Below are 60948 nucleotides of genomic sequence, written 5' to 3' on the forward strand. Positions count from 1 at the left end.
TGGGGAAGGAGGCAGGAGGGGAGAACCAGCATATTATTACAGTCAGCCCACCTTATAAATAAATAAATAAATAAATAAATAACTTTATTTATATACCGCCCTTCGAAACATCAGGGCGGTTAACAGCAATATTCAATACAATTTATAAAAACAATACCATTAAAACAGTAATAAAAAAACTTGTGCCAGATCACAAACAACTGACAGAGGGGGGAAGAGGACTCTCAGGGCAAAGAATCAGGGGTAAGCCTGCTTGAAAAAGAATGTTTTTAGCCCCTTCTTAAATTGTGCCAGGGAGGTTGCTGAACGGAGCTCGATGGGCAGCAAGTTCCAGAGGGTGGGGGCCGAGATGGAAAAGGCCCTTCTAGTGGTGTTAACCAATCTAGCCTCCGGAACTCTTAACAAATGCTGCCCGGTGGATCTGAGTGTGCGGGGCGGATTGTACGGAGAGAGGCGGTCCTTTAAGTACCCTGGGCCCAAGCCATTTAGGGCTTTATAGGTTATAACCAACACCTTGTATTGCGCCCGGAAGCGAATAGGCAGCCAATGTAGGTCTTTTAAGACCGGTGTTATATGACTGGTCCTAGATGTATTAGTGACCAATCTTGCTGCCATATTCTGCACTAATTGCAGCTTCCGGGTATGGTACAAGGGTTGCCCCATGTAGAGCGCATTGCAGAAATCCAACCGAGAGGTTACCAGAGCGTGTACCACTGTTTCTAGGTCCCCCTGGCTCAGGTAGGGACGCAGCTGGCGTATCCGCCGAAGCTGATAACAGGTGCTCCTGACCGTCGCGTCCACCTGAGATGTAAGGTGGAGTGACGAGTCGAGGAGCACCCCCAGACTGCGTACAGAGTCCCTCACGGGAAGCGTGATCCGATTCAGGACAGGTGGAACCACCGCCATCCCTGGGCCAGGAGAACCTATCACAAGTACTTCCGTTTTCTCTGGATTCAAGCTGAGTCTGTTTTCCCTCATCCAGCCCATTACCGACTCCAGACAGGCCACGAGAGGAGAGATGCCATCCCCGGTCACTGCATCAGTCGGAGACATAGAGAAAATTATTTGAGTGTCATCAGCGTACTGATAACCCCGCGCCCCATGTCTCTGGATGATCTCTCCCAGCGGTTTCATGTAAATGTTGAAAAGCATGGGAGACAGAATGGCTCCTTGAGGGACCCCAGATGTTAGGGGTCTCTTGTTGGAGCACACATCTCCCAGCTGCACCATCTGGAACCTCCCAGAGAGGTAGGACCGGAACCACTGGAGCGCAGTGCCCCCGACTCCCACCTCTACCAGGCACTCCAGAAGGATACCATGGTCTATGGTATGGAAAGCCGCTGAGATGTCCAAGAGCACCAACAGGGACACGCTTCCCCTGTCAATGCCCAGACGGAGGTCATCGACCAAGGCAACCATGGCAGTCTCAACCCCATAACCCACCCGGAAGCCAGTTTGAAATGGGTCTAGATAATCTGTTTCATCCAGGATCGATTGGAGCTGGATCGCAACCGCCCTCTCGATCACCTTACCCAAAAATGGCAACAGCGATACAGGCCGATAATTATTATGCATCAGGGGGTCAAGGGAGGGCTTTTTTAATAAAGGTCTTACAGTGGCCAATTTTAAATTCGAAGGAAATTGCCCTTCCCTGAAAGATGTATTAATAATCTGGTGTAACATTGAAGTTACCACCGGTCCCCCCTGAACCGCCAGCCATGAGGGACAGGGATCGAGAGAGCAGGTTGTCTTCCTAACACTCCTAAGGATCCTGTCCACATCCTCGGTACTTACAGACTCAAAGTGATCCAGTTTAACCAAGTCCACGGAAGCTCTGGACGCCTCTACTCTGGTTTCTGCTCTAATACTGGTTTTTTTTATCCATGGATTCAAGCATCCACAGTTTGAAAATATTTTAGAAATATAGGAGGAGAAACCTCCAGGGAATCAGGCTGCTTGGGACGAGTGAGGATGAGGAGGAGCATGGGGAAGGGAGGAGACACTATGTGACTGCCAATTGTGCAATTGCCCCACAGCAAAGTTGCACACTTGGGTTCTTAGAAAACTGCAAGCTCCCCCCCCCCCCCCCCCCCAGATTCACAAAGTCACTGGATTCTTCTGAAAAATGGATATATATCACCCTGTCATTTCATATCCTCACCGTCAGACCAAAATAAAACCTGCTTTATTTTCCTGGTGTAATTGCAGGTTAAAAGCTGCACATTGTAATCTAGTCCTAGTAGCAATTGTGTCCCAGAGTGGACTCACCGCTCCCACTGCCATGGAAGGCCACCAGCCTTTACTGCAGGACTGGCAGTGGGAAAGCAGATGAACTCAGTGGTGCTTACCCAGCCAGCTGCTTGCAGAAGCACATCAGGAAGACTTTGGGCTGCCCATCGATCCTACAACTGGAGAGAAGCAACCAAGTGAATAGCTTCTAACATTGCAGCCATCCCGTCAGTACCATCTCACCCCTTCTCCCTCTGTTCCCAAGGCCCAAAGGATTCGCAGTGGACCAAGGGCAGTAGCTTAAGTGGTGCAGTTGCTCAAGAGCCCGCACTGAGCCAACAGTTAAGGAAAAAGGTGTATTTTCCTTCCTCTCCTTCCTCAGCCACATTCTGCATCTGTGGTCATCAGCATTTTGACTGCCCATCATGTAATGCCTCTGAGGTCACCTCCTCTTGCTTCTGCTGAGCAGTTTGGGACCTCCAGAGAGCATCTACCCTTCTGCCACCAGCAATGGATTCGAATTCTCCCCTTGTAGCAATGCAATGGGATGTTGCTAGGATCTATTGGCATTTCCCATGTCTGATGCTACAAATGCTCCTTCCCCTCCCCTAGCTCTGGTGAGAGCATGAGAGATAGAGTACTTTTAAAGGAAAATTTGAAACCTTATCTGTTGCAAAAAGATATCTCTTTCCATGAAGGGCCATCTTTTCCTCCAAGCACAATTAAGAGTTACAGTTACTGACAGATCAGATCACTTCATCTTCTGCCCAACTATCCGTTCCGTTGGCAAATGCTTTCTCATCACCTCTGTGGTGCTGAGCCCCAATAAAATGTCCCTTGCCCTCCTCACATCATTTAAGCCTTTGCTACCTGGGAAGAAGCTTCTCTGCTGCTCAGATAATGGGATAAAGCCCATTATCACTATCTCCCAGAGCTTCTATTTGCTACTTGAATCCCATTTGGGAGAAAAGCGGGATATACATCCCATGGGTGAATAAACATAAATAATAAATGTTTCCATCAGCATTTTGACTGGCATCCTAATAGGGACATGCAGACATGTAAGTCTGACTGAGTTATACTTGCAAATGGTGGGATTTGGCATTCTCTTCCTCCTTCCAAAATGACCAAAGCTGCCTGGAGGAGAGCAAGCATTAGGGTTTATGCTGCAGGTGAGGAAATGGGACTTACAGTTCAGAAGCCACTCGAGAAAAACTCCGGGAAAAGGTTTGTCCTAAAGGAGGAGGAGAAGAAGAAGAAGAAGAAGGAGAGCCAGAGATCGTATAACACCATGATAAGGCCAAAAATGTTTCCATGCAATTCTGTTTCCACAATGCACTCCCCGCTCCCCCAGATTCACAAAGTCACTGGATTCTTCTGAAAAATGGATATATATCACCCTGTCATTTCATATCCTCACCGTCAGACCAAAATGTTCTTTTTATATGTTCAAGCTAAGAAAAGAAAAAAAAAAAAAGGGGGGGGGGAAGGACACTAGAAGCCCCCTACATCAGATTCCTAAAGCCCTGTTTTAGTTCCCCAACATTTAGCAAAAGGTGATTGTTTGATTTTTAATTTATTTTATTATTAAAACATAGTTTATAGTTATAAAGATTTATCATGACAGCTTTACATTTTTCACATCATATTCATTCCATTACACATCTCTGAAACATTACTGTGTGTGAAAAAAAGAAACCTCCAACTTAACTACTTCTAGGTTTCTACTACTATGTCTGGTTTCACAGAACATTTGTTTTAGCTCAATCTATACAACTTCCGATTCCCTGTCTGAAATCTATTAAGGATACACCTCTTTTTAGTAATTCTTCCTTTGTATACTTATTTATCTAAACTTCTCATTTCTTCTCATGTAGGTTTTACAATAGGTTTCCATGCTCTTTCAACAATATTCAAATCTTTATTATTTAATCTGGCTGTTAATTTATCCGTCTCACACATTTCAGCTAATTTCATTAACCATTCGTCTATCAGTGGTATTTTTTCAGATTTCCAATACTTTGCCCATAGTATCTTAGCCAAGGTTATCATATATAATGCTACTTTCCAATGTTTTTTCTCAGTCTTTTCTGGCAAATTATGTGTCATATTTAACAAGTACAGTTTGGTGCAAACTAGCGCAAGAGGTTTAGCCCATTTTTACTTGCTGAATTGCCTGAAAAGAAGATTTCTGGAGATACAATGAGCACAGTAAAGTTTTTTCCCCCTCCCTTGGAAACCTAAAAACATATCCGGGGGTAGCCATGTTGCAAAGAAGAATAACACCCCAAAACCACAAAACAGTGATACCTTCATTGGTCAGTCCAAATGCACAAAACACATATTGCAAGCTTTCAACACTCCACTGGCTTCTTCATTGGGCAAAGGTGCTAAAAATCAAGTATGAAAAGTATAAAAATCAAGTAAAACCGTACTTGATTTTTAACACCTTTGCCCGACGAAGAAGCCAGTGGAGCTTTGAAAGCTTGCAACGTGTATTTTGCGCATTTGGGTTGGCCAATAATGGTATCACTGTTTTGTGGCCTCAAGCTAAGTTTTAATGGGGTTATCTACTTGTATTTACATATATGGCCCAAAATAACTCTCTTTGGGGAAGGGAAAACACATGGGCCCATGCCCAAAAGAAGAGGTTATGCCCAGGAGAGACCCAAGTGGAGGGAGATGTTGACGCACCTTCAAGTCTAGCTCCGAAAACTGTCCCGTGGAAAGAGGAACGCTGGAGAGAACCGTGTGGATTTTCGCTAGGAGCCCAAAGAAGACATAATCTGAACACAGAGTGAAAGATGCATGAGAGGAGGCCATGCAAAGTATTCCATTAGATGTTCCAGTATTCCATTAGATGCCACAAAGGGAACTGACAGTGATGCCATCTACCCAGAACCCTCTACTTAACCCAACAACGGCCTGCTGTGACGCTTTCAACAACTACTTTGCAGACAAAATCTCTCAGATAAGAGCCCATTTGGATGCCAATGTTGAAGCAAAACCGGCTACTGAGGTGTCCAGTAAACCCATTTATGAGATTAAACTGGATCAGTTTGAGCTTGTGAGTACTGATGACGTGGACAAGATCCTTGGAAAGGTAAAAAAGACAACATGCCCTCTTGATCCCTGCCCATCATGGCTGGCCGTCCAGGGGGGTGAGGCATTGATGGCACTTCTAAGATGTATCATCAATGCTTCCCTTGGGTAGGGCCATATACCATCCTCTTTGAAAGCGATAGTTAGACCGCTCTTGAAAAAACCCTCCCTGGACCCCCTGGACATGAAAAATTATAGGCCTGTTTCCCATCTGCCATTTTTGAGCAAGGTGATCGAGAGGGCAGTTGCTCTTCAGCTCCAAGTGGTCTTGGATGAAGCTGATTTTCTTGATCTATTTCAAATGGGCTTCAGGACCGGGTATGGGGTGGAGACTGCCATGGTCGCTTTAATTGATGACCTTCGTCTAGCCATCGACAAAAGGAACGTGACCCTGTTGGTGTTGCTAGACCTCTCAGCGGCATTCGATACAGTAGACCATGACATCCTCCTGGAATGCCTGAGAGAGTTAGGAATTGGAGGCACTGTGTTGCAGTGGTTCCGCTCCTTCCTCTCAGGCAGGTTCCAGAGGGTGATGCTCGGGGACAGTCACTCTTCAAAAACAGAGCTTAATTGTGGTGTCCAAATACTCCAGTTGGTACAGAATATGGCAGCCAGGTTGGTCACAGGAATAGCAAGGAGTGACCATATAACACCAATATTGAAGTCACTCCACTGGCTGCCTATCAGTTTCCGGGGACAGTACAAGGTGTTGGTTATCACCTTTAAAGCCCTCCATGGCTTGGGCCCAACCTATCTAAGGGATCGCCTGCTTCCATACAATCCGCCCCATACCCTCAGGTCCTCTGGGAGGAATTTACTACAGCCCTTAAAGACCAGGTTGATGGCGACCTCCCAGAGGACATTTTCTGCAGCTGCTCCCAATTTATGGAATGGTCTGCCGGATGAGATCCGTCAAATCACCAATCTAGAGAGCTTTAAAAAGGCCATTAAGATGGATCTCTTCCGGCAAGCCTTCCTGGAATAAAATGCTCGGCCACAAATAAGACCTCCCCTCCAGTGAACTCTGCCCATGATGATTTTCATTTAGCTTAGTCGGTTTTTATATGTAGTTTTTAATCCTACATTGTTTAATCTGGTTTTAAGGGGGGGCATTATGTATATATGGATGTATTTTAACCTGTTGTATGCTGCTTTCATTGCCTGGCAAAAAGCGGGATAGAAATAAAATTTTTATTATTAATTTATTTTATTTTTTTATTAGATGTGAAGTCAAAGGCTTTCATGGCCGGCATCCATAGTTTTTTGTGGTATTTTCAGGCTATGTGGCCATTTTCTGGAAGAGTTTATTCCTGATGTTTCGTCAGCATCTGTGGCTGGCATTTTCAGAGAATGCTGGCATGAAAAAGAGTCAGGTATATATACATATATTCTGTGATACTGGGTTGGGAGGAGTGATTTCCATGTTAATCTGTGTATTGCACGATATATACCCCCACTCCCTTCCATGCCAGTATTCGCTGAAAATGCCAGCCAGAGATGCCGGCAAAACATCAGGAATAAACTCTTCTAGAACATGGCCACATAGCCTGAAAATACCACAAAAAACTATTCCATTAGATTTCTCCTCCACCCCAGTTTTCCCCCCCTGAACAACCAAAGGAAGGAAAGCCATGTGGCTACTGTGGCAAAGGATGGCTTCCATGCAATGGCTCAGAGGGCCTGACTTGGTTGATTTAGGCTGCATCTGCCCGCTGGGTTTATTTTTAATGTGATAAGGCTCTCAGAACCAGGCTGTGTCTGAAAGTCCACAGCTGAAGCAACCCTGAAAGGTAGCCACTCATCTTTGTTTAAAACCTTTGGCCACTTCTGAGAGAGTTCAGGATGGTCCCATGGTCAAAGAGCTCTTTCTATCAGGAAGGTCTTCCAAATGTTTTAAATGGGTTGAAATGGCCAGAAATCTCTCTCACTTACTGTATTTCTCTCTTGAACATGAATGGGCATATTGTGCACACACAAAGACCATGCTATGCTCTTCTAATTGCTGTATTTTTAAAATGTTGCAGCATCCTTTGTCCATAATGGTTTGTTCCCTCCCCTTTTGACATTGTGAGTTATAAAAATCCATGCACAAAAAGAGCAGAAATGCTACTTCTATTCATTTGCATCAGGTAAAATCAGCGTGGCGTAGTGGTTTCAGTGTTGGACTGAAACTCCAGGGTTCGAATCCTACTTAGCTAAGGAAGTCCACTGGATGATCCTGGGCAAGTCACAACCTCTCAGCCTCAATGACAAACCTCCCCTGAACAAATCTTGCCAAGTAAATCCCATGATAGGTTCCCCTTAGGGTTGCCATAAGTCGGAAAGAACTTGAAGGCACACAACAACAGCAGCAAACCGTTGGACTCAGCCCAGAAGCAAGAGGAAGGTTACACACAAACACACCACACTTACCATTGAGAGCATGGAGTTGCATGTTGATGACACTGAACCAGATTTGAAAAACAGGGCACATCTGTAAGGAACAAGGAACAACAGCATCAACACATTTAGGACTAGGGGGGCTAAACTTCAGAAATGTTGTTCTTGCTGTCAAGAAGGAATGCCTTTCCTATTTTTTTCTCATCACTTGGAAAATCATTGAAATGCTGTAGGAGGAAGAGGCAGTGGGGGCATGAGGAAGGGGAGGAAGAGAGGAAGAGAAGGAAGAGAGGAAGGGGAGGAAGAGAGGAAGAGGAGGAAGAGAGGAAGGGGAGGAAGAGAGGAAGGGGAGGAAGGGGAGGAAGAGAGGAAGGGGAGGAAGAGAGGAAGGAAGAGAGGAAGAGGAGGAAGAGAGGAAGGGGAGGAAAAGAAGAGGAGGAAGAGAGGAAGAGGAGGAAGGAGGATGTGGCAGTGGAGGAAAAGGAAGAGGAAGAGAAGAAGAGGAGAAAGGCAGACACAGTGGTGGGGATGAGAGGAAGAGGAGGTAGGAAGAGAAAGAGCAGCGGCGGAGGGGGAGAGAAGAGGAGGAGGAAGAAGAGGAAGAGCAGAGGTGGTGGGATGCTCCGAATGGGATTGACTTTGCACTGCTTTAAATGGGTTTTGCACCACCCGTCACTTGCAGATCGCATCAGAGGCAATCAGCACAAGTGTGAACGACCCTTCTTTAAACCAGTTTCCAGACCGGTTTTTATTGTAGTGTGAATGGGGCCTTGCGTTGCATCTGCGGCACATGCTTGGCTCCTGTGGGAGTGGGATGCTATGAGAGTGGCATGAAAGAAACAGCAAAAGGGGTATTAAAACCTAACCAACACAAAAGGAAAAAAGAAATGAAGTTAGGGATTATAAAATATTGGTCAATCTATGAGCAATATTTATATTTATATGAATGTGTATATGTTGATAGAAACTCTCAAATCAACCAAATAATGCAATCAGAGAAGCTGAACCATCTTGAGAATATACAATAAAAAGAACCAAGGTCCAGTGGGAGACCTCTAGTCTCTAGAAATGCAATAATCACCTTGAAGGCCAAAGATGAATCATGTCAGAATGGCTATGGATGAGACAAGATTATATGGAGAATGATAAATACTTAGAGATAAGTCTATTGATAAATATGAGGATTGCTTGCAACTGATAGAATGTTTTAAATCAGTTTAACTCTGAAGGCTAACTAGAATAAAGGATGGTCTTAATAAGGTAAGGAAGTTTCAGGTGAAATTAGGGCACGTTTTTAGACTTTATCAGTAAAATATGTATATAGTAGGATGCCAGAGATGGAACTGAATAATATGTTGGTTTACAATTAAAAAGAAATGATAGTACAAGACAAAGAACCGATACAGAGGATAGAAAGTACTGTTTGTTTTTAATACTGGTGCTGTAATCCATGTTTCATTTTGTTTTGGTGTTATGTTTGATGCAAGTTATGTTATGAGTCTCAAATGGTACAAGGGTCCTTCAGAAGAGAAATGACTATAGCAGGAAACTGGAGAAGAACAGAATCTGTTGGAATCTGTTATTCACCGTCCATCAATATTTTCAGCCAAATGTGTTTTGACAAACGGTCTTCATCGGTGGCTGAAATGTATGTTTGAATTTCCACAAATGAATCAATCTATACACAGAGTAGTCACCAGTTATTCTCCTGCTTTTCTACATTGAGAGTAGCGTAAGCCATGGACCTTTCAGTCCATTGGAAACTTTGCAGAAAATGATCAGCCCATTTACTAAAGATTTCCTTGGCCCCATTTACACTACAAAAATAATCTGGGATGAATCCGGGTTATTTCCTTCATGTTCATACTTACCCCGAATATGCTTGATGCACTTTTGGAGGCGGGAGTTACCAAAAAACCACTTAATCTGGGATATTCCATGCCAGGTTTCCCCCCGACTTTCCTGAAAAATCAGTATCAATCCAGATCTTTGGCAGTGTGAATATGCTACCAAATTGAGTCTGTCTCATTCATGGGAATGGAGGCAGCTCAATTTTCTCCTGAAACTATGGCATGTGCAAATAACAAGAGGGTTAAAATGACGGAGACAGATTTGGGAACCCAAAACATAATGGGAACAACGATCTGGGTATGCATCAGCGTGGCAACCTGCATCTCCTTGGGACAAAAAAGTGAGTGTGAATGCGCCTTTGCACTTGCTGACCTGTCTTTCATAACAGAATAGAGAATTGGCTACTCACCAGAGTAGGTAAAATGGTACGAAGGGCAGTATTAATGACACCATTCACCAGGGTGGCTATCAGGCTAAAGAGAGAAAGGACAGAAGAAGACCAATGGAAATTCACATATGGATTCCTAAATTCCAAAATGCTTCTTTTGTTTTCACTGCCAGGCAATCTGCCTTAAGAGGATTTGCATCTTTTGGAATCTTGATCATGTATGGCTTCCTGCAAAAGTCTTGGATTTTATTTTCTGTTTTGGTTGATGCACAGAGGCCGGCATTCCTATTCTCCCTCTGTAACAGCCAAATCCTTCCCCCGACTTACTGTAGGGCTTCTGAACCCCCTTTCCACCTCTCCCACGTCCATCCTGTGCCTGGTGGGCCTTAGTACGATGCCATACCCATTGTGTGTCTGGCTACAGGGATTTATTCACTTACTTAAATATTTCTACCCCATCTTATTAAAAAAAAGGGTAGCTTACAAATCATATTAAAACAGTCTGGATAAGAGACAGTTAAGGGGTAATATGATAGCCCTGTTTAAATACTTGAAGGGATGTCATATTGAGGAGGGAACAAGCTTGTTTTCTGCTGCTCCAGAGAATAGGACCCAGAACAATGGATGCAAGCTCCAGGAAAAGAGATTCCAGCTCAACATTAGGAGCAACTTCCTGACAGTAGGGTTGTTCAACAGTGGAACACACTCCTTCCTCGGAGATTGTGGTGGAGTCTCCTTCTTTGGAGGTCTTTAAACTGGATGGCCATCTGTCAGGGGTGCTTTGATTGAGAGTTCCTGCATGGCATAAAGGGGCTGGACTGGATGGCCCTTGGGTTCTCTTCCAACTGTATGATTCTATGATTCTAACAAACAGCAAAAATCATAAGGAATCAAAAACAGCTTTAAAAGGTTTATAAAGTTTCTAAAACTATGTAACATCAGAATTTGGGAAGAAGTAATGAATCCCAAAGGGCTTGATCACAGACTCATACAATCCAAGAGTTGAAAGGGACCCCAGGGTCATCTAATCCAACCTCATTCTGCCATGACAGATCCTGGGGGCTCCAGGGTTGACTCAGCCTTGTATCCTTTCATACGTCAGTAAAATGAGTACTCAGCTTGTTGGGGGCAATTGGCTTACACCAGTGGTTCCTGAACTGCTTAGCGACTGCTTAGTTCAGCATGAGGCAGTATAGAAATGTAAATGCTATTGCTATTGCTATACAGGAAGACACCATCCCAACCCTCCCTGTGATTGATGGCTATCCAGCCTCTGTTTAAAAACCTCCAAAGAAGGAGACTCCACCATCCTCTGAGATAGCCCTATTCAGACTGGCACATTTGCACTGGAGGGAACTGGGTACAATTGGGGGCCCTCCTCTCGAATGCCTCCGGAAGCAAGTGCCCACTATAAATACCTTAATAGGGGTATTTAACCCTGGAACGCCACTGCAGCTCCTTAAACTGGTTTAAAAGGAAGAATCCTCTGCCTTCAATCAAATTAGTTCCGCTTTCGTAAAAGGTGACATTTCTTGCAGCCATTGGCTAAGCGGATGGGGGCTTCCCCCCTCCTTTTTAAAAAAAATCTGGCGGGAAGGAAGGGTGCGCAGATGCTGCCAAATTTAAAAACCTCCGGTGTGTGTCTTGTGTGTAGCAAAAGCAAAAGCATTCAATTAGTATCAATTTGCCAAATTGCAAGGGAAACATTTGTAACATTGGCATTGTAGCATTCTCATTTTAATCAAATAATTCCAGGAGCAAGAGGAAATGAAAGGGAAATGTAGCGCAGGCATTCTAATTGTAGCATCCGCATATAACTCAAATAATAATAATAATAATAATAATAATAATAATAATAATAACAATACAGCCTCTTATAAGGTGCTGTTCCAGGAGCAAGAGGAAATGAAAGTAGCACAAGCACACACACATTCTGTCACCCAAAATATCATGCGCATAGACTGTCAAAAATAAAAAATAAAAATCCACAGCCTGATTTCCCTTGGCAATCCTCCTCCTCCTCCTCCTCCTCCTCCTCCTCCTCCTCCTCCTCCTCCTCCTCCTCCTCCTCCTCCTCCTCCTCCTCCTCCTCTTCCTCCTCCTCCCCCTCCCCCTCCTCCTCCTCCTCCTCCTCCTCCTCCTCCTCCTCCCGATGCTGCCTTCCATGGCCCCCTTCTCTCCCCCTGATCCCTCCTCCTCCTCCTTCTCTGATGAAGGGGAGGGAATGCTCTGCCCACTGCCCTCCCTCTGACCTAAATCCCTCCCCTGAACTTGACCCAATCATGATCAGGGGCAAGTTCATATTCGCGGAACCCGGGTTTTTTCAAAAGAGACGGCTTTTGCCCCGATTGCAAATGAGCCGCGCTAAGGGGCTTTTGCCACGAAACGCTTGTGCATGCCTCGAAATGGATTGTGACAGATTCGGGGCAAATATGAAATTTACATGCAAGGATCAATTCCTGATCCAGTTTAAAACGTAGTCTGAATGGCCCCATAGAAAGGTATTCCACTGTCAAACAGCTCTTACTGTCAGGAAGTTCTTCCTAAGGTTTAGGTGGAATCTCTTTTCCTACAGTTTGAATCCATTGCTCCATGTCCCAGTCTCTGGAGCAGTAGAAAACAAGTTTGCTCTAGTCTCAATATGACACTCTTTCATAAACAGCCAAGTTTAAAATGAAAGCCTCTGGGGGAAGGGCACTCCACAACTGGGGTGCCATGGCTGAAAAGGCCCTCTCTCACGTCCCCAAAGAGTGTATTGATTTCACTTTTGGAAGAGGCCCACTCCAGAGGATCATAATGCTCAGGGAGGCACATATGGGGAGAGGTGTTCCCTCAAGTATCGAGGTCCAATGCCATTTAGGGCTTGCAGTATCTTCACCTGCACCTTGAATTTAGACCAGAAACATATTGGCAGCCAGTGATATTCTTTTAAGACTGGCATTACATGCTGTCCATATTCAAAGATAAAGCCAGCTTAGTCTGTAAAATTAGTATGTAGAGAGATCTTGTAGCACCTTTGAGATTCACTGAAAGAAAGACGTTGGCAGCCTGCACTTTCATAGACTTAAGTCTACTTTAGCTGTATTTTGGTGGAGTGGAAAGCCAGTATATTAATGTGCTGGCTAATGCATTAATCACATACTAATAGCATACATAGTTCTGCCCCTTACTTTCCACTCCACCAAATGCATCTGAGAAAGTAGACTCAAGTCTAGGAAAGCTCATGCTGCCAACTTCTTTCTTTCAGTGAGTCTCAAAGGTGCTGCAAGAGCTCTCTACATGCTGTTTATATGATATTCCAGTCAGCAGTTTCGCAACTGCTTTTTCCACTAGCTGGAGCTTCTGGGCTGTCTTCAAGGGCAGCCCCATGTAGAGTACATTACAGCAGTCTTAGTGAAAGCTTACCGGTGCATGAACTAGTGGTGACTAGGTTATCTCTTTCCAGGAAAGGTTGGAGCTGTCAAATCTGGCATCAAATGCTCCAAGCCACAGAGTTCACTTGGGCATCCCATGTCAGGTAATAGCTGGTGGGAGGTTGGGCTGCTTTCTCCAGGGCTTGGCGTGTGTCTAGTTGCAGCATACTTCTTTATGCCAAACTACTACTGACCTACATTGAGCTATGCAGGCTTCTGGTCCATAGAATCATAGAATCATAGAGTTGGAAGAGACCGCACGGGCCATCCAGTCCAACCCCCTGCCATGCAGGAAATCCAATCAAAGCATCCCCAATAGATGGCCATCTAGCCTCTGCTTAAAGACCTCCAAGGATTGCTGACCCAACCATCGAATGTGGTTCTGGGAGCTGAAGTCCAAAGCAATAGTGTTTCTAAGCTCTGCTCTCATGAGCAGACATGACAGGTGAGGTCCTAAGGCTTCATGAAGGACAAAGAGGGTCTGAAGATGCTAGCTTTGGAGTCAGGGCTCCCTTTGTGGCCCGCCTCTGTCGCTCATCCAGGGGGCAGACCTAGTGTCCCCTTTCCCCAACCACTTACCCCTTGGGCAGCTTGATGGTGAAACCAGCAACCAGGTCCTTGCAATTTTTAAGCACCAGCTGGAGATCCCCAGGTTTGTTTTGGGTGAAGGCCAGATGTGAGGTGATGTTCATCTCCACGGCAGATCCACTCAATAAGCGGAGTAACCTGAAAACGAAAGATGGATAGTAGACCTCAGAACATTCAGTCATTCATTAATTCATTAAAAAAAAGATCCCTTCATTTGCTACATGTATACCCCATCTTTCTTTAGATCTGAAAGCAGTATGTGTTTCTCCTCCTCTCTCTTTAGTCTTCACAACAACCCTATGAGGCGGGTCAGATTAATAGGTCCAAGCTCACCCACTGAGTTTTCATGGCTCATTGGAGACTTGAGCCCAATCTCCCAGTACTGTAACCACAACAACACATAGTTCATAGGATCACAGAATCCATAGAAATGGAAGGGACCCTAAGGGCCATCTAATCCAACCCAGGCAGGGATCCCCCACTACAGCACTCCTGAGAGATGGCCAGCCTACTTCTGTGTAAAGACCTCCAGAGAAAGTAAGTCTACCACCCTCCAAGGCACTCTATTTTACTGTCAAACAGCTCTTACAGTTAATACGTTTTTCCTAAAGTTTAGGTAAGCCAGTGTGGTGCTGTAGTTTGAGAGCTGGATTATGACTCTGGAGATCCTGGGTTTGATTCCCAGCTCAGCCATAAAACCCACTGAGTGACTCCAGGCAAGTCCCACTCCCAGACTCAAGGAAAGGCAGTGGCAAACCTCCTCTGAACACCTCTCACCAAGAAAACTTCATGATGGGTTTTCATGGGTTTTCTTAGGGGTGCCATAAGTTGGAAAAGACTTGAAGGCGTACAACAGCAACAAAGTTTATCTTTGTTGGAAAAACAAATTGAAAGTGAATCCAGACAAAACAGAGGTGCTTGCCATCAAGGGTCCTGATCTGGGAATGGAGGTGTGTCACCCAGTCCTGGATGGGGTTACACTCCCCCTGAAGGATTGTGCTTGCAGCTTGGGAGTGATCCTGGGTCCGTCTCTCCTAATGTCAGACCAGGTCGATGCTACGGTCAGGAGTGCTTACTATCAGCTTTGGCTGATATGCCAGCTGCACCTCTTCCTAGATCTGGAGGACCTAGAGATGGTGGTGCAGGTGCTGGCAACCTCAAGGTTAGACTTCAGCAATCCACTTTACATTGGGCTACCTTTGTGCCAAGTTTGGAAACTTCAGTTGGTTCCAAATATGGCAGCCAGATTGGTTACAGGAACATCCAGGAGTGCACATATTATCCCTATACTCGTCACTCCCTTGGCTGTCAATTAGTTTCCAAGCAAAGTACAAAGTATTGGTTTTGACCTTTAAAGCCCTACATGGTTTGGGTCCAGGTTATCTACAGGATCGTATTCTACATGTTCTGAATATAAAAAATATATGAAAATATGAATGTAAAAAATCAGGGGGGGGGGATCCATATCTGACCTGAGATACTGTAGCTCATCTTGTCATGTTTTGATATGACAATTCAAGAAGGTCCCTGTTTAAGGTTTCTGGAGCAAATTCCTGCCACCACTAAATGTCAGATTACAGAAAACACTAAGATAACTATTATCTCAGGATCCAAAAATGTCCACCAGTGCAAGATCTTCTATGCATTGCAACATTTTGAGGAAAAATTCACAAAGGGATTCCTAGACACAGACTAACCACTACCCGAGACCTCAGTATCTTTCTCAGCCCTGCCGTTTGGGATCCTTCTAGCTGGGGATACTGGGAATTAAAATAGGGTTTGCACCCATGGAAGGCAGAGTCAGGAATTTTCACCACTTTTCATGCAAGTAGAAAGGGAAGGAAGCTTCCTCTTCACCATCAAAGATGACTGACCCTGGAAAATTGACAGTGACTCTTGCTTGTAGGTTGAGAACCAACTCGGTGCCACGTAAGACCTTCCAGGAACCACGAACAATCTCGAGGTTCAGTAAGTTAAACCTGCAAGGCGAATAACATAAAGGGAGATGAGCAAGGAGAGCATGACATGGAGACTGGTGGCAATGAATCCAATTCCAAGTTTTGGTCTGAACTTTGAGGGAGTTTTAAAGGGACTATGCCCCAAATTGCTTCAGCAGCTTCATGGATGACTGCTGGGAATGCTAAATAGGAGCAGTCCGAATAATGGATCTACTGCAACATGAGAATGCCGGTCCCTCTGGCAGAGGCATCACTAGAGGGGGGCAGAGGAGTGTTTACCTGCATCCCTTTAAAATACTGAGATGGTGTGAATGGGTCAAGGCTCAGTGGGAAGAGAAAGCAGAGGCTCTGGGTTTTGTTAAAAATTAAAATTTTAAATTTAAAAAAAATAATTTTAATTTTTTTAAATAAATTAAAATGTTCTTTAAAACATCACACCTTACCAAATTCTCACTTCCACCACTCGATGCTGTGCGCATGTAAATGCATTTAGGTTGCACATATGCTATTGTAATTTCAAGGTATAATTTCAATTTTGTTAGTTGTTTATATCACAACTATGTATGGCATTTTAATTATTGTTATGTTGGAATTGTTGTATGGTGGGAGTGGGAGGGAGGAGATGAGGACATTTATTTTGTATTGTATGGATTTTATCATTGTTGTGAGCTGACATGATTATTATTATTATTATTATTATTATTATTATTATTATTATTATTTTCAGTGATATACAAGAATTACTATTTGTAAGAAATCTTAGTACCAAAAAACCCCACATCCCTAAGGATTCTTTATGGTGTGGTACGGGAGGATGTCAATGAAGGGGTGGTGCCATGATGTTAGCGCACCAGGTGATGCCAACCCTAGTGACGCCACTGGCCTCTTGTAAAACAGAGGAGGAGAATATAAAAACAGGTGGCAAAGATAAAGCTTAATAGACTTGGTGTTGTTTGCCAAACAAGAAGAGATACACAAAACGCTTATTGATGAAGCATTGATTGAGGCAAGTAAGGAGATAAAGAAAGTTCTCCAATACTCTTGTCCTCAGTGAGAAAGGATGAAAGGTGAAGGGCTGGCTTTTTAAAAAAGATAAAAGTCATCATCTGGTGTCCAAATGCCGCCAGAGTAAACCCCAATGCCTTCCTCTTTAGGGAAAGCCTTTCATAGCCAGGGCCCCACTTCTCGGAAGGCCTTCTCCCTCAATAGTCACCGTGAAGGATCTCCAGTGATGGCCTTCACATCCATGTAAGAACAGCTGGAAACAGGAAATGGTCCAGTTATAGTAAGAGGGAAGGAGGGCAAAAAGGGGTCTACAGCAGATGTGGGGAGTAGGGTTGGCAGGCAACATACAGCCCAAGGCCATGTCCCCCCCCCCCGACCCAAACAGTCCTAAAACAATGGCCCTAAATGGCCCTCATACCCATAGAAGGCATGACAGGGACCTACCTAACCCCAGGTCAAAAAGGGGAGAAGAAATCAAATGGTGTCTTGCAGGAGAGAGTGTGACTTCTCCTCCCTTATGTCCCTTCATCCCTTATCGGTTGCCCCAAACTGGTCAATAGTATAAGTACTATGGAAAATATCCAGGGTACAATACCGAACGATGGAGACTGGTGGTGTTGCATGCTTTTTTTATCAGTTAAAAAAGTGGCTTATTAGTTGGAATAGTTGACATTTTGTTCCTGTTAACTCACCACTTGAATGGCTCCTTCGATTGTCCACCGCCAAGGAGACCTTGCAGACCAAGTAAGTCCCCACTGAGAATGCCCTTCGTTAGGCCACCAAGGAGACCTTTGTCACCCAGGAGGCCATTTTCTCCAAGAACTCCACCAAGGAGGCCATCTTTGCCCAGGAGTTGACCACCAAGTAAACCTTTGTCACCCAGAAGACCCTTTTCTCCAAGAACTCCGCCAAGGAGACCGCCACCTCCTGCTTCGCCTCCGCCACCAAGGAGACCTCCAGTTACATTGCCAAGAAGACCTCCAACATTGAGTAGACCACCACCTCCTCCACCATCGCCACCACCAAGGCCGAGGAGACCACCTCCGCCGCCGTCGCCACCTCCTCCAAGTAAGCCTGTGCCAAGCAGGCCGCCGCCACCTCCTCCTCCGAGTAAGCCTGTGCCGAGCAGGCCGCCTGACCCAGAATCGCCGCCTTTGCCAGAATCGCCACCTTTGTGAGAATCACCAGCTGCAGCACCTGAACCAAGAAGACCTGTGCCAAGGAGACCCTTTTCACCACCAATCCCTGTACCAAGGAGACCACCTGTGCCAAGGAGACCACCTGTGCCAAGCAGATGAGCAGGGTTAACTTTTATTCCCTTGTGCAAGGAAAAACGATGTTGTCTGAGATGCTCCATTGGTGTGTGTTGTTGTTGTTGTTGTTGTTGTTGTTGTGTGCCTTCAAGTCATTTCTGACTTACAGTGACCCTAAGGTGAAGGTATCATAGAGATTTCTTGGCAAGATTTGCTCAGAGGGGGTCTTCCATTATTGCCTCCCTTTGAAACTGAGACAATGGCATTAATGGTACATATCACTCAATGGGTTTCCAAGGCTGAGCAAGCCCTAAGATGCATCTACACTATAGAAATAACACAATTTGACACTGCTTTAAGTGCTGTACCACTAACCTATGGAATCATGGGATTTGTACTTTTGTAAAGTCTCCTCTGACAAAGAGCACTGCTATGTAACAAAACCAGGATGGAGCCATGGTTGACATAATTTAACTACCATGGCTCCATTCTTTGGAATCATGGGATTTGTAGTTGCTTGTGGTACCAGAGCTCTCTGAGAGAGGGACTAAGGGCACGTTCCCACTTGCTTATACACCAGTTTATAAATCGAATCCAAGGTGTATCGTTCTCACTCAATCCCGAATTAACTCTAGAACAGTTCTAGAGTAATCCGCTATCATTCCCACTGCGTTTCGAATCTGATTCGAATCCAAACATTTAAAATGGATCAGAAGCCTATAAACCGGCGCAAAAAAATAGTAGGTTTTACCCTGGGTTATCCCGTGATCTGAGATATGAATCGCGGTATTTAAATGGGAACATTTCGGCATCTGATTCGGGTTCCACAGGATGGGAGGAACGGAGCACGATGGTCTGGCTCGGGGGAGTCGCCCTTTCTTTGTCCCCATCTGTCCTCGCCGCCATCTTTCCCTCTTAGACTCTTAAGAGCTTAAGCGCCTCCTTATTGGCTCTTTTTTTTAAAAAAGCGAAATTTAAAACGAATTAAAAACGGTCAGGTAGTGGGAACGCAGGTAAAGTTTATATCAGTGCATGTTACTCTGAATTATTGTGACGTCATGATGACGTCTCTTTGATTGACAGCTGAAACAAGTGAATGTGAACAAAAAAAATAACAAAACCGATTTAAATAAACACCGATTCATCCATGAATGGGAATGAAATCAGGTCAATTACAGCGAATCAAAATAAAAGGTTACATAAATGGGAACGATACAAATAAAGCGATTTGAAAAGCGGGATAACACTCGCTTTATTTTGAGTCACTTTAAAACAAACCGCTGTATTTAAAATTGTTTTAAATCGCAAGTGGAAACGCCCCCTAAATAGCCCATAAAACTACAAATCCCAGTATCTCATAGCATGGAGCCATGGCAGTTAAAGCGTTGTTGAATTGCATTTATTCTGCTGTATGACTGCATCCTTGGGTTGCCCACATGAAAACTGAAGAAGGCTCCTGTACCATTAATGGTTGTATGGACGAGAGAATTTCAGCAAGTGTTTGTCACACAACTAGGTAGCAAAGAACGCCTGCACAAATCTCCTCTTTTGCACAGCCCTTAAAATTACTGAACCGTATCCTATTTCCATCCTAGCAAGCCTATCAGGAAATATGTGTTTTACGATGGTCTTTGGTGACCCCCAAAGGGGTCACAACCCACAGGTTGAGAACAGCTACTCTAGAGGATAACTGCTGCTTCTGGAGCAGAGATTTCCAAACTTCAGTTCTCCGGGTATTTTGGACTTCGGGGCTGTGCACACTGGCCATAAAAGCCAGTCTGGGGGCAGAGTCAGGGTGTGGTGCTCACATGACGCACACCCCGACTCCGCTCATAGGGCAGTGTGATGCTGCACGCCACTCCATACGGCGTGTGGCATCATGGTGCTCCTCTGGTGCTGCATCCACACAATGCAGCACCAAAGGAGCACCTTAAAGCCACTGCGCCATGGCTATCGCGCCCTTTCCAGGGCACAAAAGAGAGCCACTTTTTGTGGCTCCTTTGTGCACCCTGGAAAGGCCAGATAGGGGCCACGGCATGCGGTTGTTGTGGCCCCAGTCTGGCACAGCTGAAGACAGCTGCAGGCCGCTCCTTACGACTATACTTGATGTCCAGGAATCCTAGAAGCTGAAATCCAAAACCCCTGGAGGATCAAAGTTTGGGCACTACTTGGAAGTGGTTCCCAAAAGCAACAAGGAACCCCCAAAGAAGAAAGGCTGGAGGGCTGAGATGTGACCAGAGGCTCAAGAAAGCCTTCAGGGGCCATATGATTCTCACCCTCCATTGAAAAGGTGTGAGCCTGGAATGTATACCTGGGCAGCCAGCTGTCACACTTGGCACACACACTCTGATGTCCCCCATCTGCCCATCAACTTACCCCCACCTCCAGATTTTCCTGATCCTGGCGCTCCCAAAAGACCACCCAACTCAAGCAGGGCTTTGGAAGGAACCACCAAGCTCCAAATGATAAGGATGTGCCAAGCCTTTGCCAAGGACCGGCTCTTCTGCATCCTGGTGCCTACTGAAGAAAATGCAAAGGCAAGGCAGCATTAGAACCAGCTCCAAGGAAGGGAATAAGTCAGGCAGGGCCTGGGTTGAGGAGGAGGCGATTCTTAAAATAAATGAAATGAAATAAACCATGAGTTTATATTTAATTCTATAACACAAGAGTCATAGGCGTTTATCACACAAAGGAGATCAGGTGTTTATCCTGTGAATATCCTGAAAAAATCATGTAATTACACGTAACCATTTCACACAATGTTGCACAAAACTCGCCATTAAAGTGGTCACAGAGAAGGGTAATTAATTAATGCACTTTTTACTCACCGCTTCCGCTATCATTTGTGGGATGCTTTAAATGCAGTTTATTCTCTCTTTAATGCCTAAATCAGCCCCAGTGTGATAAACTCCATAGGATCATAGAATCATAAAATCATATAATCCTGGGATTGGAAGAGACCCCCCTGGACCATCCAGTTCAACCCGCTTCTGCCATGCAGGAGGATACCATCAATGAGATTGAAAGGCTAGTCAATATAATGGGAAATCCTATTTAAAATCATATCACACACACACACACACACACACACACACACACACATATATGAAATCCAAAACACTTCTGGTCCTAAGCATTTTGGATAAGGGAGACGCACACTATACCATGTAGATAGCAAATAACACCAGTATTAAAAGAACTGAATTCTAGTCTTGGAAAAGACCCACAAGGAACATCCAGTCCAACCCTTTTGTGCCATGCAGGAAGCCACCATCAAAGTACTCCTTGGGACAGATAGCTCTCCAACCTGTTAAAGAAACTCTAAAGAAGGAGCTGGTTGTTCATTCATTTATTTGCAGTGTGATCCTCCCAATGCCTACCAATGCTGCTACTGCACTGCAGAATTAATTCAGTTTGACACCATTTTAACTGCTGTGTAGTTTGCTGTGGCACCAGAGCTCTCTGAGAGAGAAAGCTCAATATCGCACAAAACTAAAAATCCCAGCGTTTCATAACATTGAGCCATGGCAGTTAAAGTGGTGTCAAACTGCATTAATTCTGCAGTGTAGATGCAGCCTTAGAAATAAGTCACAGGGACGAAAGAATAATCTTTTAGCATCATTGTCCTTAAATGTAACTTTGGATACCAAAGTTAGAAACTTTCAGGATATTGTATTTTGGATTTCTACCTATGGTTGTGAAAGCTGGGTAAGTGAAGAAAACTGATAGGAAAATAACTCCTTTGAGATGTGATGCTGGAGGAGAGTTTTGCAGATATTTTGGATTGCTAAAAAGAAAAATAAATGGGTTTTAGAGCAAAATAGGCCTGGATTCTCCCTGGAAGCCAAAATGACTGAACTGAAGGCTGTTGTACTTTGGACATATCAGAAGAAGACCTGACTCATTTGAAAAGAGAATAAGGCTTAGCAAAGCTGAAGGCAAGAGAAAAAGAGGAATCCCAGTTGCAGGGGAACTGGTTCAATAAAAGAAACCTTCACAAATTCTGCATGGATTCGCAACTCGGTTATAGAAACATCCCTGACAATCTCTTGGATGTTGCATTTTTGTTTTCTGAATCATTTTGCAGAGAACAAAACAAGGCAGGCGCAAACCTCTCAGCCTTGCAGAATAAAATGACGTGGGTCATACCAGATAATTCCTTAATTATTTAAGACAATTCCTCTTCTTTAAAAAAAGAAGAAAAGAAAACAGTTTGGGGTGAAATTAAATGAGATTGTGATTTTCTGGGATGTCTCTCTTGCTCTCCTTTTGATCTGGAGGCGGCTGGGCTCAGCGCCAGGCTTTGGGATTATTGCAAAGGAGAAGGAGAGCTTGGCACCTGGACAAATGTTCGATCGAGAGCGATGCCAAATGCAATCAAAGGGATTTGCTGGCATCTCTCTTTCGCAGGCGTGCCTGGCATGAGAATCAGCTGGCAGAGCCTTCCAGATCCTTTAAGCCTGACTGGGATGTTTTTATTCCCTTTCTTGCAGAGAGAGGATTGCTAACCTGTTCACTCCAGCCATTGGCACCAATGTTTTTTGCTCAGTTAAATGTGATCATAAGGCTTGAGGGGCCAAAGAAACCAAAACCCAGCTTCCAGCTCTGCTAGGGTCTGCACCTGCACCCCAGATAAGCTACAAATCATGGAGTTTGACACCACTTTCGAGGCCGTGGCTCCTGCTAAAGAATAATGGGATTGGTAGTTTGGTGAAACACCAGCACTTTTCGGCAGAGAAGGCAAAAGACCTTGTAAAACTACAGATCCCACGATTCCACAGGATGGAGCTACAGCAGTTAAAGTGGCGTCAAGCCCGTATTATTTCCACAGTGTAGATGCACCCTTGGCCTCTTGTAGACCAGCATCTGAAACAGCACAGAAATACCAAGGTGTTCATTCAAACTGGCTGCAAATCAGATCAGCTTCCTGATAAATTTCCAGCAGATGCTAATGCTGCTGGGGAATAACAACAACAACAATAACACACACATGCAAACAGATGTTTTTGTTCTCTTTGTGGTTCTCAGTCACTGTTCCCATTTTGCAAATTTAAATTGTTGCATTGGAAAGTTTCATTAAATTTAAACATGGGGACTTGAGAAATCTGTCATTCATGTACTTCTTCACATCTTTAACAATTCCATCGGCAGCTTTACAGGACTGAAAAGTTATAGAGTATCTGTCCAGAATATCTGCAAGAAATTCTGTAGCTTTAGCTTCAACATATATAGAAGTTTATCACACGAAGGAGATTGGGAGTTTATCCCGTGAAGATCCTGGGAAAATCACGTAATTACGCGAAACGATTTCATACGATGTTGCACAAAACCCATCATTAAAGTGGTCACAAAGAAGCATTAACGTGCTTCTTTTTCCTTTCAGGATTTGAGCAACAATGCATTTCTGATATCACATTCGTTGTGCCATTGCATGTGCCAATCATTCACAAGATTACATGCCATTTTCACTTTATTTGTGGGATGCTTTAAATGTGCTTTAATCTCTCTTTAATGCCAAAATTAGCCCCAGTGTGATGCACTCCAGAGACAAAAATGTTGCCGCATCCCTCACCCAGTCAAACATGGAAATCTCTGAGATTCTGGAGGTAATAATGCTTTAAAACCTAGGGATGGGAAGAACTGGGGGAAGATATATTCTTGCCAGCATCTAGGGCCAGCTGGAGGCCAAAAGCAATCCTAGTTTGTTTTAAGGAGGAAAAAAAGTCATAATTTACCCTTGTCAAATGGACGCACCAGAGAGACAGCATGGCTCAGTGGTTTGAGCACTGGACTTGGACTCTTGAGATCTGGTTTTGATTCCCGCTCCGCCATGAAACTCGCTGGGTGACCCTTGGCCAAGTCACACTCTCTTAGTCCCAGAAAACTCCATGATAAGTCTGTCTTAAGGTCACGATAAGTCAAAAATGAGTTGAAGGCACACAACAACAAGGACAAGCGGAAGCTCCATCATGTAGCTATCCCCATTTTTAAACATAATATTAAAGTTACTAGCCTTTATTAGTTGTTTGTCTTTCAAGTTGGAGGGTGAGAAAGGGTACCTTTAAATCACCCCACCATCCCAACAGTCATGCTTGTTGTTGTTGTGTGCCTAGAGCCCATCCCCACTTACAAATAAATTGGTGTGTGATCCAAATTGATGGATCGATTCGACAGCAGAGCGTGGTTCCCACGACATTTGCCCCGATCGCATTTTTCCCCTCCAAAATAATCCACTTGTGGTTCCCATTCACAAATGAATCTACTCAAAATGATTCGGTTCCAGTCGGCTGAAGGGGAAACTCGAATCAATTCCGACCCACATGGGATTCTCACTTGCGCAGATCTGATTTATCGAAAAAGAAGCAAAAAAAATCAGTGTAAAAAAGACACAGGTTAAATGGGTCTAGCGCATGGCCCCCCTCTCAGAATTGATTTGGATAAATGGGGACCAGGGCAGGGATGTAGCCAAGGGGGGGGTGTCCTTGGGGTCCGGACCCCCCTTCTATTAGAAAAATGAATGGTGCGTGCTGCTGTGCTGCCATGCCCAACCCCATTATAATGGTGGCACTTAGTCTGGACCCCCCCCCCTTCCTGAAATCCTGGCTACGTCCCTGACCAGGGTCGTTTGAACCAGTTCAAACCAATTCGCGATCCGATTTACAAGGTAGTGGGAATGAGGCCTTCAAGTCATTTCTACCTTATAGTGACCCTAAGGCAAACCTGATTATGGGGCTTTCTTGGCACATTTCTTCAGAGGGGGTTTGCCACAGCCATCCTCCGAGGCTGAGAGAGTGTGACTTGTCCAAGGTCGGCCGAACTGGGCCACGTAATGCACCCAGACCTAAATCCGATGGTTAGTCTTGATTTGAGCAAAGCCATTGAATCAACTGGATTTACCATGCAATAATTGGTTCAGTGGCCCTATTCACAGTTGTGATGAACGCATGGGATTTCAGCCCAAGTTTTCTTTCCAACAGTTGCAAATATGTGACTCCTTTTGAAGATTTGATCGTTCTGTTGAGAAACTCATTGCCGGCACTGCAACTTTTCCATCTCTTGTCTGCTCAGAGTACTAAAAAATTATTACAAATTCATTCTGGACTCTCCAGGTTGTTGGCGTCGGCTCATCTTCATTTCGATTTTAACGCTGTGCGCTTTCTGCATTTTGCAGACTCCCTCGGCGATTCTGCAGGAACTCTGCCTTCGGCCATCAGACCTTCAGAGCTGGCTGGAATATAAATTCAGCCCCATGGATTCAATTTAGATATTCTCAAGAAAAGCCCTGTTCGCTCTCTGGCTCTTTCCAAGCAAAACTCTGTTTGGCAGAAAGGAGGAGGAGGAGGAAGCAAAGAGGAGAAATCAGTTTTACTGCTCTTACCTGGGATACTTTGATGTCTGCAAATGGCTCTCCAGAGCTTTTCTTATCTCTTGCCGTGGAGCCTTTATATATCCCTGCCAAGAGCAGGTTTCGGGGAAATGAAAGGGACTGAAATGATTTCATTCGGAAATATATTTCCCTGTCCCATAGAAGGTGCAAAATGCAACGCAGGTTAACTCCATGTCCCAAAGACAAGTTTGCAAAATGGGGGTGTTTGTGTAAGACAGAGAAAGTATGTGTTTTCAGGGTGACTGAAATGGACAATTCTGCCATTCTCAGAATCTCCTGCTTCTGTTTTTAACAAAAGCATGAAGAAGTTCCTATATTTCCCCCCACTAAAACCCTGCTGCTTCACAGCTGCTAAAGATGAGAAGCCTCTCAGAAACAAAAAAGTGGCAATTCAGCATTATAAACATTGTCCATAGGCAGACTTTAAAAAATATATTAACAAAAATAAATATAGAAATATAGACTTCACATTGACATAAAATATGGTCTCTGCTTCAGTTTGCAAAGAGGAAAATATGTTCTCTGTGAGTATATTTGAATGACAAAGAACTGTAGTTGGTACTGAATGAATGCATATTGAATAATGGCATCATTGGAGACTGGCCCAAAATGGTGGATTCTTCCTCTCTCAAGGCCTTTCACAGTCTGGTTTGGATGGGCAGGGATGCTTTAGTTGTGCACTTCTTCAAGACAAAGGGTTTTCTTTTGAAGGGTTGAGTTAGATGCCAGTTGGGATCCCTTCACGCATTAAGCTTTTATGATTCTAAGCCCTGGAGGTCAAATCCTGAAGCCTTTCTTCTTCCAGATGTCAGCAAAGTGCTTGCCTTATGCTCAACTGTGCAACCAGCTAGATGGAAAAACCACCACTGCCACCATCATGATCATCATGGAGCATGGAGTTCCTTGAGTGTTTCATGGCCAGACTCTTTCCCCTTTTGCTCCCACCCTTCCTGAGCTGCACTGCCCCTGAGATACTCATCTCTTTCCTCCCTTTGTCTCTGAAACTGCCTTGAAGTCTGAAGAATGGCCATTCTTTCTTGCTGCTTTGGCATCCTTCACTCTCTCAGCTTTTAGAATAACCCTGGGATGCAACTGCAATCAATATTATTTCTCCGGAGGACTCTTTTCTCGCACAAATTCTTCTTTCTGCTCCCCTTTGGCTTCCCACACTTCCTTGCCTTGTTTGGAAAACCAATAGTTGTGCATCATCCACTCACACTTAAATTTCTGGGCTTCCGTCAAACATCAAAACTGAGATATGATCTTTTGATTTATAGTATTTTGTCTTTTTATCCATCTGCCTGCTTTTTTCCTTCTCCTTCTCCTCCTCTTCCTCCTTCTCTTCCTCCTCTTCCTCCTCTTTCTCTTTCTCCTCTTCTTCCTCCTTCTACTTTTCCTTCCTTCTTTCCTTCTTTCCTTCCTCTTCCTCTTCTTCATTGTCCTCCTCCTCCTTTTCCTCCTCCTCCTCCTCCTCTTCTTCTTTCTCCTCTTCCTCTTTCTTAGTCTCTTCATTATTCCCTGATTGCCTGACTTTAATCATCATTTGTATCTTTCATTTCCAAATGTTTTTTTGGCTTAGCTGCCTCCTCTTTATGCAAGTTGGAAATGGCTGGTCTAGGAATGTCAGCTGTCAATCTGTTCTCTTCAGACTTATAGAGCGAAAGCTAGAGCAAGAAATCACTTTTACAAACAGTCTGAAGTCTTGTTCACCCGGCCCCAGTGTCACCAGGTCTTCCCATTTCATGCTCCGTGGTTCAGTTTGTATTAGGAATGTCCCTGCTAGAAGTCAAATGCAGGTTCAGGTTCACCACATTTTACAATTTCTGCATGCAGTTTTGACCTGGAAATGGGCTTGCTTTATATCAGTTGATGTAAACATATCATATGTATTGGTGGTTCTTAGCCTGTGATCCCCATGAGGTTAGGGTCACCATAAGTTGGAAACTGCTTGAAAGTATACAACAACAACAACAACAACAACAACAAACATTAATCAAATATTTCCTAGGGATGTGGGGCATGGAAACGTTTGGGAACCACTGCTTTAAACTTGGAATTAAAACCCTGAGTGGATTCACCATCTACTGATATGGGTGCCACATGCTGACATGGCACCCCCTCTGTGCCATTTTGCCACCCCTTTACAAACCTCTTCCTATGCCCACTTGTAACAAGATCCTTCAAGCTGGCAGCCAAAGCTTCTCTCTGTTTACTCCTTCCCTTCTAGGACAACAACCCTTTGTTATTCAGAGCCAAACCTCTTCCGCAGATTAATTTAATCTTAAACAAGCTACCTGTTCTAAAAGAGTCATAACCCAGCTTTGTTCCGATGGGCAATTAATTTAATGAAACCAATTAAATTAAGGTGCAGACTCTTATCCTACAGTTCCCAGAGCATTTCTTCAAATATTTGGGTTAAAAAAAAGCGCATCAATTTAATGCACAAGAGAGAAGGAATGTGCATAAATGCTGCCATGTTCAGGAAGCTAAAGAAAACCGCGAAGGCAAGGAGTGCCCTCTCCTGGCTTTTCTTTAGAATAACAAAACTGTATGAAACATATTCAGGGCACGTTGGCTATATAACAAGTACAATAACACCAGAAACCGACAAAACAGTGATACCTTTACTGAGCAAACCAAAAGGCACAAAATACATGATGCAAGCTTTCGAAGCTCCACTGGCTTCTTCTTCATCCGGCAAAGGTGTTAAAAATCATACAGGAAGAAAAGGATATCTTTTTAAAATATGACAACGTTAGTCGTCATTTTGTCAAGATGTTCTCTTCACTGTAAGAATTTAATTCCTCATTAATTTACCTCTTGGAGGAAGCAATGAGCAATTTTAGCCATTTTATTCCTACTGTGAGAATCTTTGAAAACCATGCAGTTTCCAAAGCCGCCTTGAGTCCCCATATTGGGAGAAAAGCGGGATATAAGAAAATCATCATCATCATCATCATCATCACAGTCTGGGATTTGCGCTCTTGAAAATTCTGCATGCAGTTGTTTTGCAGAGAAAACAGCATTTTCCCTGCAAGGAGCAGATTTTTCTGTGCAGAAAATGCTATTTTCTCCGAAAAACAACCACATGTGAATTTTTCACAGAATAAGTCCCAAATAATGGCTTTCAGTCCAAGATTCTTCTTGTCAGAGTCAATGCTCAAAAACTAAGGCTTTTGTGTCCGTTATTCTTGTGTTGTTCTTGTTTTGGAATTTCAAATATTCTTTTTCTCCTTATTGTTCAATTTTTTGTTTTGTTTTGATTTTTGCAGAAAGAGGCAAAGAAGCAGCAGAAGCAGATTTAACACTGCACTGGATTTGCTGCACTCCTGACATGAAAGATACTGGCAACTGTTGGCAAGCCTTGTTTTCCGGTGGATATTCAGCCATCATTATGTAGGAACCTGAGTTTTTTGTTAGAAGGAGCGGTAACAGGGAACCCACATGTCCTATGCCAGGCCAGGCCTCTTTACATACTACACAGCCATAGCACTAGGACTCCACTTGAGCTGCCATGGCTGCTTCCTGTGGGGTCCTGGGAGTTGTAGCACAAGAGCTCTCTGGCTGAGGATTTTGAGTTGTTGTGGTTGTGTGCCTTCAAGCAGTCTCTGACTTTATGGTGGAACTAAGGCAAACCTGTCCTGAGGTTTCCTTGGCAAGATTTGTTCAGAGCAGTTTTTGCCTTCGCCTTCCTCTTAGCTTGCTCCACCCTTCAAATATTTGCACATGGCTGTCATGTTAACTCTTAACCTTCTCTTCTCCAGCTCCCTGAGTCGCTCCTCATAGGGCTTCATGGTTTCCTGATGCTTCACCACTTTAGTTGCCCTCCTTTGGACACATGGCTGGCTCCAGCTTCTCAACATCCTTTCTGTATTCCACAGTATTCCAGGTGAGGCATGACCAAAGCAGAATAGAGTGGTGCTATTACTTCTAGTTCTATGTTATACCGCACTATATTATAATAATATATAATAACATTATAATATTTTATATATATACACACACACAAACACACACAATATTCTAGTTCGATTTTATATCTATACTTGGTCTGCGAGAGAACTAGAAAAGGTCCTAAAGACCAAATATATCAACTAAGAACAGAGTGGGACTACTAGTTCTGTTCTGTTTATTATATTATATTATATATAATAATATATAGAACATCACACACACACACACACACACACACACACTATTCTAGTTCTATGTTATATCTATACTAGTTCTGTGAAAGAACTAGAAAAGGTCCTAAGGAACAATGATATACAAGTAAGAATAGAGTGGGACTATTACTGCTTAGTTCTATGTTATGTTATGTTATGTTATATATAATAACACACACACACACACACACACACACACACACATATTTCTATGTTATATCCATATTAGTTCTGTGAAAGAACTAGAAAAGTTCTTAAAGAACGAAGATATACACTAAGCACAAAAGTCAGACTCGTACAAGCAATTGTATTCTCATAGTTTTTGTGGGTTTTTCAGGCTGTATCCTCCAGTGCCATGTATGGATGCGAGAACTGGACAATTATGAAAATGGAAATTTCCCCGGAGGCAAAGATGACTAAACTGAGGCTGTCATACTTTGGTCACATCAGGAGAAGACACGACTCATTGGAAAAGACCGTAATGTTGGGGAAAGTGGAAGGAATTAGGAAGAGAGGCAGACCACATGTGAGATGATGGTCTCAGTTAAGGAGGTCATGGGTATGAATCTGCAGAAACTGGAAATAGTCGTGGGAGATAGGAGGTCTTGAGATGTCTCATACACAGAGTCACCATGACTCAAGATCAACTCGACGGTAGTTAACAACAACAACAACAAGAAGTTACTTCCTTTGATGTAGACACTATACTTCTATTGATGCAGCCTAGAAGTGCATTGGTTTTTTAAGCTGCCGCATCACACTGTTGACTCATGTTCAACCAGTGGTCTACTAGGACTCCTCCTAGATCCCTTTCACATGTAATGTTGTCAAGCCACATGTCTTCAATACTATATTTGCACATTTAATTTTTTTTGTCCTAAGTGGAGTAAGTATACATTTCCCCTGTTGAAACTCATTTTGTTAGTTTTGACCCTCTCACAGGGTTTTCTTGGCAAGCTTGGTCAGAGGGGGTTTGCCATTGCCTTGTCTTGAGGCTGAGAGAGTGTGGCTTGCCTAAGGTCAATGAGTGGGTTTCATATAGCCGAGAGGAATTGAACCCTGGTGTCCAGAGTCATAGTCCAACACTCAAACGACTGCGCCACCAGGTAGCTTGTCCTCCATTTGGTTAGATGACCAGGCATCCTCCTTTTCCAGGACACATCCTACATTTCAACTTTATGCCCAGGAGGAATTTCAGAACGTCCTCCACTTTGAACATGACTAAGAAGCACGAATTTATATTTATGTTAAAAACTTAAGTTTTGTACTAAGTGTTTTTTGGGCCTTCATCATTCCAAAAGGTCCTCCATTTTGAGCAGAGCTGAGAAGGATGGGTTTGATATTTATATGAGTGACTTTTTTGTTTTGAACCTTTATTTGGCCAGGTCCTCCATTTCTTCCGTGCATGTTTTCCACCCAGAAGCCCTGCCCCTGGCACCTGGTGTGGGAATGCCACGGAGTTTGGGCACTCGGTCTCCAAAAGATTTGCCATTTCTGGTTTCTGGTATAAATATTGGTGCTTAAACTGCAGCTCCTCAGTCTAGTTTACAAGCAGACAGGGATGTGGTTGCTTTGACTAGACTAGACTCCTCAATACATGTGCCACCCACCCCATGCGCCTTGGTGGATACTGAGCCATCTGCTTTCCGGACTCCCATTGATTTGAACCATGATCCACAGTCAGTAAAATATCACCATTAGCAAGGCCTCCACTATCCCACTGCTCCCATCTTTGCTTCTTAGTTCTTGTGTGTGTGTCAGGGCATGCGTTGTGTACATGTGTTATTTCCTTAATAAAAATACAAAAACCTATTTGAATTTGCCTCTTTAACTCTGTGTTCCCTGGACCTGGTATAAACAGGGTTGGTCCCAAGGTGGATGTTGGCCCTGCCAAAATATTATTTTGTTAGCGCTATTGAAATTCCCCTTCCCATATTAATTTATGGATGCCCTTCTGGGACCTCAGCAACTTGGGTAACAAGGGCCCCCCAATTTTAAGGCCTGGAAGCCCTGTAGAGCACCCTGTTTAATGCTCAGGACCATTGAGCATAGCAGCCACTTCCCAATGGCTGAGTGGATTTTGTCAAAAGTGGAGATTTTGCAAACTATAAGTCTTGTCTTTGCAGAGCAAGTACAAAAAGGAAGGATCTGTTTGTCCAGCTTGTGAGTAATAATAAGCGAGTGTTTGGTTTGTCTTTTCCTGCTGTTTGCTAATATTGTTTTAATATGTGATTAGTGATGTTAACTACTTGTAATTTGTGATTTCTCAGTATTAGTAATATGTGGTCTCTGTGTGAGTCTGTCTAAAGTAGGAATGGAAAGAATATTTGTAAATTATTCATTCCGGTGTCTAAAAATTAGGTTGCTGGCAAATACAAATACAAAACAATACAAATCTGCATTTACTTAGCCAAGGAGCCTAGAGTCTGTCTTCTGTGAATTTAAGCCTCAAAACGCAATGCTAGAGGTGCATCTACACTGCAGAAATGCAGTTTTGACACCACTTTAATGCAGTGACTCCATCCTCCAGAATCATGTACTTTTGTGAGGCACCAGCACTCTTTGGCAGAGAATCACAGAATCATACAGTTGGAAGAGACCGCAAGGGCCATCCAGTCCAACCCCATTCTGCCATGCAGGAAATCACAATCAAAGCATCCCCGACAGATGGCCATCCAGCCTCTGCTTAAAGACCTCCAAGGAAGGAGACTCCACTACACTCCGAGGAAGGAGTGTGTTCCACGGTCGAACAGCCCTTACTCTCAGGAAGTTCCTCCTAATATTGAAGTGGAATCTCTTTTCCTGCAGCTTGCATCCACTGTTCCAGGTCTTGTTCTCTGGAGCAGCAGAAAACAAGCTTGCTCCCTCCTCAATATGACATCCCTTCAAATATTTAAACAGGGCTATCATATCACCTCTTAACTGTCTCTTCTCCAGGCTAAACATCCCCAGCTCCCGGAGTCCTTCCTCGTAGGGCATGGTTTCCAGACCTTTCACCATTTTAGTTACTCTTCTTTGGACATGCTTTAGAAGGCTAAAGGTCTTGTAAAACTACAAACCCCAGGATCCTATAGGATGGAGCAACCACATTTAAAGAGGTGTCAAACCGCATTATTTCTATATGACCTAATGATAAAAACTCCCAAGCCAATGATGCATCCAGCTGGGTTGCGGAGGTGGGAATTCACTTCTTGCAACTCAGGGCAAGTCTGATTCCATTGCCATCAAATGGTAATTTTATGGCACATGTCTCTTAAAAGTTTCCCAAACTGCCCAATTTTCTTATGGTAGTAACCATGCATTCTCGTCTCCTCTGCTCCTTTTCCAAACCATGCTCCCAAAGGCAGGTGAAGCCAAAGCACAGCCAAAGGACTGGTTTGCATCTCTATCCCGGGGCTCCTGATTTTCCTGCTCAGCAGACATTAATAAATGGATTCCTCTTTTTTTGTTTCCAACTGCCAGGTGCTGTTTTCTTTTTCTTCCTTTTTTCCCCTGCCAACTATATCTGAAGGCATTCAAGTCACTCCCAAAATGCAACAGCAGAAACTTTTATTAAAATGAGCAATGCAAGAAAATGCAACCTTCAATGTGACATGGTTGTAGTGAAATAAAGCAAACACAGAACATGCCAGGAGCAAATGTGTCATGCCAGTTTTAACCACCAAGTCTGTGTTCTCATGGAAGTAATCAGGACTGCTTTGAATCTATGGTTCGGCAGGTAATGTGAAGATTGAATCTATGGTTTGGCAGGTGATGTTTTACTCGGTCTTCATGCTTCACTTTGCACCTCTCCTTTTTAGCTCATGCAGACAAGACAAGCAAATCCTTACAAAAATGAAAGAACCAAGAAGGTTTCATTAAAAAGCTTTGATCCAATTGAGTTTTTTGAAGTCCTCCGGAGTTTTAACAATGGTGGGGATGAGAAATGAGGGGTTTAGGTCACAACAAAATAAGAATTCTGCTCCTCCAAATCAACTTATCCTCCAGGTCCCAAAGTTCTGGCAATGCAGAGAGTGAGACATTGCAAACCTAGAACTTTCCAAGGCTGCAACTGCACTGCAAAAATAATGCTCTGCTTTAACTGCTAGAGCTCAGTGCTATGATGAAATTCTGGGATTTATAGTTTTGTGATAGCCTTCTCTGTAAGAGAACTCTGGTGCCACAACAAACTATACATTCCCAGGATTCCATAGCATGGGGCATGGAGCCTTGATTCCTGCTGATTCCTGGGCTTTGTAGTCTGCTGAACCAATAGAGCTCTCTAGCTGGAAATTCTAAATACCCCCCCAACTGAAAATCCCAGTTAAACAGGAATGAAAGTACCACAATTGTAACAAGAAACTACAAATCCCAGGATTCCATAGCATGGAGTCATAGCATTGAGAAGCCATGATTATTCCCTCCTACAGATTCCAGGGGTTTGTAGTTTTTTGAACCACTAGAGCTCTCTGACTGAGAACTCTAAATATCTTTTGTTAAATTGCAAATTCCAGAAAGTATCTTTCAAGGACTTGAGACTCAACTTGAGACTTGAAGGTAGAGATTTGAGACTTGATGGTAGAGACTGGAGACTTGACTTGAGACTCGATGTGAAAGTATCTTGCAAGGTCCGGACATGAGACTTGACTTGAGACGTGAAAGTTGAGGCTTGAGCCTTGCCTTGCGACTCGGACTAAAAGATTTGACTACCTCCCCATGCGTTTCTAACTCAGTGGTGAAATGAACTGCCTGAGGAGCAGTGTTCTGCTGTCTTAATAAATGAATACTGCAAACACAATTTGTTACGATGTGCCTCCCAGGGATGTGCTGTGTTAAATTATTCATTCCGGCAAGGGAGAACAAACAATTTAATCAATTTTCTCCCCGCTGCTAGCTGTCTTTGAAAACTGTGCCATTCTCAAAGAGATCTCATGTGGGCAGAAAGTCTCTGGCAGCAGAAGAGGGGAGATCCCCTGGCCTTTCCACACATAACATCATGGAGGGGATGGGAGGGAGCCAAGGGTCAGGAAACTATGGCCTTCTGGGGTCCTTTCTTGGGTCTCCCACCTACTCATTGTGTAACATCCAGAGACTGCTAAATGCATTCGAGGAAAATTCTTCTTATTAATTTTCTTCAGATATTCAAATAGCCTCTTTCTCATTTCCCCCCTTACAGCATTCAAATATTCTTTCCATCCCTAGTGCCTTCAAGTCAATTCTGACTTCCTGCAAATGTATCCTAGGGTTTCCTTGGCAAGGTTTATTATTCAGAGGAGATTTGCCAACATTGCCTTCCTCTTAAGCTGAGAGAGTGTGACTTGCCCAAGATCATCCAGGGGACCTCTATGGCTACAAACCCCAGAATTCCACAGCATGGAAGACCCACTATCCTCCACTGCTCTGCTTAGGTCCAGTAGATTCATACCCTTAACCTCCTTAATAGAGTCCATCCGTCTAGCATGAGGTCTTCCTCTCTTTCTATGCCCTCCGCCTTTCCTAGCATTACTGTCTTTTCCGATGATTCATGGCTTCTCATGATGTGGCCAAAGTACAACAGCCTCAGTTTTGTCATCTTGGCTTCCAGGGAGAGTTCTGGCTGGATCTGTTCCATTTGATGTGACCCATTTGTTTGTCTTTGGGTTGTCCATTCTATCCTCAGGACTCTTCTCCAGCACCACATTTCAAATGAGTTGATGTTCTTATTCCCTTTCTTCGCTGTCCAGTTCTCACATCCGTATCTGATGATGGGGAATACTATGGCCTGGACAATTCTGACTTTGGTTCTCAGTGGTATATCTTTACTCTTCAGGATCTTTTCCAGTTCTTTCTTCCCATTTCTGATTTCTTGGCTGGAATCTCCAGTCCCCTGAAGGATAATTTCATTTGGAGGAGTGGAATTCCTATTTTGGGGACCAATCGTCTAGAATCACAGAATCTAGAATCTAGATCAGGAATTTCCAAACTTTAGTTCTCCAGGTGTTTTGGACTTCAACTTCCAGAAGCCCCATCCTGGAATTCAGGGAGCTGAAGTCCAAAACCTCTGCAGTTTGGGAATCACTGATCTTGAGCTAGAATCACAGCCATCAATTTGAGTGATAAACGTCTGAAGCAGCAGCAACATTAAGGCCAAAGGAATAAAACCCACCTTGTATATTGGTCGCTACATACTTACTTCAATAACGTCGATGTCAGCATTATTGAAGTCAGCGTCCAGCAGCTTGGGCAGAGGGATGCCTACGCCTAAGATGCCTGAAATTGGGAAGAAAAGAAGAATATGGTCTCTCCAGTCCCCTGGGAAAAGTGGAGAGTTCCCCTTCCTATCCCTTCACCTCTTGTTCTGTTCTCTGCCACTGCATTTTGCTGAAGGAAAAACCAATCTGAGTTCCCAGCAACATTCACATTTTTCAGAGGTGACAACAGGGCAGGTGAGGATGGAGGGAGATGCCGGTATAGATTACTGGTCTGGAAGAGGGCCAGTTATGGACAGGAGGGCGACCAAAATGGCAAAAAGTCTGGAAACCATGAAGCTCTCTGAGGAGCAGTTTAGGGATCTGGGTACACTTTGAGCCTTGAAGAGAAGCGGGAAAGTAATAAAATTATTATTATTATTATTATTATTATTATTATTATTATTATTATTTAGCATGGAGAAGAGGAGGTTAAACATGATAGCCATGATTAAATGTTTGAAGGGATGTCATATTGGGGTTAGAGCAAGCTTGTTCTCTACAGCTCCAGAGTCCGGGACATGGAGCACTGGGTTCAAAATACAGGAAAATGGATTCCATTAGGAAGAACTTCCTGATGGTTAGAGCTGTTCAAAAGTGGAGGACACTGCCTCATAGAAAGGCAAAGTCCTCTTCCTTGGGTTTTTTCAAGCAGAGGCTGGATGACCATCTGTCGGGAGGTCTTTGATGGTGTCTTCTTGCATGGCAGGAGGGGGATGGATTGGATGGCCCTTCGGGGTCTCTTTCAACTCTAGGATTCCATGTCCTTCTATCTTTTTGTCTTCCTCAGTAGTATCATTACAGGGTCATAGAGTCATAAGAGCTTGAGGGGACCCCAAGGGCCATTTAGACCAACACCCTGCAATGCAGGCATGTACAGTTAAAGCATGCCTGAGAGATGGCCATCCAACCTCTGTTAACATATTTTCCAATTGTGTCAGACTACAGTGTTTATCACACAGGAGGGATCCCATGAAAAAAACGGGATTTAAAGTGAAAACCCCCGCAAAAGTGGATTTATTATCAGATGACATCCAGTTTAACCCAACAATAACCTGAACAGAAAGTAGAAAAGACATGCAAAAGCGCAATTGATTTTCAGACAATGTCACTGTTAAGGTGCATTAATGCAACATTAACCCTGCTAGAAAGTAGACAAAACGCTATTCTTTTTTACTTCCGGAAAATCCCAAAAGTAAAAAGAATTCCATTTTGTCAACATTCTAGCTGGTTTAATGTTACGTTAACACCAATGTTTCTGAAAATCAACCGTGATTTTGCATGTCTTCTTAGGTTTTTTGGGGTTGTTTCTGCATGAGATGCCTCCCGTGTGATAAACTCCTACGACTCCGATTCTCTCCAGCCAATGTGGTCAATGACCCTATTGCTTGTAGGTGATGGGAGCTGTAGTCCAACGTATCTGGAGAGTTGTTGGGTGGGGGAAGCTGCTATAAAGCATCTGCCATACAGATTGAAACTAAACAACTGCTGTTCTGAATTCTGCATCTGGGGTATCATCTGGGGTATGAAAACATGGAAAGGTCAGAGTGCTAAATAGTAGTTTTGGACATCTCTTACTGTTCATTGCTGGAAGGAATGCAACATCAAATATCTTGCCCACCAATCCTTCCATCAGTGAGACCTGCGGGAGCAAGAAAAGCAGTTTAATGTCCTTTTCTCAGCCAAGGTTGAAAGATAAACCAGGCTCCTATCATGGCCTTACACTGGACTTAACTACATCTTCACTCTAAAGTTGACGGTTCGAAACCGCTGTCCTTGGCAGTTCCCCTTTGACTCCAAATGGCTGCACTTGATGCAAACTCTAAGAATTATTGCTTTGTGCAAACTTCTCCTTCAATAAGCTTTGTCTTCCTTGGCCTTAGAGCCAGGAAATTTAAGACTTCTCTTAAATCTTTCACCATTTTTGCAAGATAGTGTCGAATGCTTCAAACAGGACCTAAGGCAAACCAAAACATGCAAAAAGCAAACCTGGCACAGTGTCTGTGTACAAATGTGGTAAGAGGTCTGCATTAACTGGGGTTATTTTTAATAAATTTATTCAAGTTATGACCCATGAAACTACAGTTGGCCCACCACATTTGTGGCTTTCACTTTTGCAGATGTGATTATTTGCCGTTTTGATTAATATGTTCTCTCTAGGAATCTCTAAGTCCTACAGCACAAGTCTGCCAGAACATGACCATAGAGCTGTGCTAGAGAACCTAGAGGTCCCTAGAGTAAACACTTCTCTGGACGTGAAGTTGAAGGCTCTCATGGCCAGCATCCATATTTTTGTGGGTTATTGGAGCTATGTGGCCATGTTCTGGAACAGTTTATTCCTGACATTTTGCCTGCATCTATGGCTGGCAACATCAGGGAATGGTGGCATGGGAGCGAGTGGGAGATTTTATATCTATATCTATATCTATATATCTATATCTATATCTATATCTATATCTATATCTATATCTATCTATCTATCTATCTATCTATATATATATATATATATACTGTGTGACCCTGGGTTGAGAGGAAGTGATTTACATGTTAATCTGTGTGTTGGTCTGTTGGTGAATGCTTTGGTGCCAGAGTGGGAGGATATGTGAGGATGATTTGTGACTAAGAAACATCCAGCAAATGCTGTGCTCAGGGAAGGACAGGAGGGACCTTATCGCAGCTGCAGGAGTTGACCGCATACGGTGCAGCTATGTGCAAGTCTACATAGGGACTACCAAATGCAGTGTTCAAACACGAATCAAGGAACATGTAAGACAATGCATTTGTAGCACAATCCAACTCCAGCACAATTCAGTGGTCAGTGTCTGGCAGATGTTGCACTGGAGGGCCTAGAGATCCCTAGAGAGGTGTTCTCTCAGGTGAAAACATGGGATTTGTAGTTTTACAAAGGCTTCAGCCTTCTCTGCCAAAGGGTGTTGGTGCCTCACCAAACTTCAAATTCCAGAGTTCTGTAGACTGGAGCCATGACAGTCAAAATGTTGTTAAAACTTCATTATTTCTTCAGTGTAGATGTACCCACAGCAACAGAGACAGAGATGTGGCATGGAATGACTACATCAACCATTTACCCCCAAGATCTTAAATCATGTTCTATTCTTACATCAAATTTCCCAAGCTTTGAAGAAGCCACAGAGAGATGAGTCCTGTAGAAACAAACAAAGAAACAAGAATAATCAGAGAAACCGGAGAACCTGCAAATATGGAAAGATATCCTGGGTTGCCTGGTTGGCCATGGAGCATAGAGGATCATAGAGTTGGAAGAGGCCTCTAGGGCCATCCAATCCAACTCCATTCTGCCATGCAATAACATCCAAAATCCACAAAACAGGGATATTTTTATGGGGCCAACCAAAATGCACAAAATATATGATGCAAGTTTTCAAAGCTCCACTGGCTTCTTATCAGGCAAAGGTGCTAAAAATCATAGAGGAGAAAAGACTGTTATCCGTGTCTTCAGTTGCCTCTCATATTTCCATGCATGGAAAGGTGAAGATTTTGAGGGGCTTCTTGAACATAAGAAAAGCCCTTGCCCACATGTTTTGAGCTGGGAAATTATCAGATGGAGGAAAATTAAGGAAGAAAAAGGCAAACCCTCGGCAAAGTCATGCAACCGTGCCCAAGATTTTCAGCTGGTGCTGCACTTATCCAGGACTTGATCCATGAAGATCCAGGAATGCTCCAGCAACAAACCATTTCAAGGACTTCCCTGTCCTTGATCTTCCTGGATCTTCCTGGGTTAAGTCCTGGATTTCTCTTAGACCCTCAGAAAAACACACAAGGGCAAGATCACTGGAAGATGGTCTGCTGAGGTCTAGATGGGCCAGAAGCAAGCAAAGAAAATCCAAGTGTGTGGGCATGCTCCGTTTCCCACTGGCCTCCTCCCATCCTTGACCTACCAAGCTAAAGTGTTTAGCAAGGCCTGCTAAATACAAATTAAGCCATTCTGTGCCAGTGGACAGCTGTTAACCTTCGGCCATGATGTTGACAAGGATTCAAAAATCCTATCCAATAAATAAATTAAATAAATAAAAATTCAAAAATGCCTCTATCAGGTGGCAAAGCCATACCCCCATATCACCTTCCTTTCTTCTGGAGAGCAAATATACTCAATCCCTCCATATTTGTGGATTTGATATTTGTGAATTTGATTATTCATGGATTTGATTAATATGTTTTCTCTAGGAATATCTATGGTCAACTTTAACTAAAAGTTGCACTGAAAGAGCTAGAAATTCCTAGAGAGAATACTTTACTAAGCCTCCAGTGCAACTCTATGGTCAGTGTCTGTTGGACGTTGGCCACAGAGTTGCACTGAAAGACCTAGAGATTCCTAGAGAGGTGTCCATCCTCTCAGGTAAAAACATGGAGTTCTTATTATTTGTGGTTTTTCCATATTCACGGGGGTCTTGTGCCCCTAACCCTAGCGAAAATGGAGGGACAAATGTACAATCCAAACACACTTCTTCCTTCCTGCTAAGCATCTCTATAGACTCCAGAGGATTGTAGGAAGTGTGAGAAAGAGTAAAATAGGAACCTCTTGGAGTCAGTTCCCAAACCCATAGACCTGTTGGGGACCACAATGACTCCCAACTCCAAATTTAAAACTATAACCTGAAAATGCCATTCAACACAGGTACAGTTTATGTGCATGCATACAAAGATTGTTAATCTATTTACTGGTATAATTATTAAATAGAGCCAGCTTGGTTTAGTGGTTTGTGTGTTGGACTATGCCTTTGGAGAACAGGGTTTGAATCCTTGCTCAGCCGTGGAAACCCACTGAGTGACTGACCTTTACAAGTACCACTCTCTCAGCCTCAGAGGAATGCAATGGCAAACCCCTTCTGAGCCAATCTTTCCAAGAAAGCACCATAATAGGTTCAATTTAGAGGTGCCGCAAGTCAGAAGCGAATACTGAATATTAAACTAGAGAGTTTCTCTTGCAAAAAAAAAAAGTCAGAGCATGAAATATGTTATAAACAAATGTTTCTTCTTCACCTCGTAGATCATTTAAGTCAAGACTTTCAAATTAAGACACGTCATACTTACTTCTCAAGACTGACGCTGATTTTCAGCTTGTTGTCTTCAACAGAAAACTTTGCCAACAAAGAACTCTCCTAGAGTGAGAAAGTGGGAATTGGTGCATCTGTAAACTGGGTTTTTAGCAAGCAATCCTTCCTTCCCCACCAAGCTTCTGTAAAGACTCTGGAAGCAGTTGGGCATTTTTGTCTGGTGTGGAACAGCCAGACTTTGCTCAAGGTTGCTGAAGCAGAATTGTGCATGGGGTGCCACTGAGCACAAGGCACATTTCACATGGCTGTGCATTGTATATTGTGTGTGAAAATGCCTCCTGGGCATTGGAGAATGTCGGGGATCTGATCAATCCTCTCATGAAAATGGTTGCTGTGCTGTTGTTATGCTCTTTGCTGTTTTATATCTGTGTATATTGTTACTGTATTACACACAGTAGCATTGACATGCACATTTAGTTTATATGAACATGCACATTTAGTTGTGCACATTTAACATATTGGGCTAGTTGTATAACATTGCCATTCAATGCAAGGCTTTCATTGTACAACTAAAACAGGTTGAGTCTCCCTTATCCAAAATACTTGGATAAAGTGGAGATGAGACCCAAATCTAAACACAAAATTCACTTATGTTCAGCATGTTCAGCATCAGACCTGCCTTCGCACTTTCATCTTTGACCTTCCTTATTCACTGTTCCAGTTCCTGAATGTCTTCTGCTAATATTATGATATCATTGTCCACATATCTTCAGTTGCTAATGTTGCTTCTGTTCATGCAACCTACTACTGTATTTGCTTCTTTGGCTATACATTGCTGTTTTTTACAACCATATCATGTAAAGGCAATAATAAAGTAATGGAAAAGTAATAAAATAAAACAAAACAAAAAGGACACACAGAAACAAGGGATTCTGTGGAGATTATCATTGTCCCGTACCTGACCTGTTCTTCCCATGCGATCGCAGGAAGGACTTTCAGATGATGTCACGCTTATCCGGACATTATCCCACCCAGAAAGTACGAGTGACAGTGATTGCGCGAAAGACTTTCATATGACATCACGCTGATCCTGTCATTGTCCCATCATTGAAGTGCCATTCCCAACATTTTGCACTAATAGGAGTTCACGTTAAAGCAATGCCATTTCAATGGCAGGATAATGACAGGATCAGTGCTATGTTATGAAAGGCTTTTGAGCGATCACTGTCATGTACAGGATCCCATTCCTATCCCGTCTGTGTGTGATAATCTCCATAGTCTTTCCATACTCACAATGTTTAGGACGCAGAGAGATTGGTATTCGTTGTTCGGCTTGGAGGCCAGGACATCTGCAGTTGCTTTAAGGTGGATCAGGCCCTTGTGTTTCTGCAGCTTCACAGATGGAACCTCAGGGACCGTCACCTTCAGAAGCAGAGGACGTGGCTCTGGGAACATTGGGAAAACCTGTGGATGGCCACAGAAACAATGTGATCACTGCAGAGCTGACCTTCAGGGGAGACTTCTTTGTCTGAATCTGACTCACAACACTGGCATCCTCACATTGTTGTTGTTACGTGACTTCAAGGGAAGTCTGATGTACAGTGAGCCCTCTCCTAGGATTTTACTTGGCACGATTTAGGATTGCCATTGCCATCCTCTTCATCTGAGAGAGAGAATACGACTTGTCCAAGGTCATCCAGTGGATTTCCATCATCATCATCATCACCACCACCAGTGTTTGTGGGTTTTTCAAGCTGTGTGGCTGTGTTCTGGAAGAGTTTATTCCTTATGTTTTGCCAGCTTTTGTGGCTGGCATTTTCAGAGAATGCTGGCATGGAGGAGAGTGGGGGTATATGAACATGCGCACACACACACACACACACACACACTGTGTGGCCCTTGGTTGAGAGGAAGCGATTTACATGTTAATCTTTGTATCGTTCTGTTGCTGAACGTTAAGACTTCAGGGGAATTTATCACACTAGGGAGATCCCGCTGGAAACGGGAGCTAAACTAGATTTAAATAAACAAACAAACAAACAAGCTCAGTAAATGCCCAAAGTTTATCAGACTATTTCACTGTTAAAGTGAAATAACAGTTAATCCGGATGCAAAGCAGAGAAAAATGGCAGCTTTTAACTTTCAGAACAACCTGGCTGCCGTTCTTCTCTGCTTTGCATTCGGACTAACTTTGTGCTATTTCACTTTGGCAGTCCCCTAGTATGATAAACTACCCGAATTTGCAAGTTTTTAAAAAATTTGAATCTAGTTTAACCCCCGTTTTCCAGCAGGATCTCCCTAGTGTGGTTAACTCCAGAGTGTCTATTGAATTAATGGTCCATTGTCTGCTGGGAGAGCCCCTGGCCCTGGGTGGTTTTCCCTTGCATTTGCTGGGTCTTGATTTTGGTGTTTTTCAGGACTGGGAGCCAAATTTTGCTTATTTTAAGGGTTCCTTCTTCCCTGTTGAGGTTGTTGAGGTGTTTGTGGATTTCAGTCACTTCCCTTTGCATTCTGACCTGATAGCTGTAAGCATGGTCCAGAACAACTATCAGGTCAGAATGCAAAGGGAAGCCATTGAAATCCATAAACACCTGGACAACTTCAACAGGAAAGAAGAAACCTTTAAAGCTAGTAAAGTTTGGCTACCAGTCCTGTAAAACACTAAAATTAAGACCTAGCAAATGCAAAGGAAAACCACCCAGGATCAGGGGGTTTCTCAGCAGACAATGGATCATTAATTCAATAGACCCCCCCCCCTCCGAGGCCTTGCCATTCAACAACAGAACAATACACAGCGAAACATGCAAATCACTTCCTCTCAAGCAACAGTATATATACCCCACTCTCTTCTAGGTCAGCATTCTCTGAAGATATCCGCCACTGATGCTGGTGAAACATCAGGAATAAACTCTTCCAGAACATGGCTACATAGCCCCCCAAAAAACTATGGATGCCAGCTGTGAAAGCCTTTGACTTTACATCATCGTGATCATCATCATTTATCTATATAGTGCCAGCCATGTACATGGCGCTTTACAAACATGGCTAAGCAGGGATTCCAACCCTGGTTTACCAGAGGCCTATTTGCACCTACACTGCAGAACTAATGTGCTTTGACACCACTTTAAATGCCATGGCTCAGTGCTATGAAATCCTGAGGTTTATAATTTGCTGTTGCACCAGAGCTCTCTGACAAAAAGGCCAAAATATTTCACAAAACTGCAATCCCAGAATGCCATAGCATTGAGCCATGGTAATTAAAAAGGTGTCACACTGCATTGATTCTGCCTTAAAAACCTTAACCATAACACTTTATTTAGTAAAGCCTTTGCCCACTAACAACATAACCCACTTTAGATCTTGACCAGCTGGATGTGTAAAAGCCTTGCCAAGGCTTTTACACAGCAGGGTGATAAGTAGAGTTTTGCAAAGCAAAAAAACCAGACAAGGCCAAAATGGAGTGGACTTACCGCAGGAATCAATGCCCCAAGAGTTGAGGTGGTCAGAGGAGGAAGTTCAGGGAACTGCAGAATGCGAACAAAGGGAAAAAAGGAAATTTGTGCAGAAGATACATATGGAGACGCAAATTGACCCAGGCTTCTTTCTTTCTTGAATAAGGAAGGCTTAATCTGAACTAGGCTTTGCCTAATTAATCCTGGTTCCAGTCTTCTAGGACTCAGCCTGGGACCTGCGTGTGCTCACTTCTGAGCATATGCAGCGTGCCTTTCACTTGGGGCTGCATGGGGTCTCCAAGGCTTTTTCTGTGGCCATTGCATCCCTCCAAATACTTTAGACTACTCTTTTTCTTGACCCCAAAAGGTGAATTACACACATTGGGTAGCCTCCCTCTGCTCTGTAACGTTTTTAAATGCCCATTTTTCTGGCCACTCTCAGTTTGGATGGGTTCCCACCCCCAGGACCCCCAGTTCTCTAGAAATTCCCTAGAATTTCCCGGGGGGGGGGGGGATAATGGAACTAGAGGTATTTAAATGACTGGACAATCACCACAAATGTCCCTGGACAAAGAAGGATCACTCCCAGAGGGAGGTAATCTTGGATTGCTATTCATTCATAAATACCAGGTCTATCGCCCACCATCATTCTTATCAGTGAAGTGATTGCGTTAATTCTGATCTTGATCATTTTTTTCCTGGCTTTGTACTTGGCTTTCCCACATGCTGAACCTGTCAGACCCTCTTATATGGCCACAAATATGCTTATATGGCATGGCTACTTTCCCACACCGAGGGAGCCCTTCCCAGCTATGTGCCACCAGACATCCCTTTAGTATCATCCCCCTTCCTTTTGGTCCACGTGGGAACTAATGATACTGCAAGACACAGCATTCAGAACATCAAAAGGGATTACGAGGCGCTTGGTAGGAAGCTGAAAGGAATGGATGTACAGGTTGTCATCTCGTCTCTTCTGCCAGTTGAAGGGCATGGTCCAGGAAGGGAGAGGAAAATAGCAGATGTGAACAACTGGCTTCGCAGATGGTGCCGCCGAGAAGGATTTGGATTCTTCGATCATGGGCTGCGGTTCCATGAGGAGGGACTTCTTGCAACAGACGGGTTGCATCTCACACCAGTTGGAAGAAATGTTTTTGCCAACAGTCTCAAGAACTTGATCAGGAGAGCTTTAAACTTAGTTCCGAGGGGAAGGGAGACAATATTAAGGAAGGTGAAAGGGATGGCGAAAATAGTCAAACTGACATAGAGGAAACAAGGCAAACAGTGCAAGGACCCAGCAGTGGGAGGCAAAAAAACTTGCACAGGCAGCAAGTAAAAGGGAACCATGGTCTGCGATGTCTCTACACTAATGCACAGAGCATGGGAAATAAGCAAGATGAACTCGAACTCCTAGTACAACAAAGCAAATATGATATAATAGGCATCACTGAAACCTGGTGGGATGAGTCTCATGATTGGAATGTGGAAATAGAGGAGTATAACCTTATTAAGAGAAATAGGCCAAACAGGAAAGGAGGAGGAATAGCACTATATGTCAGAGATATTTACACCAGTGAAGAGATCCAGGACATCAATCATGGAAGCCAGGAGGAGAGCATCTGGATAAGAATCAAAGGGGAGGGAAACAACAAGGATGTTACGGTGGGAGTCTACTACAGACCCCCAAGTCAGACTGAGGAATTGGATGATATCTTTCTAGAACAGATGACCACACATTCAGAAAAGAGAGATGTAGTAGTGATGGGCGACTTCAACTATCCTGATATTTGCTGGAAGTCAAACTCAGCAAAATCCTCAAGGTCTAGCAAATTCCTCACTTGCCTGGAAGACAATTTCATGGTCCAAAAGGTGGAAGAGGCAACAAGGGGGTCAGCTATTTTAGATCTGATCCTAACCAACAAGGATGACTTGGTTGATGGGGTGCAAGTGGTGGGATCCTTAGGTGGAAGCGACCATGTTCTCCTGGAGTTTGTTATACAATGGAGAGGAGAAGCCAGGCAGAGTCAGACAGGCATCCTAGACTTTAGGAGAGCGGATTTCAGTAAACTTAGAGAAGTATTGAGGGCGATTCCATGGTCAGAAATACTAAAAGATAAAGGAGTTCAGGACGGATGGGACTTTCTCAAAAGGGAGATACTGAAGGCACAATTTCAAACAGTTCCAGTGAGAAAGAAAAACGGGAGGTGTCTCAAGAAACCAGGATGGATGACTAAGGAGCTTCCAACCGAGATGAGTTTAAAACGGAAGATGTATAAGAAATGGAAAAAGGGGGAAATCACGAAAAAGGAATTCAAAGAAATAGCAGGCATGTGTAGGGGTAAAGTCAGAAAAGCTAAAGCGCAGAATGAACTCAGGCTTGCTAGAGAGGTTAAGAACAATAAAAAGGGCTTTTTTGGATATGTCCGCAGCAAGAGGAAGAAGAAGGAAACGGTAGGGTCACTGCGTGGAGAAGATGGCAAAATGCTAAGAGAAGACAGAGAAAAGGCAGAATTACTCAACACCTTCTTTGCCTCAGTCTTCTCAGAAAAGGCAAAGGGTGCTCAACCTGAGGATAATGGAGCAGAGGACAGAATAGGGGAATTTCAGCACAGAATAAGTAAAGAGATAGTAGAGGAACACCTTGTTAATCTAAATGAATTTAAGTCTCCGGGACCAGATGAACTCCATCCAAGGGTATTAAAAGAACTGGCAAAAGTAATATCGGAGCCATTGGCAATCATATTTGAAAACTCCTGGAGAACAGGAGAGATCCCAGCAGACTGGAGGAGGGCAAACGTTGTCCCCATCTTCAAAAAGGGGAAAAAAGAGGATCCCAACAATTATCGTCCAGTTAGTCTGACATCAGTTCTAGGAAAGATTCTGGAGCAGATCATTAAACAGAGAGTCTGTGAACATCTAGAAGGCAATGCCATAATCACAAAAAGTCAACATGGGTTTCAGAGAAACAAGTCATGCCAGACAAATCTAATCTCTTTCTTTGACAAAATTACCAGCTTGGTAGATGAAGGGAATGCTGTGGATATAGTATATCTTGATTTCAGTAAGGCCTTTGACAAGGTTTCCCATGACATTCTTGCAAACAAGCTTGTAAAATGTGGGCTAGACAAAGGAACTGTTAAATGGATCTGTAATTGGTTGACCGGCCGAACCCAAAGGGTGCTCAACAATGGCTCCTTTTCATCCTGGAGAGAAGTGACCAGTGGGGTCCCACAGGGCTCTGTCCTGGGCCCAGTGCTATTCAACATCTTTATCAATGACCTGGATGACAGAATTGGGAGCATACTTATCAAATTTGCAGATGACACCAAATTAGGGGGAATAGCTAATACCCCAGAGGACAGGATCAAGATTCAAAATGACCTGAATAGACTAGAAAGCTGGGCCAAAGCTAACAAAATGAAATTCAACACAGAGAAATGTAAGGTATTGCACTTAGGGCGGAAAAATAAAATGCACAGATATAGGATGGGTGACACCTGGCTGAATGAAACTACGTGTGAAAGGGATCTAGGAGTCCAAGTAGACCGCAAGTTGAACATGAGTGAACAGTGTGATGCGGCAGCTAAAAAGGCCAATGCTATTTTAGGCTGCATCAATAGAAGTATAGTGTCTAGATCAAGAGAAGTAATAGTGCCACTGTATTCTGCTTTGGTCAGGCCCCACCTAGAATATTGTGTCCAGTTCTGGGCGCCACAATTCAAAAAGGACATTGAGAAACTGGAGCGTGTCCAAAGGAGGGCGACAAAAATGGTGAAGGGTCTGGAGACCATGCCCTATGAGGAACGACTTAGGGAGCTGGGGATGTTTAGCCTGGAGAAAAGAAGGTTAAGAGGTGATATGATAGCCCTGTTTAAATATTTGAAAGGATGTCATATTGAGGAGGGAGCAAGCTTGTTTTCTGCTGCTCCAGAGAACAGGACCCGGAACAATGGATGCAAGCTACAGGAAAAGAGATTCCACCTGAACATTAGGAGGAACTTCCTGACAGTAAGGGCTGTTCGGCAGTGGAATGCACTTCCTCGGAAGGTGTTAGAGTCTCCTTCCTTGGAGGTCTTTAAACAGAGGCTGGATGGCCATCTGTCAGGGATGCTTTGATTTGGATTTCCTGCATGGCAGGGGGTTGGACTGGATGGCCCTAGTGGTCTCTTCCAACTCTACGATTCTATGATTCTATGATTCTATGATTCTATGATTCTATGATCAACTTAGAATCATAGAATTAATTACATAGCTGGGAAGGGCTCCCTCGGTGTGGGAAAGTAGCCATATAAGCACATCTGTGGCCATATAAGAAGGTCTGATAAGTTCAGCCTGTGGGAAAGCCAAGTACATAGCCAGGAAAAATTAACCAAGATCAGAATTAGCATATCTTGATATCAAAAGAGGAGGTGTAGAGTGAAGCTAGACCTTGGGTACCCCAATTCATCCCCTTTCGGAGCTACAACCATCAAAAACCATGCAGTTTTCCAAATGGATTCATTTGGAGAGAGCTGAGCAAGGATCAGGAAGGTTATTGCTTTCCACCATCTTGGCTTGATTCCCCTCCAATGTTTAAACAAGGCTATCATATCACCCCTTAACCTCCTCTTCCCCAGACTCAACATACCCAGCTTTCCGAGCTGCATCCGCGTAAGGCATGGTTTCCACCCAAATGCTGTCTCTCCACTCACCATCCCATCTGAGATGTCGATGTCCAGAGCCCTTTCTTTCTGCAGGACAGCAACAACAGCACTCAGGAAATTCACAGAGAGTCCCAGCTGGGAGTTGGTGGTCTCGGCCATTGGTGGCATTGGAGGCATGGGCACCCTTGCGGGCAAGGGAACGGCTTCTGGCTTGCCCAGTGGGTAGTCAAGAAGGGGGCCAGCTATTGCTCCAACTATGGTCTAGAAGCAAGGGGCACAAGAATGACAAGTTTCAACAAATGTAAATGCTATTGCTGTTGCTGTTTAAACAATGCCAAAAAACTGCCTGTTCAAATATAGCAAGGAGGGATAATATCCATAGGACATTCTCAAAAGTCTGTAAAAATCCCTATATTTGTCAATTTACATGCTCAATGCCTTTTAGAATAGTATCTAACTCCTGCATCCGAAACCAAGCAAGAAAGAGTTTGAGGACCCTTGGTCATGTTTGAGAAGGCATTTATTTCACCAATACAGGGACCTGAGCTAGTTTTTGCTCCCTTCCTAGCTCTGCTTGTGCCAATGCTCCATGGGCAACTATAGGTCACTTTCCTTGCTCCTGGCTGCATGCTGTTAGAAGGGAGTCAGAGGAGGGCAGGCACTGCACAGGCGAGACCCATCTCAGCCAAGCTGGACTTACATTTAAATCGATCTCCAGGAACTGTCCTGTGACAAGTGGAAGGCTGGAAACAGTGTACTGGATACTTCCCAGTACACCAAGAGGAACCAGTGCTGTAGGAATGAGAAAGACAAGAGGAAAGTCTTGGGCTTCTCTTATTGACTCTATTTTATTGACTCCATGTTCCCATGGCCAGATAGCATTAGACACTGAGGCCAATATCCTGTGTGTTGCACATATGCATATTTGTATATCTGAAGGGATGCCATGATGTGAAAGATGGAACAAGCTTATTTTCTGCTGCTCTAGAGACTAGTACATGAACCAATGGATTCAAATTACAAGAAAGAGATTCCACCTAAACATTAGGAAGAACTTCCTGAGAATAAGAGCTGTTCAACAGTGGAATAGACTCCTCCTTCAGAGAGGTGGTGGCCTATGTTTCTTTTGAGGGTTTTTTGTTTTAAAAACAGAGGCTGGATGTGCTTTGGTTGTGTATTCCTGCATGGAAGAGGGTTAGATTAGATTATCCTTGTGGTCCCTTCCAACCCTGTGATCCTATGATTCTTTATAACTCCAGGTTGCATGCTCATATGTCATAGAATGATAGAATCATATAGGTTTATCACATGCCATTTCCAGACCGTTCTGGGCACGGGATGGGATCCACATGGAACGTGCAAGAATGGGTGTTACCACACAGGAGAACGTGGCCGATGCTGCTGGAAGTCCCCAAGCCATTTCACATCTGTGCTATGGCAGCCGATTTTGAAGAACGGTTCAAAATTGTTCTTAAAATTCAGCTGCCATAGCATGGATGTGGTACGGCTTAAGGACTCTCAGTGGCATTGGCTGTATTCTCCTGCGCAGTAGCATCCATTCTTACCTGTTCCATGCAGATCCCATCCTGTGCCCAGATCGGTCTGGAAATGGTGTGCGATAAACGTAATAGTTAGAATAGACATCAAGGGCTATCTAGTCCACCCCTAGTCTGCCATGCAGGAACTCTCAATCAAAGCATTCCCATTGATAGATGACCATCCAGCCTCTGCTTAAAGACCTCCAAGGAAGGAGACTCCATTATAATCTCAGAGGAAGGAGTGCATTCCACTGTCGAACAGCCCTTACTGTCAGGAAGTTCCTCCGAATGTTGAGGAGGAATCTCTTTTCCTGTGGCTTGCATCCATTGTTCTGGGTCCTTTCCTTCTTCTCTGGAGCAACAGGAAAAAAGGTTGCTCCATCCTCAATGTGACACCCCTTCAAATCCCCTAGTACCATGTCGGATGTGATATTCTGGGATTTACAGTCCCTCAAAAGCAACATTTCCAAGCAATAGCAGTTTGCATATGGTTTCAGAGAAGCTATTCTTCTTTGTCGATGATGAACTAAGTGACAAATGCTCGTCATTGGAGGGAATACCGAAGCGATTTAGAGGAACAGAAAAAGAGAATCAGAAGCAAAAACTTACAGTTCACGAATCCCAGCTGATCGTTGACAAGACCAAGGACAACATCAATGACAGGACAAAGCTGGAAAACCCAACATTGTAATGAGGTATTTGACAGGAGATTAAAAAACAATGGCAATTGTGTGAACCATTATTCCTTTTCCCTCAATGCTTTTTCATCTTCTCCAAGATTATTTTATAAGAAACACAGGGCCTCTGAAGCCAAAACCAGGGATGATAGTGAGACACAAAGGGTAAAGTCCATCTTTGTAAGCTTCCATAGATTTCAACAGAGATTGTGTGAAAAAGAAACTCTTGTTCAGTTATGACCTGACAAAGAGATCTAGCGCACAGACACTGGAACCATGTTTTTTCCTAACATGTATTAAATGGGAGTCCTCCATTACATCAGAACCTGAAAACCTTGATGACAGAAAGAGAGTACAGAGTTCCACCAGGTATAAGTAAGGCTGCATCTGCACTGCAGAAATAATGCAGTTTGACACAGCGTTAACCTCCTATGGAATCCTTAAATTTGTCATTTGTTGTGACACCAGAACTCTCTGGCGGAGAATGCTAAATAGCTCCCAAAACTACAGATTGCAAAATTCCATGGCACTGAGCCATGGCAGTGAAAGCATGTTTTCTGCAGTCCAGATGCAGCCTAAGAGGACTCCCTTTTTCCTCTGCCCTTTCACTAGCCTGGAGAAATGAGGGTTAAGAGGTGATAGGACAGCCCTGTTTAAGTATTTGAAGGGATGTCACATTGAGGTGGGAGCAAGCTTGTTTTCTGCTGCCCCAGAGAATAGGACAAAGAGAAATGGATGCAAACTACAGGAAAAGAGATTCCACCTCAACATTAGGAGGAACTTCCTGGACGTAAGGGCTATTCGACAGTGGAACACACTCCTTCCTCGAAGTGTAATGGAATCTCCTTCTTTGGAGGTCTTTAAACAGAGGCTAGATGGCCATCTGTTGGGGATGCTTTGAATGTGAGTTCCTGCATGGCAGAAGGGGTTTGGACTGGATGGCCCTTGCGGTCTCTTCATCTTCAGAATCCCATAGAATCCCATCTATGATTCTATGATTCTATGATGTAATAGTCTCCTCCTGCTGGAGTGCTTTCTGTGACCATTTGGTTTCAAGAGGATTTGGGAGGCAGACAGGAAGCATCTAGCTGGTCTCTCTTCCAACTCTATGATTCTATGATTCATCAGCTGGCCACAAGGAAACAGGACATAACCTTCCCAACATCCAGAGGACTTCTGGGATGTCCAATAAGATGACATTGTTGCCCTGTGGCCAGGTGGTGAAGCACACCAGATAGCGCCTACCTGCCCTGCACCCTAGTAAACCCTCATCACCAAATGGCCAAGGAGGGAAAGTAAGGGGCTTGAGCATCAGCACAGACTGCAGAAATGAGTCCCACCATCACACTGAGCATAAAAATACATATACAGGATTAAGATGGACTTGCATTTCCTTATGTCACCAACAGGATTCTGATCCTTGTTTTAGGCTGGAATCTAGTTGGTGATATATGCCATCATAACCATTGGTTACACCAATATAAGTCCTTTTTGGAGCTGGGACCTTGGGCAGGTCACACTCTTTCAGCCTTGGAGGAAGGCCACAGCAATCCTCTTCTGAGTAGATTCTACTGAGAAAACCCCATGAGCAAGTCACCCTCTCTCAGCCTCAGAGGAAGGCCAGGGAAAGCCTCCTCAGAATCAACCAGGCATAGAAAACCTTAGCAGAGGGTCACCATAAGTTGGAGTGGACTTGAAGGCACATATCAACAAGGAATATTTTTATACCTTTCAGATTAACTGAGAGAAAGAAAGAAGTTGGTAGCATACCTGCCTTGAATCCCACTTTGGTAGAAAGGCGAGATAGAAATCCAATAAATAAATAAATAAGCTTTCATAGGTTTGTCATAGATGCATCTGAGGAAGTGGACTTAAGTCTACGAAAGCTCGTGCTGCCAACTTCTTTCGTTTTCTCAGTCTCAAAGGTGCCAGATGATCCCTTTGCATATTGATCCATACTCACACGGCTATGTCTTTGTTTCATCCAGTTCTCTTTTTTTGCTCTTTTCATTTTGTATTGTTTTGAACTGAGTTTATTGTATGTTACCCTGAGATCTTTTGATATAGAGTAAAATGTAACTATCAGTATTACTTACCAGGTCAGGAAGAAGCCTGTTAAGAACACGGGCTAATAAATTATCCACAATTGGAAGCAGGCTAGAGAGAAGAAGGAAAGAAGCCAATGAGAAGAAACTGAAAGGATATCTGTGCAATAAATACGATACATATTTGCAATCTTCCAAGATATTGTCTCACGGAACTGAGCCATTAAGAAGACCTGAGTGTTGAAAAGACCCCTCACAATGTTGTCTTTGGAGAAGAAATCATAGGCATCTCTCCCATTGATTTATATGTATATGGTCTGTAGTAGATGGTACTTACCCCCGGAGGAGTCTGATTTTAATGCCTCCAAGAAGGGTGTCACAGTGGTCAATCACTAGCTTGGGGTAACCTGTCCCATCCATGGTCAACCGGACAGTGGTTGTGATGTTCACCTCCACCGCAATGTCCAACAAACCCAGGAAACTGCATTGGAAAGAGAAGGGAAAATGGATTAGGCTAATCCTCTCTGCAAAGACATGCACAGTGCTTTTAAACTGATCTCTGTTTTCCTCCCTGAAATCGGCTCATACTGCAACTCCCATAAGCTCCCTGGCCAGAACAAACATTGGTGAGGAATGCTGGGAGTTACAATATAGCAACATCTGGAAGGAGAGAAGAAGAAGCATAAAAGAAGGGGTCTTGCTGTCAGATGAGACAAATGTTGCACCAGGCTTGCATCCAGACTAGAGAAATAACCCAGTTTGGCACTGCTTTAAGTGCTCTGGCTCAAGCCTATGGAATTCTGGGATTTGAAGTATGTTGTGGGCCCAGAGCGGAGCAGAGCTTAAGGAAGGAAGGCCCCACAACAAACTCCAACTCCCAGAATGTCATAGCCTTGAGCCAGGGCAGTTAAAGCAGTGCCAAACTGAGTTATTTCTCTAGTCTGGATGCAACCCTAGTCAACACCATCTTTGAGTGAGGAACCAGGGGCTTCCAACAAACCTATTACCAGGACACAGTTTGGACAATTCTTTTTTTTTTTTTTTTTTTTTGGACTACAAATTCACAGAATTTGCCAGAATTCAGGAAGGATGTGGACAAGCTCCATTCGCGCCACAATCACACTTGTTAAAGAAAATGGAATTATATCTGTGAGCAACCATTATCAGATGTCTTCTCAATGCTGCAGCCAGGGCTGCTGCTACCATTGCGCTCTTTTCCAGACTCCCCTAAATCCACCACCTTGCACAATGCCTATCTAGCATGCCTTTAGGATGTATTTTATTTTTATTTTTACTTTTTAACACAATTCCAGAGCTTTGCTAATGCAATTTAAGTCTAAAAATTAAAAAAAAGAAAAGACATAGGTTAAAAATATTAAGTTAAATCAGGCTGCTTGGGAATAGCAGGAGGAAGAGGAGACGGAGGAAAGGAAGAAGAGACACCAACACCAAGGGACTGCTAATATTGCAACGATCACAACAATGACATTTTGCACATGGGACTGTAGCATGATTGGGAGCAATTGACAGGTTTCTCCCATCAATGAAAAGGGACACCCTAACCACAAATCGCAGGCATAGCAGCTATGGTGACGTCATGTGGTAAGTATTGCCAAAGGAGCTGTTTTACAACTATAATTGTAGTATAAACACTCTGCGTGAAAATCTCCTTGGGGGCTTGTCCATATGGGCCCAAAGGCCCATGTCTGTTCCCCCTCCTCCAGCCTCAGGTCATCCTGTCCAGACAACACAGGGGAATATCCCCAGGCTGGGACTGGGCAGACTGGAAGCCGATTTGGTGGCCCCAGTCCAATCCTGGCACAAAGCGGCCTTGACACAAGTTGAAATCCCCCCCCCCCCACCCGTTTGCTGCTGAGTTTCTCAGAAACTCTTCAGCAACACCCTGCAGACTGGATGGCTCTGTGCACCCCTATCATTCTCTGCCATGAACCCTGCTGAGAAGACCCCCATTGCCATGTCTGAGGAAGAAACAGGGTGCTGACAGGTGTGATGACAGGGGTCTTCTTAGTATGGATGAAAGTAAAGGTAGGTAACGGGTGCATGGCAACATGAGTCCATGGCATGATGGCATGTGTGCATGTAAACACTCAGCTGCCTCTGCCCTTGCACCAGACCAGAGACCATTCTGAGTTAGGACCTTGTGTTTAGCCCCTTAGTCTGGAGTAATTTGCCACTACCTTCCTCTATGGCTGAGAGAGTGTAACATGTCCAAGGTCACCAATTGGCTGAGAAGGAATTTCAACCCTGGCCTTCTAGACTCCTGCCCCAACTCAAACACTACACTACACTGGTTCCAGTATGATAGTCCTATCCTATGGTTTTCTTGGCCAGATGTATTCAGAGGAGGTTTCCCATAGCCTTCTTCTTGGAAGTGGGTCAGAGGAGAGCAGGCCTAGCACAGAGAAGACCTCAGCTGCTCTCCTTGACATTTTCATTCCAGAACATGTCCATGTGTCCAGTTGCCCTACCTCTTGCCATTGAGAGCTACCCGGGTATATAAATCCAAGTGAACCCCAATTCCAGGTACAAGCCTCAGGTTTATTCTGGGAAGAGTCAGTTCCACAATTCGTAACCTGCAAGAAACAAGCATAATTACAGTTCATTCAGAGAAGTCCATCTTTTATGGTTTAGGCTGCATCTGCACAGCAGAAATAAAGCAGTTTGACACCACTTTAGCTGCCATGGCTCAATCCTATGGAATCCTGGGATCTGTAGTTCTGTGAGATGTTTAACCTTCTCTCTCAGAGCGCTCTGATGCCACAACAAGCTACAAACCCCAGGTCTCAAGCCATGGGAGTTAAAGTGGTGTCAAACTATTTTATTCCTGCAGTCTGGATGATGATGATGATGATGATGATGATGATGATGATGATGATGATGATGATGATTATCCCCCTTCCCAAGGCTCAGCAGGGGAGGTAAATATAGGTTAAAATACACTTGGCCCTTCATATCCACAGATTCTTTATTGATGGATTCAGACATCTATAGCTTGAAAATATTTAAAACAAATATAAATTCCAAAAAGCCATCTTTGATTTTACCAACATCATTTTAACTATGCCATTACATATATTGAGATTTGAGCATCCCCAGATTTCAGCATCAGTGGGGGGTCCTGGAACCAACCCACTGTGGATACTAAGGGTCCCCTGTACAATTTAGAACTAAATACATGAAACTGTTGAAACACATAGGCTAAAGCACATAATCGTAGGATTAGCTATGGTCAGGACCCTTGCTTTGCAAGCATTCAAAGTGGTCATAACAAATGTGCATCAGAGAGCAGCTGGTCCAAATTCTGACCTGAAGGTGCTCTTTTAAACATCTGAAAGGAGCTTAGGGACATTCAAGTGTACGCAGGCAGGGTCCTCTCAGGATGATCAGGAACCTAGCATGTATCCACACTGCAGAATTACAGCAATTTGGCACCACTTTGACTGCCATGACAGTATCCAGCCGAATCCTGGCATTTGTATTTTGGTGAGATATTCAGCTTGGTGTGCCAGAGAGCTCTCATGCCTCACCAAAGTACAAATCCCAAGAGTCTGTAGGATAGAGTCATGTCAGTCAAAGTGGTGCCAAACTGCTTTAACCCCTGGCCTTGGTGATCCTCTGGACTCTATCACTGCTCCTGCCTCAACTGTTCCAAGTTGAATGCGAGCTTTCCTGGTGCTGAACCTATGAAAGAATTTTTTTCCTGTTCCATGCACAGTGGCAATGAAAAAATGGGATGCATATGCAAGTATGCTTGCACAAGCAATTGTGTGGCCACAGGGGCAGAGAGTCAGAGAAGAGTAATGAGGGCCTTCTCTTGTATGTTGTTTTGTGCCTTCAAGTTGTTTCCAACTTATGGCAACCTTAAGGCAAATCTACCTTGGGGTTTTCTTGGCAAGATTTGTTCAGAGGAGGGTTCCCATTGTCTTCCCCTGAGGCTGAGGGAGTGTAACGTGCCCAAGGTCACCCACTGGGTTTCATGGTGGAGCTGGGAATCAAACCCTGGTCTCCAGAGCCATAGTCCAGCATTCAAACTACTACACCACCCTGGCTCCCTCTCTGGTATGACCTGATGCATTGTTGCCTTGCCTACAGACCAGGGGTGGGCAACTGTGGCATCTCTCAGGTCCTGTTGAGGGCTTCATGGACTGAATAAGAGGCTGAAAAATAAACCTCCACTTTGCAAAACAAAATTTGTTAATATGCAGAAGGATCCTGCAACCTATCTACTGCTGCTCCTGGTGGTTTCCGGGAGATTTAGTTTGTCCTTTTGGGGATCTGGGAAAGGAGCTGGGAGGCCCCCACAAAAACCTTAGGGGCCACTTTGCCTACCTCTACTATATACTGAATATGCTGAGAGCTAACTTCACTTCTTCTTCCTGACATTCCCTCTCCAGCAGTCTTCACCATGAACCGAGCACCCCTTTTGCAGAATGCCCCAAAAGTACAACTGTATGCGTAAAGGAATTTACACATGTGTATAAAACCCAATAAGGTGCCAACCTGTAACAGTCTCAGGAATCTCTTTTTTATTGACATTTCTGCTATGAAGCTCAGATGCCTCACACAACCTGCAGAATAATTGCTTCAACAACAACCAAGAGCCAGACTTACCCCGTAAGCCCCTGGACCGTGGTGAGTAGACCTCCTTCCCCGAGGATGCCGAGGAGACCTCCTCCACCAAGGAGCCCTCCGTTGCCCAGAAGACCTCCATTACCCAGAAGACCACCACCACCACCAAGTATCCCTGCAGTGCCAAGCAGACCTCCATCACCCAGCAGACCTCCTGGTCCTAGCAGGCCACCAGCACCTGGACCACCACCATTGCCACCACCAGCACCTGGAGCACCGTAGACAGCCTGTCTCTGAACATACGCCCCACCACCACCTGGTCCTCCTCCTCCAAGCAACCCACCAGTGACCCCACCAAGCAGACCTCCACCTCCACCAAGCAACCCCCCAGTAAGTCCTCCTAGTAGGCCTCCACCGCCTCCACCACCAAGAAGGCCTCCTAGTAGACCACCATCACCACCACCGCCACTTCCTCCACCTCCAGGCGGCAGGTCTCTCATTGCTCCTTGGAGGGCGTTGCTTTGAGTCATTGAATTGGAGACAGCTGCAAAAGCAAATCAGAGGACATGAGTTCATTAGGAAAGGGAACAGGATGGACCCACTGCTGCATTGCTAATAGAATTCTTTTCAGGTCACAGATGGTTTGTGTCTTTATTTGTTTATTTTTTCCAGTCATTCTCTGCATTCAGGTTGTTCTTGGTTTATGAAAAACCAGAGGCAAACCTATCACAGGGTTTTCATGGCCAGGTTGCTACGAAGGGAGTTCCAGAGGGTGGGAGCAGCTGCTGAGAAGGCTCTCTCTCATGACCTCATTAAGCAAGCCTGTGCTAGCTGCCGAGATAATGTCTTCCATTCAAGATCTTAGTATTCTGTCAGATTCATTTGGGGAGATACAGTCTTTCAAACTACTGAACAGGATGCTAGCTCTAGATTAATAGAGGTAGAAGGGATCCAACCATCTGCCATGCAAAAATCCACTGCTAAAGCACTTTTGAGAGTTGGCCATCCAACCTCTGTTCAAAGACCTCTCAAGAAGGAGAGTGCTCCATCCTCTGATACTGTCCTTCCTGATCCTGCCCCATTTAACTTACCATTGTGCAAGACAGCCTTATTGACTCTGATGACAGCATCTGTGGGGAGCAACTGCTGGCTAAGCGATGGCGACAACCAACTGGAGAAGAAGACAACCCACCAAACTGCAAACATCTTGTTTCTGGCCAAACCTGTTGAGATAGGACACAGTTCTTACCAGCAATGAACTTGCTCCTGGACAGTAGAAAGATGAGTGTAGAGGAGGGAGGGCAGCATCAATAGCAGTGCAGAAATGACTGGTAATGGATGGAAGGAAAACAATCACCTAGAATGCAATGAGGAGAGTCTTACCTAATGGCAGGTAGAGATTCTCACATCAGTGGTATGGTATATGTCCACTCTGGGAGGTACAAGAAGCTATGCAAGACCCCTAAGTAGCCTCATCCCCCAATGCAGGTTCAGCACCTTGGACAGCACCCCTTTAAAAGTCAGACTAAATCCCAGAGTGGATTCACTGCTCCAAGAGTGGGCTTCACCCATCTCTGAAGCACTTCCTCTGTTTTACCTGAGTGTTTCTTCCTGAGGCTAATGGATAATGGAGAAATTTGGCCTTCCCTCCTCCAAACCAACAAGAGCATTTGGAGCTGCCCCATTACCACCGACTCTCTCACCTCTTTCTGGCTTTGGGAACAAAGAGGCGGCAACAGCCATTTATACGCGTGGCAAGCAGGAGGAGGACCCAAACCAGGTGCCAGGGACATTGAGATAATGGACTCGGTGTTGTTGGGGGCAGTGGCATTGTCCTTCAGTGTGTGGTTTGTCATATTCCAGCAAATATTTATTATTTTGTAAACTCTGGAATGACTCTTAAGCAAGAGGTATCAAATGAACTCCAGGTTCCCAAATGCTCTTGGTATCTCATTCTGTGCATTTGGCAGAAAGGATGGTGGGGCTTAGTAAATTTCTTTGGGAGGAGGCTGAGATCCAATAGTCTCCTTAATCTAATGAACAACACAAGTAAATGGCTATCACTTTTCAAGATTTACCTAAATGGATTGGATTATGGAGATCAGGGATGCAGTTCAGAACTCCCGTTCTGCTCCATCTCAGTCTTCAGGATTATCTCCCCAACTAGAGCTTGGAAAGAATTTCTTTGCGGACTGGCAATGATGAGGTGACAAGTTCAGTTTTAACTATGATCATTGAGGAGTCAAGGCAGAAGGAAAGATATTCGTAAGGCCATGGTGAGCAGATGACTAAAAGGATACTACAAAAACACTGCTAAATCTAAACTAAACCCAGCTCACATGGTGTCTGATTCTTTGGGCCCTTCATACTATGGAAATAACCCAGTGTAAAACTTGGTTATTGCTGTGATGTTCCCACTGGCCCCAAACGCACCTGGCGCCATTTGCAGGGGAGGGGTATGGAAAAACCCACTTAACCCGGTATATTCTACACCAGGTCCTTAAGTATATCTTTTTTAAAGGTCTGGAGCAATCTGGATCTTCGTTGCCAAATCAATCAGGATTGTCATTCCTAGTCATGGAGGTGCCTCCATGTTGAAGTGAAGCAGCACATGTGTGAATGCTAGTCAGGATTTAAATGCCTCACAGGGATTCGGTCACATTAAACATAGTGGGAATATTGATCCTGTATTGCTTCACAGCGGAGATACAGAGATCCACAGGACAAAAACGTAAGTGTGAATGCCTCCTTTAAAAGGACTGCCTCTGGACTGTTCTAGCCCTTCAGAGTCCATCAGGAGGCCATGAAATGACATGTAAAAGCAGGAGAATTTAAGTAACGTGGTGGGATTGTGAGATGCAGTGCTAAACATAAGGGTGGCACCATGTTCAGAGGTTAGGATATCATAAGCTAGACATATGGCCCTACATCTTTTTGCTAATCACGTTTATATTTGTAGCACCATTGCCATGACTGCAAGCGTCCCTCAAAGCCCACCTTATTCACACCAAGCAAAGGCGATCTGCAGCACTGCTCAGTGGGGTGCCAACA

At 44.0% G+C, this 60948-nt stretch overlaps 1 protein-coding gene across 1 annotated transcript; it reads right to left on the reverse strand.

The window, feature by feature from the left end:
* Positions 1–33520: 33520 nt before the first annotated feature.
* LOC149315419 (BPI fold-containing family B member 4-like) lies at positions 33521–58433 on the reverse strand. Its single transcript, XM_089518426.1, has 14 exons — positions 57940–58433; positions 55797–55901; positions 53645–53788; positions 53359–53419; positions 51195–51255; positions 49748–49839; positions 49096–49308; positions 44426–44479; positions 42249–42419; positions 40993–41060; positions 39044–39086; positions 37504–37567; positions 35871–35947; positions 33521–33544 (listed from the first exon to the last, which is right to left on the reverse strand). Exons 1-14 carry the CDS (start codon positions 58425–58427, stop codon positions 33521–33523), a joined length of 1665 nt encoding a protein of 554 aa, XP_089374552.1. The 5' UTR covers positions 58428–58433.
* Positions 58434–60948: the final 2515 nt, after the last annotated feature.

This window comes from Sceloporus occidentalis, unplaced genomic scaffold (genome assembly GCF_023333645.1).
Source record: "Sceloporus occidentalis isolate IW3139 unplaced genomic scaffold, rSceOcc1.0.p SCAF_3, whole genome shotgun sequence".
In the NCBI taxonomy this organism is placed as follows: Eukaryota; Metazoa; Chordata; class Lepidosauria; order Squamata; family Phrynosomatidae; genus Sceloporus; species Sceloporus occidentalis.

What these genes read in the sequence shown, in the direction of transcription:
- LOC149315419 (XM_089518426.1), bottom strand. Translation starts at nt 58,427, where the DNA reads ATGACTCAAAGCAACGCCCTCCAAGGAGCAATGAGAGACCTGCCGCCT. An exon ending in ACAGGCTTCTTCCTGACCTG is followed by an intron (nt 51,256 to 53,358) that starts GTAAGTAATACT and finishes TGGGTTTTCCAG; the next exon opens with CTTTGTCCTGTCATTGATGT. An exon ending in TCCTGGAGATCGATTTAAAT is followed by an intron (nt 49,309 to 49,747) that starts GTAAGTCCAGCT and finishes CCTTGCTTCTAG; the next exon opens with ACCATAGTTGGAGCAATAGC.